The following is a 58,125-nucleotide window of genomic DNA, read 5'->3' as shown; positions in this document are numbered from 1 at the left end:
AATTGTTCAGAATGTCACGGATAACTCCAGTTTTAGTGTCAAACTCGATGGTAATAATTATCAGTTATGGCAAAGACTCATGAAGATCCATATTCAGGGGATTGGGAAGTGGAGTTATGTTACCGGTAGTATAGCAAGACCTGCTGCCGGTCCAAAAGTTGATGAATGGGATACGGCAAATAATAATGTGATGGGAATTCTTCTCAAAGCTATGACTCCGGAGGTAATGAGACTTTTTGCTCACTATGATTCTCCCAAAGCAATTTGGGATTCTGTTGCTGCTGCATATTATGATGGGAGTGATTTTGCTCGTGTTCATGAATTGAATGTCAAAGCTTTCAAAATAACTCATAATGGACAGCCTGTTGCAACCTTTTATGCGAATTTGAAGACAATTTGGCAAGAGCTTGACCAAAGAAACCCTAATCCTATGACTTGTGAAGCTGATATTAATTCCCATCGGAGTGAGCAGGACAAGATGCGTGTTCATATTTTTCTTGCTGGCCTGGACTCTCACTTTGAAGGGGCAAAGAATGAGTTATTGCGTCTTGCCACTCCACCTACGTTGGAGCAAGCTTTTGCGTATATCCGAAGAGATGAGGGTAACAAGGCTGCTGCTCAGAATCTTCATACTGAAATTTCTGGTTTAGCAATCCATGCTACATCTCTATCTCAGAACCAGTATCAACCACGGACTCAGGGATCTCAGCAGAATCAGAATTATAACCAATTAACTTGCAACTATTGCAAGGAAGTTGGCCATTTCAAGAATCAATGCCCTAAGCTGCGAAGGTTTACCTACAACAACAACTCTAGTTGGAGAGGAGGCAACAATAATAATACTGGAGGTCGTGGAGGACGTGGTGGTGGTCAAAGAGGCAAAGCTGCAATCCAATTAGTGCCAGAACCCGACTTCTACAGCATTGAGGGACAAGATCCTTCAAAGGGTAATGTTTCCTTGACTAAGGAAACTCGAGGTAAGATTGGTGTTGCTTTACATGTTTCTGACTTTACTGGTAGTGATACATGGATAATTGATTCTGGTGCGTCTGACCATATGACCTATGATAAGTCATTCTTTCTGTCTATGTCATCCCCTTCTATATCCCATGTTTCTAATGTGAATGGTGCGTCTTTTCCCGTCTTAGGTGTTGGGTCTGTTCAGGTTACACCATCCATTGTATTGCATAATGTGCTTTATGTACCTTCGTTATCTCATCATCTTTTATCTGTATCCCAATTGGGATCACACAATAAGTGCTCTGTAACCTTTTACCCAATGTATGTTATTTTTCAAAATTTATGCACCAAGGTGATTATGGGCAAGGGAGACCTGAGGGAACGACTGTTTCACTTGGATTGCATGTACGCAGAGCCAAAACAAGCATCGGAACCACCTTTGGCCCTGACATTGAATTCTGATCGATTAAATGAGCTATGGTTGTGGCACCGGCGGTTGGGTCATCCATCTTTTGGAGTTATGAAAAAGTCCATGCCTTCATTGTTTCTAGGATTTAGTGAGTCTCGCCTGCATTGTGAAACTTGTGCTTTGGCTAAGAGTCATAGGACTAGTTATCCTTCCAGTTTTCATTCTAGTACTATGCCTTTTGAGTTAATTCATTCAGATGTGTGGGGTCCTTCTAAACATTCCACCCTTTCTGGAATGCGATATTTTGTGTTATTCATTGATGACTTTACTCGATTGTCTTGGGTGGTTTTACTTAAGTCTAAAGATTCTGTTTTCTCTGCTTTTACAGCATTCCATAATCTTGTTTGTACTCAATATGATGCGCATGTTAAGATTTTTCGTTCCGATAATGGGGGAGAGTTTGTTAATCATTCTTTCCATGACTATTTCCAACACCATGGCATCATACATCAGACCTCATGTCCACAAACTCCTGAGCAAAATGGGGTGTCTGAACGGAAAAATCGTCACCTTTTGGACATGGCTCGGTCTCTTCTACTTAGTGCTAACATGCCTAAGTATCTTTGGGGAGAGACCGTTTTATGTGCTTCTCATCTTATCAATCGTCTTCCGTCTGCCCATCTTCAAGGTCGTGTCCCACTTGAGGTTTTGTCTCACTATGTTTCTATTCCATCGTCTAACACCCTCCCTGCTCGTGTCTTTGGTTGTGTCGCTTATGTTCATCTGTATAAGAATCAGAGGTCAAAGTTGGATGCTAGAGCCCTTAAATGTGTGTTTGTGGGGTATGGGTCTCATCAGAAAGGCTACAAATGTTATCATCCCCAATCCCAAAAATTTTATGTCACCATGGACGTTACGTTCAATGAAGATGCGTGTTATTTTTTACCTCCTGTAACTCATCGTCAGGGGGAGAAGTCTTGTTATTATGAGGATTTGTTCAATGGGACAGATGAGAGACTCGAGTTTTCTAGTCTAGAGGATTTGGGAACTGAACGTGACAAAGAAGATAGTCGAGAGGAATTGAGCTCTACACGTGACAAAGAGATTAGTTGCCCACTGGTTGGTCCCACCTTCACCAAACGCATACCCCAGCTTGATCGGACACCCAACCATCACGGAACCCAGCTTGATCCGGAGCTCCATTCACCGACCCATATCGGGTCCGATTTGGACCTTGCAACGTGGGACAGCAACGATGGGTCGCCGAATGGTGGGAATTGGGACCTGGGTAGTGCGCTCAGGAGAAGGGGAACTGGACCTGGTATTGGGTCGCCCGGGTTTGGGCTTCGAGAACCGCGACTAGATCCGGAAACTGGCCAATTGGCCGGCGAAGAAGAGGCACCAGATTCTGCAGTTGTGCCTTTGGGCAGTCCAGTCCCAGATTCCGTCCAGTCGGCCGGAGATGCAGTGATTCCAGATTCAAGCTCTCTTGATTCAGTTGCAGATTTCGGTCATGGTGGGTTTAATTCAGTTGCAGATTTCAGTTCCCCTTCTTCTTCAAAAGTGAACAGTCCCTCTTCTTCTTCACAGGTCTCCTCTGCCCCAACGTCACCTAAGGTACATTCTCCTCCTTTGTCTATTCCATCTTCTGTGTCAGAGTATGTTCCCACCAATCATATGCCTAGTCGGTCTAACCGGGGTCAGCCTCCCAAACGCTATGAACCCACACTCAATACAAAAACTAAATACCCTGTTACTAATTATTTGTCGACCCATAGGCTGTCTAAACCTTATGTTGCCTTTGTGAATCAATTATCCTCTGTGTCTCTTCCTAGTAAAGTGCAGGATGCAATGAGGGATGAGAAGTGGATGCAAGCAATGGCAGTCGAAATGGATGCTCTTGAGAAGAATTGTACGTGGGAGTTAGTATCCTTACCACCCGGGAAGAAGACAGTTGGTTGTCGGTGGGTGTATACTGTGAAACACAATTCGAATGGATCGGTGGACCGGTACAAAGCTAGATTAGTCGCTAAAGGCTATACTCAGAAGTATGGGGTGGACTACGATGAGACGTTTGCACCAGTGGCCAAAATTAACACAATTCGGGTACTGCTTTCGTTAGCTGCTAATCTTGATTGGCCTTTGCAACAATTTGATGTTAAAAATGCATTCTTGCATGGTGATCTGCATGAAGAGGTTTATATGGATTTGCCTCCTGGATATGGTACTTCTTCTAAAGAGCAGGTGGTGTGTAAATTGCAGAAGTCTCTTTATGGTCTGAAACAGTCCCCCAGAGCTTGGTTTGGTTGGTTTACCAAGTTCATGAAGAAAATTGGGTATCGACAGAGCAATTCCGATCACACCTTGTTCCTTAAACATCAAGGTGGTAAAGTGACTGCCTTGATTATTTATGTTGATGACATGGTTGTGACATGTGATGACTTGGAGGAGATTCAAAGGTTACAAGGTCAGTTATCTTCTGAATTTGAGATGAAAGATTTGGGTAGTTTGAAATATTTCTTGGGAATTGAAGTTGCTCGTGGGAAGGATTGTATTGTGTTGAGTCAAAGGAAGTATGTTCTAGACTTGCTGGCAGAAACAGGTATGCTTGACTGTCAACCTGTCGATACTCCTATCGAACAGAACCATCGATTAGCGGAGTATTTGGATCAAGTGCCTACAAGTAAAGCCAGATACCAAAGGCTAGTTGGACGGTTGATTTATTTGTCTCACACTAGACCGGATTTAGCTTATGCAGTTAGTGTGGTGAGTCAATTTATGCATAATCCTAGTGAGGCTCATATGGGTGCTGTATTTTGTATTTTGGGGTATTTAAAGTCTGCTCCAGGGAAGGGATTAATTTTTTCAAAATACAGTCATCTAGATGTTTCCGGATACACAGATGCCGACTGGGCAGGTAATATTACAGATCGCAGGTCCACTTCAGGCTACTTCACATTTGTGGGTGGTAACTTGGTTACGTGGAAGAGCAAGAAACAAAAGGTGGTGGCTCGTTCTAGTGCAGAAGCAGAGTGTAGAGGAATGGCCCGAGGACTTTGTGAGATGTTGTGGTTGAGAAATTTGTTGAGAGATTTAGGGTTCAAGCAGAAAAAGGCTATGCCGCTTTATTGTGATAATAAGGCTGCGATTGAAATTGCTCACAATCCTGTTCAGCATGATCGTACGAAACATATGGAGGTAGATCGGCATTTCATTAAAGAAAATCTTGATAGGAAGGTCATTTTGTTTCCCTTCGTTCCTACTGAAGAATAGTTGGCAGACATTCTCACAAAGGCTCTTTCGAGTAAAGCCTTTTATGACTCACTTGACAAGTTGGGCATCCGTGATCTGTATGCACCAACTTGAGGGGGAGTGTCATTCCGTGTACTATTAGGAATATGATTGTGTATCTTGTATATTATTAGGAATATTCTTTTCTGTTTTGTTTCCTAATAGGACATGTTGTATCTTGTATATATTCTCCATTCTTGGAGAAGATAATATACACATATTAGAAAACCCTAAAATCCCTTTGTTTCTTGGTTCCTTCTGACTTCTCTCTCTCTCTCTCTCTCTCTCTCTCTCTCTCTCTCTTTCTAGTATGCTTCTATCACACCCGATCTCTCTCTCTCTGGATCGTTCTTCCCTATCTCTCTGGATTTGTTCTCTATCTGCAGATCTAGGGTATTGGGGGACAGAAGCGTGGAAAAAGATCGGGCTAGGGGAATGGCCGATTGTAATTAAAAGGAAAAGGAGGACCATATCGTCTTTTCATCATCGGCTCGGCTGGAGCCGGTACTGTTACTAAGCCGATGATGAACAGTAAATCCCGCACCCTCCTTTAATATATAGTATAATAAGGTTTAATTAAACTAAGGTCTAATTAAGGTGCTGCATGTTAGCTTGGAGGTCAACGTGCTTGATTAATTAATCAAGACTAATGATTAATTAATTCAACCTTTTCTTTCTTTTCTGCAATTTTCTTCTTCGATCTCTTCTATTTTTCTTTCTTCTCCACATCCACAATCTCGAATATTTCCATATATATTGTCAAGTGACTAGTCGGGTTTTGCTCTCAAACTTGCATTGACCATGGTTAATCGTATCAACAGCTTTGTCTTTTCGTCGGTAATTCCAATTAGCTCCATTTTCACACGATTTCACCCGAAATCCACAACTCTGCTTATTTACTGCAAAATAAATAAAAATGGATTAATTACATTATAATTAACTTAAGGATTAACTTATTTCTAGTGTTTTAGATACAATTACATGCATAGAAATGCGTGTAATCACCTAAGGTAGCGGCGTGGCTATTTGTAGTAATACTGAAGGTGTTCAGTATTCCGAGGGTGGGTCATTGTGATGCCATCCTTATCCATTAAGTAGAAGGTGCCGGGGCTAACGACTTCCACAATTTTGTATGGACCTTCCCAAGTTGGGCGGAGTGTCATTGGTGGCGGAATAACCTCCTTCATTACCCAGTCCCCCAGCTGGAGGTTCCGGGCTTTGACTCTGGTGTTATAAAAATATGAAACCCGTTGCTTGTTTTGCAAGTTGTGCATATGGGCTTTGTGGATTTTTCCTCGAGGAGGTCTTTGTTGAGGTTGACGCCTTCGCCGTTGGTCTCGGAGTGGTAGCCTTCAATTTTGGCGGTAGGTTGTGTGACCTCAATGGGTAGGACGGCCTCAGTACCGAACATTATACAGAATGGCGTTTCACAGGTGGCGGAAGTTGGAGTAGTTCGGATGGCCCACAGAACTTCCAGGAGTTTTTCAACCCATAAACCCTTGGCGTCGTCGAGATTCTTTTTTAGCAGCTTCTTGATTATCTTGTTCGCTGCTTCGACTTGGCCGTTGGTTTGGGGGTGAGCGACGGATGCAAAGCTCATCTTGGTGCCCAAGTTAGCGGTGAAAGAGATGAGTTCCTTATTGTTGAAATGTGTGCAGTTGTCTGTGATGATTGTGTGGGGAACGCCTTAGGGGCAGTAGATGTTCTTCCAGAGTAAGTGAGTTACCTTGGCGGTAGTTATTCTCGTCAGTGGTTCTGCTTCGATCCACTTGCTGTTGTAGTCGATGGCGACAATGATGTATTTGAACTGACCTTTAGCGGTTGGAAATTTTCCCAGTAAGTCTAGGCCCCACATGGAATGGATCCATGAGCCGATAATGATTGACAGGGGTTCTGCCGGGGCATGGGGGAGGTCAGCGTACTGTTGACATTTGTGGCAGGACCTGGACACTCTTCGGCGTCGTCGCCGAGCGTGGGCCAAAAGTATCCCTGTCGTATTATGTGATTGGCCAAAGACCTGGCGCCCGAGTGGTTTCCACACTCTTCGGCGTGTATCATTGTAAGTATGTCTTTTCCCTCTTCTGGGGTCAGACATCGCAGGTTGGGATGAGTAAACTTCTGGCGGTAAAGTTTGTTATTCTGTATGTTGTAGCGGGTTGCTCTCCACTTGAGCTGTTGTGCTTCGACCTTATCAGCTGGTAATGTCTCATTGCGCTTGTATTCGATGATGTCATCCATCCAACTGGGCCTAGCCTCAACGTTGAAAATCTCCGCCAGGGTTTTTGTGATGCTTAGCTTGTCAAGGCGTTCCACCCTTGTGTCCGCTGGACATTGGTGTGGTTGAGTGGTTGCTATCCACACTAGTGAATCAGCCTTGGTGTTCTTTTCCCTGGGGATCTGTGTGATGGTGTGAAATTTGAATTTTTTGAGGAGTGTCTTGACGTACCCCAAGTATGCCGCCAACTGCTGGTCCTTGGCCTGGAAACTGTCATTGACCTGGTTAACGACTAATTGGGAATCGCTGAATATGTTGACACTATCAACGCTCGAGACGATGGCGAGTAGTAAGCCGGCAATGAGTGCTTCATATTCCGCCATGTTGTTTGAGGCTTTGAATTGAACTTCAACGCGTATTCTACGTTTAGTCCCCCGGTCCTTTGAGGATGACTCAAGAGCCGCAGGCCTTGGAGCAAGCGGAGCAGTCAACGTGGAGGTTCCAGTCTGACTATTGCTGGGGGGCTGGTTCCTCAATAGTTATTATTTCCGTGTTGGCCTCTTGTGTGCCCTGGCTGGGTTCATCTTGACGCTCGGTGAGTTCAGCGATGAAGTCTGCCAACGCCTGGCCTTTCATGGCAGTTCTTAGTTTGTAGTCGATGTCGAACTCGCTGAGCTCGATGGCCCATTTGCTGAGGCACCCAGAGTGCTCGGTTGGTTTGTTAAGACATGAATGGTGTGGGCTTCAAAATATTGGTGGAGGCGTCTACGAAAACAATAAGTGCAAGAGCGAGCCATTCCAGGGGGGATATCTTGTTTCCGCCCAATTCATGCCTATACCGGCGTAAAATACTGGGAGCTCCTCCTGGCCCTCTAGCCGGACAATGGCGCAACTTACCGCTGATTGTGATACCGCTAGGTTTATATAAGTGCCTTCCCTTGCATAAGAATGGAAAGAAGTGGGACTGCTACCAAGTATTCTTTCAACTCTGGAATGCTACCTCACAGTCTAGGTTCCAATCGATTACCTGCTTGTGGGTCGTCTTTAGGACCTTGAAAAATGGGAGGCATCTGTCAGTGAGTCTAGAAATGAACCGAGAGAGGGAAGTTAGCTTGCCCTGGAGGCTCTGAACGTGCTTTTTCCATTCTGGAGCCTTCATGTTGAGGATGGCCTGTACCTTGTCAGGATTGGCCTCTATGCCCTGTTCGCTGACTATGTACCTTAGGAATTTGCTAGCGGTGACGCTAAAGAAGTATTTTTCTGGGTTGAGGCGCATATCATACGTTAAAAGAATGGTGAATATAATTCTGAGGTTTGCCATGTGTCCACTGGCTTTGATGCTTTTTACCAACATGTCGTCCACGTATACCTCTATGATTTTGCCCAGATGCTCAGCGAACATGGCATTCATCAACCGCTGATAAGTTGCATCAGCGTTCTTCAAACCGAAGGGCATGACGTTGTAGCAGTATAAGCCCTTATCGGTGGTGAAGGTAGTGCACTCCTGGTCACTAGGGTGCATCTTGATCTGATTGTAGCAGGAGAAGGCATCCATCATGCTCAGTAGCTCGTGTCCAGCGGTAGCATCGACCAGTTGGTCTATGTAGGGTAACAGGAAACTGTCCTTGGGGCATGCCTTGTTGAGGCTCTTGAAGTCGACACACATCCGCCACTTTCTGCTAGGTTTCTTGACCATGACCAGGTTGGAAATCCACTGAGGGTAATTGACTTGGCGGATGAACCCGATGTTCTGTAGTTTGGCGACTTCCTCTCCAATTGCACCATACCTTTCCTCATCGAAGGCCCTCCGCCGCTGCTTGATAGGGTAGGAGGATGGTTTGATGCTCAGCTTGTGTGTGATGATCTCAGGGGAGATGCCAAGCATGTCAGTGTAGGACCATGCAAAGATGGCAGATTGGTCACGTAGAAGTTGGGTGAACTTTACCGCTACCTCTGTGTCTAGCTGAGCACCGATGCGGACTGTCTGTTCAGGATGTTCGTCGGAGATGCTGATAACCCTCAAAGATGCATCTTGGTTGACGGGCTCCTTTTTGACATATTTCTTCTCGTCATCTCTGGGGTCCTCAAAGATGTCTGGTGGTGGCACATGGTTTCCTACTGTTAGTATCTCATGGCGGTGCGTCGACCGTGCTACGGTTATGGAGTAGCATTCTCGTGCCAATTGTTGACTTCCTTTGACACATCCTGTCCCGTTGGGCGTACGGAACTTTATGAGAAGCATTATCCGACTATGATGCAATTGAGCTTGTTGAGTGCTGGTCGGCCGATGATGGCATTGTATGAACATAAGCAGTCGACAATGATGAACTCCGTATGGATTTTCGCCGTACATGGACTGGTGCCGATAACTAGTCGCATGTAGTCAGAACCCAATGGTTGCTTGATGTCTCCGGAGAAGCTAAGCAATGGCTCATGATCCTGGAGTAATTTTCTTTTCCGTTGGAATTTTCCATAACAACCATTGAAGATGACATTAACAGCGGATCTACTGTCCACAAGGACCCTTCCTACCGACCATTTATCGAGTATGGCGTTGATTAAGAATGGGTCGTCGTGGGGTAGATGCACTCTGCGCTTCTCCTCCTCTAAGAAGGTAATGGGTTCCCAACCAGACCTTAGGAGTTTAGCGGACCACGTAGCGGATATTGCAAACTTCGTTGGGGTGGTTAGTGCGCGCATAACTCTTTTTTGCCCTGTGGGACATGTTGATAATTGGAGCACTGTCGTCGATGGTATTGATGCGGCCCATTTGTTCGATGTTGGTGACCACGGGTGGCGGTTGGCGGATCTTGAATTTCTCTATCTTACCATCGCGGTACAAAGTCTCAATAGCTGTCTTAAGAGCATTGCAATTGTTGGTGTTGTGGCCGCTATCCTCATGGTATTTTCACCATTTACCGGTGTTCCTAAGCTTTCCTGCCCTTGGGTATTTCTTGGGGGTGGTGGCGAAATCTAGTCCTTGATTGGTTGTATATTTCTTCATACGAGGCTATGAGGACCGTGAACACTACATACCATTGGGAGGACTCTGTCTGTTTATTACGGTTATCCTCATGGGATAAGCGGTTGCCCTTGTTGTAATGCTGGTCCTTCTGCCGCTTGTTCTGGTAGGTGCCTTGTTGTCACTCTCTCTTCTTATCTATTGGCGGCATAGCAAAGGTTTTGCTAGCGGTCTCTTGATAGCTGGCAGAAGGTTGAATGGACTTTGTAGGCGTTGGCGGCGATGAGGGATTTCTCCATATGTGATGAATTCTGCCTGTGCATGGATCACAACCTCGCTCATGACATGGTCATATGCGGCATTTGGATGATTGTAATTGAGATGATAGAGAAATGGTCCCTTGAGAAGTACTTGCTTGAAGGCTGCCAGCGTCATTGTCTTGTCGAGATCGCGGTACTGGGATGCCGCAGCCCGCCACCTGGTGACGAACGCCTTCAATGTTTCTGCTGCCCCCTGCTTGAGGTTGAATAGCTGAGTTGTGTTGTGATGTCTGGCAGCCAATAGGATGAACTGAGAGATGAAAGTGTTTGATAGTGCATGGAATGAGTGGATGGATCCTAGCGGGCATTCGAAGAACTAGCTCATTGCCTCACTGTCGAATGTTTCGCTGAATAAGTGGTAGAGGGTGGCGTCATCAAATCCCTTATTGTTAGTGACCTTTTTGAAGTTTGAAGGTATCCATGTGGACAAAGGGGTCGGACATGCCACTGTAGTGTGACATCTTTGGTTTCTTTGCATGTGCTGGTCTAACGGCCTGCAGGATCCTAGCAGTGAATGGTCCTGGTCTGGATGTAAAGAGCGGATTTGGAGTTGGTGCTGGGGCGCCTGCCTCCGCCCGGATTAGCCTTTGCTCTAATTGTTGTATCCTTTCCAGGATTAGGGCGGTTGAGTCACTAGCAGGCCTCGCCTGGAGGTTCTGTTGAACCAGCTCCCGCCTGGGGGTAGGTAGATTACCTTCAGTTTTGGCCCTGGCTGCCGGGCTGTTGGTGTTTGGCTGTGATTCCGCCTCCTGCTCCATCATTAGGCGAGGCAGACGTGGTGGGCCCATCACTTCTGGTGGGTTCAGCGGTACCTGCATCTGTATGACTGGTACAGGTACCATTCCGCTTGTATTGGGTCGACTGCGCCTGGTGCTCCGCGATTCCTAGCTCTGTGCCATGCTAGCGTTTTCTTCCAGCGCCTTTTTTAATTCGTCGAACCTTGACATCAACGTAGCCACCTGCTTTTGGGCCTCGGCCTTCTTTATACCCTCATGTTCGCGCTCCCTGTTTGCCTTGTGGAGGTCCGCCAATGCCAGCTCATACATAGCAACGAGGTCCTTGACCAGTGGGCGATTGCTGCCCGGCTGGGTCTCCGCCGCAAGGTTTGATAGGGTGTTGAATAGTGCATGATTAATGTTTACCACTGGGTCAGCATTAGCTGCTAGGTTTGTGGGGTGGGGGTCGGCGGACTAGTCCGCTTGCTGCTGAGCGTTTACACCACTACCATTAGTCATGGCAGTTGTGGCGGATCACCTTTTGTTCAAGGATTCCCACAGACGGCGCCAATGTTAATGTCTAAAAGTTCAGCAATAGATGAACCTCGATTAACGCTGATCCGATGGGCGGATCGCTACTTGTGATATTCGGAGCTTCCGTTTACCTGTCAAATAAAATACAGAGGGCGTCAGAGGGAGACCGCGTTAGGCGGTCTTCTCTTCTCCGATGCCTAAGTTAGTCAATGTATTTGTGTTGACAAGGTAACAATAGGTAAGTAGTAAATGCGTAATTAATGAGGAGAGAGGAGAGAACCTTTTATAGGTGATGAGGGGATTGATCTTCTCTATGTTTTCGATGTGGGACTGATGTGCTTCAGTCCCCAGCTTCTGGAGCTTCTTATGCTAACTTGGCGCAGTGCGTCAGCGGTGATCTAGGAGTGAGCCGGGGCTCAGGCGGTAGTCTGTTTGGCTGTGTTTCCGTAGGTCACACAGTTGGCTATAGTTGGTACCGCTGGCGGTATCATGAGTGTGGCTCATTATAGCTAATTGGGAAAATTTCGCAAACAGTACACCAAGTAAAGGCCACTAATAATTCTTATACACAAAGTTTCAAACCAAACATTTCGATACACGAAATCTGAAACTCGACTCACTATCAGTGCACGACGTCAATTTTTGACACTAAAATGTCCATTATGCCCTCAATTCTCTTTTTTTTCATAATTTTTTTTCTGTTATTTTTTTTTTCCTTCTTTTTCATCTCTTTCTTCTTCCTTCTTCCGGCCTCACTCCCTCGCTTCCAACGCCGCCTTCCTCACCTCCACACTCACTTCCTCGCTTCTAACGCCGCCCTTGCGAGGTGGGCTTCTCCCGCCGCTGCCGCTCCGCCTCCACGTGGTTGAGCGGGTGTCTCAGCCCAGCCAGGGTTTCCGGCCCCGTTTCTTCGGCGCTATTTTCATCTGGCTATCGGAATCTACGAAGTCTAGGTTTGGTTCGGAGCTTCGTTCTTCTTCTTGCTACAACCAAAAACATGTTTCTTGTCGTCATTGTACGAGCTGTGATCCTTTTCCGGCACGCTGGCAATGATGCCAATGTCAAAAATGGAGAAGTTCCGGTTGATGAACTCGAGCGATCTTGTTTTCGGGTGGGCTGATCCGACCCGAACAACGACTTGGCTTGCTGGATCAACCCCCAGTTCTCTATGATCAAACCGGAGGAACCCATTTCAAGAACACCGTCGGAAGTTGGGATGCAGATCAAGGTCTCGATCCCATGGATTTGGGCCTCTTTGTCTCTCTCGCTGTTGTTGAACTGAAGCTCGTGGGCCCCGCTCAGCCAGATTGAGGTCCGGAGCTGAAGGCCTTGCCGAGAACAGAGTCGTCCCCGGCGGCGAAAGATCGAGTGAGGGAGTGAGCCTGGAAGAAGGAAGAAGAAAGAGATAAAAACGAAGGAAAAAAAAACTAACAGAAAAAAAATTATAAAAAAAAAACTGAGGGCATAATGGACATTTTGGTGTCAAAAATTGACGTCGTGTACTGATAGTGGGTCGAGTTTCAGAGTTCGTGTACCGAAATGTTTGGTTTGAAACTTTGTGTATAAGAATTATTAGTGGCTTTTACTTGGCGTACTGTTTGCGAAATTTTCCCTAGCTAATTATGCTTGCAAATGCTCATGTAAGTACACAATCACACCTCAACAAGGGTATTTCAATCAGTCTTGCAACATATATAAAGACCTCAACAAGGCTATTCCAATCAATCCAGCAACATATATAAAGACCTCAACAAGGCTATTTCACATCAAAACTGCAACATATATAAAGGCCCCAACAACACATCAATCAAGCATCAACAAAGCTACTGATATTATGAATAAGAAAAAGCATTTATACCTTTCTTCTTAAGACAATCACATTATTCACTACCTGGAACCAACTTGGGTTTTTGACACTGTGGTGTGAACTGCAGTAATGCATACAAGTGGATTGTCAATATAATCTTCGAACCTCACTGGAAAAAAAAATTGCAAATGTGGAACTTCTTTTTCTGAAAGTGATTGTGTATGGACAAGAATCAAGTATGTTATTCATTAGTTAGAAATTGAAACAAGCCAAAGAAACACCAAGTGATAGAAATCAGAAAGGTTCCTCTACATTGAAATGGAGACAGAGAAGGAAGAGATTTGGGGGTTTCCCGATTGCAGTAGCTTGAGTCTTACCTGGAAATTCAAGAGAAGATTCAAACATTGGGTAAAATGGACTAGGAGCTGTGATTTCACCAAGAAAAGTAATGGATGAAACAGAAAAATGATCAAAAATACCGGTACCGGACGGCTTTGGGATGAACTCCAGGTTTGCTCTCACCTTGGGTTGTGGCGGTGGAAAAGAAAGTATACCCTAAAAAAATCAATATTGAGTGCTAAGAGCGGCCGTGTGTTATTCAACCTTTTCTTTTCCTTCTTAACGGTACCCACAGTAATCCGTGTGAGTTTCTCAATATTGAGCAGGAATAAATTGTTGGCCCGCCCTTTTTTTTTTGTTTCAAAATATTTCGGTGATTGTCAAATTCTTTTAGTAATTAGCTATTATTTTTGTTGATAATAATTTACTTTCAAGCTATTTCACCACCAACCAAAATTAAATATTTTCTTTCTTTACTTTATGAAATATCATCGGCTTGTAATTAACACATCAAAAATAAAATTGTCCTTTAACAACGACATAAATTATATTAATTAAAAATACTTGCAAAATGCACAATATATCTTATAAAGTAATTAGAAGCAAAAAATGAATATTGTGCACAAGGATGATGATCTGCTAGTCCAAATTAACTCCTGAGATGTCTGTGCGTGCTATCGTCTCTTCCTCGTCATTCAGTCCATGGACAACCTGTTGAGGTGCATATGGTTCTGGATCAAGGTCCACACCCATATCTAAAAAGTCTCTTGGTTTGGTTTTCACAACAACCTCCCAATCAGATTCAATAGGATGTGTTATATAAAAGACTTGTTGTGCTTGACTAGCAAATATAAAAGTATCCGATGGTGGAAGCAAATGATTAAAGTTTACTAATATGAACCCAAAATCATCCTTTTTCAATCCTCGATTATGAGTCCGACTATCAATCCAATCCCCCTCAAATAGCACACTACTACAAAAAGTTAATCACACAACACTAATCACACAACGGAAAAGAAATCATCGGTTGTGTGTTTAAGTAAGCTTTATTGCACAACGGTGCTTGTTATATTCTGTTGTGTGAATGCCAACAAAGTGAAAACTTTTTTATCAGAACTACATTGCACAACGGAAATGAAGTAATGTCTGTCGTCTGAGTCTTAAAAAATTTAGCGGCACATTCCCTTCACTTTGGAGTCTTGGTTGGCTCTTGAAACACTGAAATTTGGGCTACTAGGACAACGGGTTTTACTATTTTCGTTGTGTGATTGAAAAACTAAGCATCAAAATTTGAGGAAGCTTGCTTGAATGTCTCCCGGTGGGTAAAGCTAGTGCAAGCTATAGCAATTGGACAACAGAAGTTATACTTTTCTGTTGTGTGAAGTAGGAAAACAGGCGGCAACATCTTGAGCCAAAATGCTGTAGGCGGCATGTTTCCCTCCATGTTTTCACATTTTGATTTTATGTAGTGCACTTAGACCACAGTTGGTGAGGTTTATGTTGTGTGAGTAACTTTTGAGAATTTTTTTGCTAAGTTTAATTGCCGCATTGTGTCCAAAAGGGTAAACAAAAAGAGAGAACAAATTAAACCTAGCTAGCCTTCGACCCTCTCTCGACACTATCAGATTAAACCTAGCCTCTCGACACTCTCTCTCTCGATTGAATCATGGGAGACCTGATTGAAGATCTCCAGCCACCGCAAGCTCCTCTCCCAATTCCTCAACCGCCCTTCTTCCTCCTCCTTTCTCCCTTTCTCGGTCGGCTTCTCACTCCAAGCCGCTATTCCCGCTACCCCGCAGAAGATCTGTAAATCGATTCGCAGCCCCGGCGCCGCTTCCAAGGCCAGGATATACTCCGATGTCAAGATCATCCGCCCCAAGCAGCACTGGGATTATGAGGCCCTCACCGTCCAATGGGGGCCAGTCAATTATTTTCTCCTCTCTTGTTTGTTTGGATTGTGTAAAAGTTGTTGAATTTGGAGAAAATTGGATGCAAGTGTTTTTATTTTTCAGCTGCAATGGAACTCATATCGATGCTTTGAATTGTGATTGTTGCAGGGAGCAGGACGAACAATGAAGCAAAAATCTGTGAAGGGTCAATGGGTCGAGCCCGGCTTCCACCTCCTCAACCCCTACACTGGTCAATTGGTCGCTGGAATCCTCTCCACGACTTCACTAGAATCCAATCCCTCGACGTCAAAATAGAGACCAAAACCAAGGTCTTCTTCTTCTTCTTCATTACCAAGTTTTGTATTTTTTTTCTTCTTCATGTTTGGTTTGTAGCTAACATATGTAGTAAAATTTTCTAATTGTATTCCAAAACATTAAGTGAAGGGGAGGCAAGAAAGCTTTTTCAGCAATTGATAGATGCAGTGGACTACTGTCACAATAAAGGTGCATATCACAGAGAACTAAAGGTCAGTAATCAAATTATCTAGAGCACGATGACATGAATCTTTCATGAGTTCATTCTCTTATTGAAAAGATATTGAATCTTTTGCAGCCAGAAAACTTGCTTTTGACCAGTAATGGAGATCTCAAAATATCTGATTTTGGACTTAGTGCATTGAGTAAGGTAGGAGTACTTTCCATAAAAATTTTATGTTCTTTAGCCATTATTATATATTACGACTGGTTCAAAAAAAAACTGACAATTTAAGTGGCTGCTTGGTTGAAATTTTGATATCAACAGCCTGGTGACTTGTTGTCAACTAAATGTGGTTCTCCAAGCTATGTAGCTCTTGAAGTATGTTGCTGCTCAATTATATTTTGTTGAGTTAAATTGTGTACAGAGAAAGAAAAATTGTCAGCTTAAAATGATTGAGCATATATTTTTGTACAAACATCATACCTAAATTTCTTTCGATCACACTATTGATGCTTTCATGTATTCATCAACAACTATTGTAAATAAGGGCTATGATGGAGGAGCTGCAGATGTTTCATCTTGTGGAGTGATTCTTTTCGAATTACTTGCTGGTCATCTGCCATTTGATGACTCTAGCCCGATGAATTTGTACAAAAAGGTATAATTAAAAGCATTGATCTTCCTTTCAAAAAAAAAAAAAGCATTGATCTTATTAGCAGTTCAATCATTTCATTGTTGAAATCAGGAAAAGATGTAGTTGTTTTGTTCATAACCATATATCAAGGTATCTTGATTTGGGTCATATAGATTGTGCAATTCAGTTATGTGTTTTGACTTTCTAATGCTTCATGTAATATGCAGATTTGAGTGCAAGCTATTGGGGGGCTTCATAGATTTACAAAATAGCTTTGGAATTTTGATTGGTTACATATATTATCTAATTCGTAGTTGAGTACCTAATTCATATGAAAACTATAATGCTGGGTAGGCTTCAAAATCAGATTTATAGCCTCTCTTTTGATTTCCAGGAAACGACTATTTCTGCACATATTGTTTGTTGCATTGGAAAATGAAAGAATTAGTTCCTTCCTTTTTGACTTTGCTGGAAATGGGTAAGGCTGTGGACCTTGGTAAGTCTCTCATCTCCATCTCTACTCTCTTTCTCTACACACACTAATATTGTTTTTGCTAAAGGAAAATATTTGGAAAGACTTGGGACTACTTTCTGATTGAAAGTTCGTGAAGAAATTGATTATAAACAAAGATCGAGTACTATCTTGATGAGTTATTTAAAGTGTGCCAACTATTTATGTTAAAATTTTGAGAACAACGAGTATATTGCATGATCCATCAATGCTTCCTTATTTGTTTCCATATATGCACAAACATGTATACACAGTAGTAGTTCTTTTTAGTTATTTATTTATTTATTTTCACTGAAGGCACTTCTCGTGTTAACCGTATTCTGATGAATGATCACTTTATTTAGGTGGACCATTTTGACGTTTTTGATGCGTACTTTGGGGAAGGGGTGAATCAGGAGGCATGAGCTTCAATTCGTTAACTCAGGAAATGAGGGCCTTGACATTCGGTAATTGTCTAGGTGTGATGTTACTATTAATTAATGGTTCTGTACCTGTCAATACATGTCGTTTTTTGCCTTAACAAAGTAGAATTCGATATTAGTTTTCATGTTTACAAAAGTATGCTATTACTATAACCTTCAAATGATGTCATCATTCTTTTATGTTTCAGGTATGAACTGCAACTGAGCTTTAAAGAATCCATATTCGGAGGACAAAAACTTAGAGAACACCATTTGGCATGATATCCATGGTAAACAGACCTTTTTTGAATATTAAAATCATGGTTAACTGTACTACATCCAATTTTTATTTTCTTTGCCTCATCATGCATATAGTATTGCAAGGATTAAGGAAATTTTGATAGTGTAATCTGTATTTGTGTGTTTATAAATTGTTAGAAGCTCAATGTAATATGTTCAGATATGTTATACGTACTTTGACAGAGTATCTAATAGTTATCTTAACACCTTTTGTGGCTTTCTTTCTTACTTTTTTTTTATTTTTTTTTTATTTCTATTGGATCCAACTATTACCTTGTTACTGTAGTTTTCTTTACCTTTTTCTATCATTCAAATGGTTCATTGTGTAAATGGCTTTGATTGCAGCTTGACTTAGAAGCAAGTGAAATATGTTCAAGAACACATTCCAATCTAGGTTTCTCTCCAATCCTTGCAGCCTTGTGTATGCCTCGTCGTCTTTTGCTCTTGTGTTTTTATTTTTCGTTTATCATACTTGTTGTAATTTTGATGCTTAAGTTGTGCATTTTTCTGGATAATTAGGGGCAAACCTTTGCAGATATGGGATAAAGAAAGTGAGTCTGGACAACCTAGTAATAAACTTCTGACATGCTTTTTAAATTTCAAGTACTTTTATTTGTTCTTGTCTCTCGAATATGGTCTGGACTGAAGAAGCAACTCCTTAGTTTCTTTTTTTGCTCGGTCTGAGTTTCTTTGAATCTGAAATAAGTCTCAAGGCCTTGTGCTGCAATTTAAAACTTATATAGACTTCTATAGGCTTATTTGGATCTTAAATAAGTTTGAACCGGTAGCTCAAGGATTAAAGTGGTAGGCTTTTTCTTAAAGTTAATATCAGGGGGTGCATAATCACATGTCAGTCTTGTTTTAATCCCTTATCTGCTAAGTTAGACACTAGGATTGCGACTCTTCTTGATATGTTATTACTTAGACTAATGTACGTGCCTCATCTACTTCATCCATGTTGATTAACCATGGCTATTTGTTAATATTGGTGACTGATATTTTAATCTGTTGATAGGTAGCATTGCAGTAATGAGATGCACAATTTGGAAGTGGTAATAGCTTAGGCTGATAGCAATCTGTCCATTAGGAAAAGAATATCTAAATCATGACTTCTCTACATAAAACTGTCGAACCTGAAAATTTTGATTGTGCTTGTCAAGTTCATTGAGTATGAAGTACATTACCTTTTTTACAGAGAAAATAATTACCCACACCCCATCTACATCTATCCAAAACTTTATATTATGGGGGTACAGTTACTGCTGGCAATGCTTTTATCATAAGATTATCTATATATGCATGTGTCTGTGTTTAGGTACTTCTCATAAATCATAATGGTTTCTCATTTTTAACAGTGCATAATAGGTTGTGCTTTTCTCTTGAGCAGTGATGGTGCAGCTTCATTGGTGCTAGTGAGTGGGGAAAAGGCACTTGAACTTGGGTTACATGCTCTTGTTCTTCATTCCTCTGGAAAACCAACCCCTTTGGTACTGTATCATGCTCTTCTGCTGCAATATGTGCTAACTCGTGAAGCTTCACAATAAGCTTAGAGGTGATGCAAATGAGACTATATATAGTGCATAGGATGCTTGATAAAATGGCACAAGAAGGTTTTGTTGAAGCGAAAAGATATTATATCAACTTTTGATTCATGTGTAGCTAGCTAGGAATGCTTTCTTGTTTGGTACATTACCTAGTCACTTGAATGTATGGATGTTTGAAAAATGGTAATGGAATGATATGGATTTGAGTACTTTTTATGTGGTAATTACTGTCCAATATTTAGTCTTACAACACAATGCAAATCAATGTGTTGTCTGACTGTAAAAGAGTTCAAAATTGAGGCTTTTCCTACAACAGTCATTGGTTTGTTACCCAATTTGATTACAATATTCACACCACAGCTAACCAAATCGAGTAGTTATGTGAACTAACGACCAACAACAAAAGAAAACAAAGTTCTGTTGTGTGAGATTCATAACACACAATAGAAATGAAATCATCTCCGTTGTCTGAGTAATCAACAGACAAGAGATATAATTTCACTTCAGTTGTGTGTTATCAATCTCAGACAACAAAGAATGGGTAATATCTGTTGTGTGTTATGAATCTCAGACAACAAAGAATGAGTTATATCTGTTGTGTGTTATGAATCTCACACAACAGTGAATTCTTTCTTCTGTTGTCTGAATGTACCGACACATCTGCCCGCATGCCATGACAGGCAGATGCTTGAGCAAAATTCACACAACGGAAACAGATATTCTGTTGAGCAAAGTATTGTCACACAACGGTGAAATCACCGTTGTCTGATTTTTCAATCACACAACACTCGTTTAGACCACAGTTAGTTTGGTCATCACACAACAAAAATCACCGTCGTCTGATGACCTTTCTGTAGTAGTGGCAGTACTTTCCTACCATCGTAATACTCTAATTCTATGATATCTATCAATACTCCGTAATAGTCAAGCATGTCATCTCTTGGTTGGCGATCATTGGTAGTAGCATAGCAATTATTGCCAGCGTAATTTGATCAATCTGCTAATTATAAGCAGAATTGCCACGGAAATCCGTGTGAAATACTCACACATTTGCAACTGATTTCCACGTGTATTTACCTTAGTAACCACTAATTGTCATGTCAATTGTTAGTCGATTATTTACACGGAATTCTGTATGTACTCACCTTTTTCACACCGAATTCTGTAGCCAATTGTTCTTTTCACACGGATATCTGTGTCAACATTTTCACACTATCTTTTGTGTATTACTCATTTCACATAGAAATCTGTATCAAATACTTATTGTAACTGAAATCTGTCCCTCAGTAATTCACATAACAAAAAAAAAATTAATGATTTCGAAATAAAATAATTTGTAATACGTACAGAAATCAGTGTGAATTGATTTTCACACAGATATCCGTGTAAAAATATTTTAGCGTTTACACAGACATCTGTTACTACTGTTTATTCACACGAATTTCCGTCGATATTGTTATTGTATATATTACTATCGGCCCAATTATGCTCTTTTCACACGGATATCTGTGTCAACATTTCACACAGATATTTGAGTGTTACTCATTTCACACAGAAATCTGTATCAAATACTTATTATATATAACGGAAATCCGTCCCTCCATAATTCACATAACATAAAAATTAATGATTTCGAAATGAACTAATTTATAATACATATAGAAATTAGTGTGAATTGATTTTCACACAGATATCCGTGTGAAAATGTTTTAGTTTTTACACAGATATATGTTACTGTTGCTTATGCACACGGATTTCTTTTGATATTGTTATTGTATAAATTATTGTGGGCCCAATTATGCTCATTTCACACGGATTTCTGTTAGTATTTATATTTTACATGGATATCTGTGGCTTTTAACTACAGTAAATATGTGTGTGTTGTTATTTTGCTAGTAGCGACCACTCCCATCTTCATTCCCGACAAGCAGGGTTATGAATGATGACTCGAGGCCATGTAAATGTTAATAAGATCAAGGAACTTTATGTCCTTACGCAAGTATTGAGCTTAAAAAGGTATTCTTTACACTGTTTAGAAGCACACTGGCAATGTGAGTATACATTACCAAGACATATAAAACGAATTACTGTGTGTCGTGCTTTGTGGATAACAAGGTCAGTCTGATACTTATCACCAAATTGTGGTATATGCATGGTTTACTCAACCATAATAAATAGACGAAGATCGATTAGAGCACACGTACATCATTAATAATTAACTAGAAAAGATGCCCACGCTTTGCTGCGGGTTTATTTTCTTCCTAAATTCTATGCGTGGTAAAGTAGCAAAGATAATTTACGAAATTAGATTATTTTCATGCTGGAAATAAGTTTATTTTCATGCTGGATATGTAATGTAACTGAAGTTGTTATTATTTTACAGATTGCAAAAACTGGTGTTCTAACCAGACTTGTGTATTTACAAATTTCAAAATAGTCAAAAATTACAAATTTGGTACTAAATTTGGCTAACCAATATGAGTCCAACTGGAGCACAATAATTTAGATCAACACATAGATTGAATAGGTAGCTCAGTTTTCATAGTTCTTCTCGAAGTACACCAACAACATCCAAGCCATAAACTTTCCTGCAAATGCAAATCATGATCATTGCATGGGTGTGATATTGAAGGTAAATATGGTTCTTCTGAGTGGAATTGAAGAAAAAACATTGATAGTAAGAGAGTAAATGACACAACAGTCTTATTTGATAAAGAGGTTGTAAACGCCATTATCGAATGCAGTGGAGTCACTGGCAGCTCCATTACATGGGTCTCCAGTTATATTCCATTGCTTCATATTGGCCTCAATACTCAATACCCCACTGCCTGAAGATTAAATTCAAAGCTTTCACTACACCATCAATTGTAAGAAATTAATACGTCACTAAAATAAATAAATGGGTTTCTTTTTCCGGAATTTGGGAAACATATATGTGATTATATGTGGCTTAATGATTCAGTAACTGAATAGCTTGAATACCTTAAATTAACTTTCTTTGTACTACATGTATCAAAATTCCTTGCAAATGAGCCATTTGCAAGTGCTGCAGAACCAATGGAACTCCAAAATCTCTGTGACAATCAAATTTGATGTTCTCATAGAGGTTCGATTCAAAAAGGCTGAAAACAGCAAACAAAATTAGAAATTGACACCTGCATCTAATTATCAAAATGCCCGCCTAAACTTTAGAGGATTATTAAATAGCTACCTTCTTGAATTTTGACTACTTGCATTATAATATACTCTCATTGCCGCCCTTACACTTTTCATTAAGCTAATATGAGCCTAAAGATATATTAAAAGCCTTCTTGCATTTTAAGATATATTCATGTAATGACTCTAGTACATTAAAACAAAAAACACACTTCACTTTATAATGCCATATTTCTATATTCTATAAGCATAGATCATCATCCAATTGACTTAATGTAATAAATCAACATTTATCTGCTAAAGAGTTTCTGAATACAAAATGTCCAAAGTTCCTAAGAATACAAACCCAATAGTGGTATGAAGCTGGTTGTGAAGGAGCCATCAGAGAATCGTAAAAGCAGGCAACTCTTTCCAACACCTGAATTTAGGTAATTGTCATTCAGAAACCAAAAGCTTCATAGATGAGAATAAGCGTAAAAAAAACATTGGAAATACTTAATTCATGATACTTCACAATCACACCAAAACCAAACTTCATATCATTCTCATCCATTTCAGATAATTTTCATAATGAAGCCTCTCATTGCATTAAACCTCCTTTGATGCCAAAACCATGACCTCTGACACTTATACTTGATTTACCTAAATATATGCCTTTTCCTGAAACACAAATACTAAATGCTCATAGTATAGAATACCCTGGCCAACTCTCTTGTTTGTTTCAATAGGCATATCTAAGGATACAGGGTGAGTCAAGCATCACTCATTGTGAGCTTCATAATGGGGCAAAACCCAGATCAAAAAGTCTATGCACAATTGTATTTAAGCTACAGTTTGGACTCATATACTTAACAACCATACCCAAACTCTTCAGAAATTCATATCAGAAATAGGAAATAGTTAATCTTAATATTATTTCTTTGCTCCATTTTTTTTGCAATTTTACTTCCTAGGTGTTCTTTTTTTTTTTTTTCCTCCACCAAAATAGATAGATATGTTGAGTGCTACATATATATATACCAATCTTCTTATCACATGGAGCTAGTTACTACATATGAGCATTGAGGAAAGTCACTGCTCATGAGTGATGCAATTTGAATATTGATTATGAATGTGTGCAAATTTATATAACAGATCAATGAGGAGCCTGACAAAAGTTTGTACCTGGCTGAAGCAGCTAACAACTTTGATTTGATAGATTCGGGATACTGAGCATCTCTGATCGGCTTAGTCTCTGAGGTCCATTATGTGTTGGCCGGCCAAAGAGAACTCTGCATTGACCAAAGAAATTGAAAGACATAGAAAGACAACCGGAAAAAGATGTGTAGACAATAAGGAAAATGGAATAACTAAGTTTAGATCATGATTCATTTATATATGGGACTATGGGAGTACATTTTCCGGACTTACGATTTCAGTGCAAACTGTATTCTAAGTGAATCAATACAATGCAGTGGCTGGGAGTATTAATTTCCCTTCATGAGCTTCATGGAATATTTCCTCCAGTTCTAGAGTGCATGCCAAAAAAATTAATTAATAATTTCATGCCTGTCCACATTAGGAAAATGCTTCTGGTCCTATTTATGGAGGTGAATTTCTTATTGACGGCAAATGTCTGAAAACTTCCCACCATTTACCATCTAAGGTACAACTTGAGGGAATTATTAGTGTCAACTACATTTTCACCTAATATCATTGAGGGAATTATAAGTTACTACACCTCTAGATTGTCTAATTGCTATTTTTTTTTCGTGAACTGTGTTGATCAGGTTCTTGTCTCAGTCAAAATAATTTCAACTTTGATGTTCAAAATTCAAATATATCACTTATTGCTTTCATATCTGCATAAGTTAAATTCAGTATTACTTCTATTTTATATGTGCATTTTGAATGGCATAATCTGCATAACACTGTCGTTTAGGTTTACATTGCTGCACTTTCAGGCAAGATTATCTTTACTCATTTCTCCTACAGGCAAGATTATCTCAAATGTATTGAATAGAACATGTACTTTACACCTAACTATCACATGAACACATATATAATCACTATGCAAAACTGAGTAAATCAAAGCTATAAAATTTAGACATCACATCACAACTTAGAACCTTATTTGCTTGCAGAATTGAAATGTAATGCATATGTAAATAGACCTAATCAATTTAGCAATGTGTGTGTCTTAGTCTGCAAGATAAGACTTCTAGAGTTTCAATTGCAACATTTTCTACCCTTAGCCCTTTCTTGGTGTTGATGACAGTTATAATCCGGAAAGGAGTGCCTAGTCAATAACAGTATATTACTAAAATGAATAGTGACATTCAACTATCATGCAGGTTTAGCAATTTCTCTAGACAGTTGATAGAGAAGGATAAGATTTGTGTAGATGAGTTTTACCTGTGGTATTGGCTTGCATGGAGTGGAAAGCTTCCAGTCATGTGCCTCTTCAAGTAAAATTTTTATTCATGTCTCTGCAAAAGGTTGATACTATGTTTAAATAAAAAGATTTATGAAAAGGAACATAAAAGCCGTGTTCTTTCTGCTAGAGATTATTAGAGATAGAAGGCATGAGAAGGGCATCAGCAAAATTACAAATGCACTTGAAAAAGCATGGGCATCAGTAAATTTGTTTGCTATTGTTTGTTTTAGCAAATAATGTGATTAACTATGTGAGGGTACCGAATAACAAATTGACTTGATTGAAGAAATCTAAAGCTGAAATTGAAATGTCAACCACACTTTAGATTTACTCAAGAAATAGGTTAAAGAAGTAATTGAACTTTTTGTCTTGGTTTGCTTTATTGTTTATGAGAACCTTCTATAGTTTTCCTACTCACCTCTGACCTCTTCCACTACTTATTGACCACTAAACGTTTCTAAGACTCTTTGAAATATATCTAGCTATTAAAAATGCACGATGAAGGCAACACTTCTGCAACTATCTAAGAGAAACATCAAACGCTATAATCCCTAATCTTTAGTGCCACCTTATTTGGTATAAGACATAAAAACATCAGTTTCAACTTCTCAATGCTTCTCCCCCAATTTGAGTATAATTTCTATAAAAAAGCAATAGTTATTTATTCGTTTATTATATAATGTAACATTACTGTAGATAACTGATGATTAAAACTACAGTAGTGTAGTAGTGTAAAAGGCTGTAACAATATTCAAACTGTTGTAAATAATTATGGCTAATATCATGTAAATAGATGGAGAGTCATATATGCCTTTCACTATAGATTAGTAATTGATAGGATTGTGAATAGGAGTAATTGACGTTGCTATTAAACGTTGCCTATTTGTATACATCATGTACTCCTATATAAACTCCCTCATGGTGAGATGAATGGAGACAATCTGATTCTCTGTGTCCAAACTCTCTATCTCTCTCTCTCAAAAATTTTTCTGTTTTACAACACGTAATCAGCACGAAGCTCTAACCCAAGCCCTAGCCAGAGAAAAAAAAATCCCCCCTGCTGCAGCCTGTTTGCGCGCCCCGAAACTTCTTGATTAGGACCTCAGATCAAAATCTTTCCTTCACCAAAGCTGTTCGTCTCTGCCTCTTCTATCTAACCTCCAAATTTCAGCCATATTGGGTCGTTTTGAGACCTGTACATCATTCGAAGTGGGAGCTGTTCAGAAGAGAATCTGCTCCGTGTTCACAACTAGCTCTAAGATTTGGATCGAATAGCTTTGAGATTCGGGATTTCCTACCAAAAGATGCAAATAGCTCTTGGATTGGATGAGAAGACAACCTTCTCAGTTCTGCACATATAAACTGAAGATTCATCCGCTCTTCATCAAGTAATGTTTTCCAAAATCTAATTTTATATTCATGTTTATTGAGCCTATTGATTGAACATGAAAAATCCTCCATGATGCATGAACCCTAAATTCTGATTGTTTTATTTTGAATATATATACATGTTCATGTTTTGGATTGTTTGATTGGAAAAGAAAAAAATTAGGATACTTTGGTTGTAGCTATTTCTAGCACTTGGTCTAGTAGCACCAATTCACAACTAGAGAGCATCAATCAATCATGCAAAAATAAAGTCTGCTATTTCTGAGATTTGAACCCAACCACAGTGTGTACCAGCCCAACTTGTTGTCCACTGTGCCATTATGGCCAATTGGTAATTATCACCACCATTTAATATTAATACTGCTGGAAGCAGATTCAACTCCATTTAATTGGTGATTGATCAATTGATTAAATTCATGTTTTGATTTTGATTGATCTTTATCCAAAGCAATTACCATAGTAATTTATGCTCATTACCACAATCATTTAATAATTTATTCTTTATTATTTCATTTTAATAACGTATTTTGCGTTTATTACTATAATGATTTTGTGGTGTTACTTGCTTATCTATTTGCTCATATTAATTATATGAATATTTTAGTGGCTTAAAAAAATTCCTTGCACTACAATATATATATATATATATATATGAACCAGAAGTTCACACATAAATATTGAACCAGAAGTTCACACGTATCGAACCCATAGTTTCGATAACATTGAAAGGTTATGAATCTTTCCAAGTAGGCGTACCCAATTCGATGCGATGTCTAGGCAAGATTCAATGAGGCTGTGTACTTAAGTGAGCCTCGCTCCACCCAAACCTCATACTCTTACCTGGTTGTATTTAATTGGAATTACCAAAAGGTTGAGTAATAACTTTTTCCTTGGCAGACCAGTTTGAACCCAGCAGGCCCACTCTCCCTACACAGGACCTAGCAGCCCAGCAGACCTCACATATTCTTTGACTAGTGCATGAAAGCCTAGGTCACGAGCTTGCAGACTAAGCCCAGTAGACCAAGCCCACTCCTTTGGTCCAGCAGAATCAAATAAAAGGATAAATGATTTGATATTGTAAATAGATTCACCATATTTAATATGTGTAATTAATTGCCATAAGCATTTATTCACATAATTGTGTGATAATTAATTTGTTATATTACTAGCATGCAATTAATATCTCAATTGATTTATGATTTCCATTTATCCAATTTGTGAGATATTATTACAATTTACTTTATTCAATATTATTGTGTTACTTGTCTAAATTTTCGCACTAGAATATACGTGTAGAAAATGCAGGTACCTAATGAACTAGAAGTTCTAAATGAACCCGTAGTTCATATATAAATCGAACTTGGAGTTTCGATAATGTCGTTTAAGAAACTTGAAGTTTCCTTTCATAAATTCACCACACGTGATAAAACTAGTAGATTTTACATGTCTAATCCGATTTTTCATACCATGTTATAGAACCTGAAGTCATTACTTGCTTATGGATGATATTACCCAAAGCACTAATATTATTTGTTCCTTTCCTGTAAGAAATGTCAAATCTCAACATGTTTGACTTTGTTGCTTTGGAGGTCTCTAGAAGAAACTATCTAAAGTGGACTCAAGATGTGAAAATTCATCTGACTACAAAGAAGATGAGATTAACAATCGATACTCATGACAATGTCGTCACTGAGGCTTTTAAGGCGAGTGTCATAATGTTTATAAAGAAACATATGGAGAAAGCACTCCAAGTTTAGTATCCGATGAAGAGGATCCACAGACTCTTTGGGTCGCTCTGGAAGAGTACTTTAACCATCAAATGATCATTTTCTTGCCTGAAGCAAGACATGATTAGCAAGATATTGAACAAGCCCATCTGCCCAAAACAATACAAGGAGAGGCACTTTACTAATTCTCAGAATTGATCACTATCTTTTTGCTCACTGAAATGAACAACAACCTCCTGTTGATGAATGATCAAGCTAAGCCCATCGGTACCTAAGCAACAGTTTTTCTTGAAGCAAATGATGTTACTCATCGAAAACCTAATTGCGAAAGGAGAAATTGTGAAAAAAAAAAGTTCAATCTTTCGAGACAAGGAAAGAGAGGAGGGCCCATAAATGGTCAATATAACTGGCCCAAAACATGGCCCAATGTTATAGTGCCACTGCCCAACAAGCCAAAGTTGAAAGGAACACTGGTTTGGCCCACCGCCACCAAAATCAGCATGATCTTTGTTATCATTGTGGAGCAATTGACTGTTGGTCCCGCACTAGCTGTGCGATAGCCTAAGCAGTAGATGAGTATTACGCCAGTCGCGGAACTCAAAATACCAACTTTATTGAATGGTCATTTTCTATTGATTCCACATTAGAGATCATGAATTTTCAGGCAGTTACTGAACATACTGAGGATTAGAACTAGAAGACATGGGTATAATTGGTCTCTTGTGTCATATCTATTTCATCTTAATGAATGAAACATCTTCGGATTATTTTTAGTGATTTATGTTTTCAATCATTTTGGATTATGAAAATGTGGTTATGTTCGAAGGTATTTAATTCAATAAACTTATTTATACATGTGACCCATTGAATTAAATAAATGAATAGACATATTCTGTGGGGAAGTTTGTTGTCTGGTTAAAAGAGCTATTACACACACCATACTCCCGGATCGGAGATGTTTTTCAAACTTATTGTCTATTCATACCTCTGTGACAACCGTATCAGGGTAATCCAACCTGATACAGGGCTATGGCAAAGCCTACTTTATGTTGTCCAATGGTACTGAACTTACCATTAATGAGGCCTTATATTCTCCACGTTCCAGAAGAACGTTATTGAGTATTAAGGATATTCGAACCAACAGTTACCACGTTGAAACCACTGAGAAAAATGCGTGGAATATCTTTGCATAACCTCCGAGTGTGTGGCCAGAAGCGTACATTGGAGAAATTGAAATCTGTTAGCTAGAAGCTAACTAATTCAAGCAACTACTTGCTATGGCATGACCTTTTGGGACACCCAGGTCAAAGTATGATGCACTGTATCCTCAACTCATCGCAGGTGCATCCCCTTCTGAATAAGGGTCCTGTATATAATGACACACTATGCCATACTTGTTGAGAATATTTAATACTAGACCATCATATGCAAAGACTAGTACATACACCACCATTTTTCTGCACAGAATGCAAGGGAAATTTGTGGACATATCCAACCACCATGTGGACCAGTTAAATATTAATAGTTTTGGTTGATGTATCGACAAAGTGATCACATGTTACACTACTGTCCATAAGAAAATACTGCTTTTGCTAAACTCTCGCCCGGATCATGAAATTGAGGGCTCACCACTCGGATTATCCCATAAAGTCCATAAGACTTGATAATACCGGAAAGTTTACATCGAAGTCTTTCGATGATTATTACATATCCTTTAGGATTGATGCTAAACATTTAGTTCCCTATGTTCACACCCAAGATGGTCTCGCAGATAGAATCTTGGTAATGCACACCAAGCTTCTAATTTCCGCATGGAGCTATGCAATCTTGCATGCAGCTATGTTGGTCCCGTTGAGGCGCCACTGCTACCAACCTTACTCAGAAAAAGTCCACATCTGGTTTTGCGTTTATGCTTGCAGGTGGCGCAATTTCTTCGAAATCTGTAAAATAGACTTGTGTGACTACATCTACAATGCATGCTGAGTTCATTGCATTATATGAAGCCACTATACATGTTGTGTGGCTTAGAAACTTTATCAAAGCCATTAGAGAAGTGGATTCCATTCACAGACCCTTGCAGATTTACTATGATAATAGCGCAGCTGTATTCTTTTCAAAGAACAATAAGAGATCCTCAAAAACTAAGTTTGTAGATCCTAAGCATCTTCTGGTTTGAGAGAAAGTGAAGCATGATGAAATTGTAGTTGATCATATTAGTGGAGATAACATGTTAGCAGACCCTTTTACAAAACCATTAGCAATTGGGGTTTTTAAGGAACATGTTATGAATATGGGATTGATTCAGTCATTTGATATGGTTTGAATCAGTGGGAGCTTGAGATAAGCTCAGTTTTGTAATTTTTTCTTTTGGTTTCTGTTTTTACGTAACCTCTTGAATGTCATAATAGACAATATTTCCAGATTAATTAAAGTCAATATACATGAATTAATGTCTTAGAAGTCAATTTAGACAAGATAGAGAGAATGAATTTTTCTGATATATTATTACACCCATTATGTGGTGTATATAAACAGATTACAATCGTACTACAACCGTACTACACAACATATACAAGGTAAGTAATTACAACAATATATTCCCTTGTAGTCTATTCCTAATAGGGAACGATGACTCACACTAACACTCCCCCTCAAGTTGGCGCATATACATCAACCATGCCCAACTTGCTAAGTGAGTTATAAAACGCCTTCCTGGAAACTCCTTTGGTAAGTACATCTGCAAGTTGCTCTTCAGTTGGAACAAAAGGAAAGCTAATAATTTTGGCATCTAGCTTCTCCTTTATAAAGTGACGATCAACCTCCACATGTTTAGTACGATCATGCTGTACTGGATTCTGTGATATGTCAATAGCTGCCTTGTTATCACAATACAACTGCATGGAATTTTTGAGTTTGAAACCCAGATCACGTAACAGATTTCTCAGCCACAACAATTCACACACTCCGTGAGCCATACCTCTATACTCGGCCTCAGCACTAGAACGTGCCACAACTTTCTGTTTCTTACTCTTCCATGTAACCAGATTGCCTCCCACAAAGGTAAAGTAACCTGATGTCGACCTCCTATCTGTGATATTTCCAGCCCAATCTGCATCTGTGAAGCCACAAACCTCAAGAATGTTGTTATGTTTAGAAAAAAGTACTCCCCTTCCTGGAGCTGACTTCAAGTACTTCAGAATCCGCATAACCGCATCCATGTGACTCTCACTCGGATTATGCATGAACTGACTCACCACACTCACTGCATATGCAACGTCTGGTCTAGTATGAGCCAAATAAATCAAGGGCCCAACTAACCTCTGATAGCGAGCTTTGATCAGTAGGTACCTGATCTGGATACTCAGCTAAACAATGGTTCTGCTCAATAGGAATGTCAATAGGTCTGCAATCCAACAAACCTCTCTCTGTCAGCAAATCAAGAACATACTTCCTCTGGTACAGATAGATTCCTTCTCTCCCCCTGGCTACCTCGATTCCTAAGAAGTACTTAAGCTCACCCAAGTCCTTCATCTCAAACTCAGAGGCTAGCTGTCTCTGCAGTCTATCCATCTCAACAGTATCATTACCAGTGATTACCATATCATCCACATAAATAATTAGAGCTGTTACCGTCCCTTGTTGATGCTTGAGAAACAAGGTATGGTCTGAGTTGCTCTGCCTGTAACCAACCTTCCGCATAAACTGTGAAAATCTTCCAAACCAAGCACGTGGTGACTGTTTGAGACCATACAGAGATTTTCTCAATCTACAGACAAAATCACCACGAGAAGCAACTACATACCCAGGTGGAAGGCTCATGTACACTTCCTCGGCTAACTCTCCATGAAGAAATGCATTCTTGACATAAACTATCGGAGTGGCCAGTTTAAACTAGCAGCAAATGAGAGCAGAACCCGAATAGTGTTCATCTTGGCAACAGGGGCAAATGTTTCATCATAGTTTATACCATATGTCTGAGTAAACCCCTTTGCTACAAGGCTTGCTTTGTACCGATTCACTGATCCATCTGCATTATGTTTCACAGTAAACACCCAACGACAACCTACAGCCTTCTTGCCTTGTGGTGGAGGCACAAGTTGCCAAGTATTGTTCTTCTGCAACGCCTCCATCTCTTCCTCCATTGCCTTCCTCCACTTTGGATCCCCCAACGCATCCTGCACTTTGTTAGGTACTGATACAGCAGATATTTGATTCACAAATGATTCATATGACTTAGACAATCTCCTAGTGGACATATAATTAGCTACTGGGTATTTTGATTTGGCAGTAAGAGTAGGTTCATATCTTTTGACTGATTGACCCCGAGTGGTCCTATTTGGTAACACATATTGCTCAACACTAGACTCACTACTACTAGTACTAGTGGGTGGACATACCTCAAATGAGTGATCTTCCGTACCAGGAAGCTGTGGGTCAGGGGTAGAAGCAATGGCAGGAGGGGCAGTCGTGTCTTCAACTTCATTTTCAGCCATAGAAACTGGTGCCTGGATGCTTAGAGCTACTGCTTCAAGAGGTGGCGGGCTGATGGTCTCAACTGGATCCGTCAAAATACCTCCTGCCTGTGTGACTTCTTTCTCTCCTCCTTCTGTTTCCTCCCCCTCTCCATGATACAGCTTTTCAAAATATGAATTCTCCCCCTGAAGAGCTGTATCTGAAGTGGAAAAATAACTCATGTCTTCAAAGAAGGTAATGTCCATAGTGACAAAGTACTTCCTGGTAGGTGGATGATAGCACTTGTATCCCTTCTGATTCCCTCCATAGCCAACAAAGACACACTTAAGCGCCCGGGCATCCAACTTAGACCTCTGATTTTTAGGAACATGGACAAAGGCAACATAACCAAAGACACGAGCTGGAAGATTATGAAAGGAAGGTAAGGAGACATGAGATGCAAGAACCTCAAATGGAATTTTTCCCTGAAGGACGCTAGATGGAAGACGATTAATAAGATGGGAGGAAGCCTGTACAGCATCACCCCAAAGATACTTAGGCATATGAGCACTAAAGAGAATGGCACGAGCCATATCAAGTAAATGACGGTTTTTCCTTTCAGACACTCCATTTTGTTCTGGTGTTTGTGGACATGTAGTTTGGTGAACAATCCCATTGGTTGTAAAAAACTCTTGGAAAACATGATTAACATATTCCCCCCATTGTCAGAACGAAGGACTTTAATGGTGCTATGGTATTGTGTTTGAACAAGAGTACGAAAAGTTTGAAAAGCTGGAAAGACTTCATCTTTGGTTTTTAGCAGAGCAACCCACGACAATCTTGTACAATCATCAATAAACAACACAAAGTATCTCATACCCGACACAGTGGGTTCTCTAGATGGCCCCCAAACATTAGAATGAATCAACTCAAAAGGAGCAACACTTTTATTAGAAATACTAGGAAAATAAGTAGCACGATGACTCTTGGCCAAAACACATGTTTCACAATGTAAACTAGACTCATCCACACCAATAAACAGAGTAGGCATGGTTTTTCTCATAAGACTAAAAGAGGGATGCCCTAAACGGCGATGCCACAACCAAATTTCACTTAGCTTATCAGAACTCGAAGTCAAAGCGGCGCGTGACTGTGCTCCTGGTTTCTCTCCTGCGTATGTCTGATCCAGATGGAACAAGCTGCCCCTCAGATACCCCCGACCAATTATCTCCCTGGTGAGAAGATATTGAAAAATCACATACATAGGAAAAAAGGTTACGGAGCATTTAGACTCAGTATTCAACTGGGGAACAGATATCAAATGGTGGGACAAGTCAGGCACATATAACACATTATGAAGTTCTAAGGTAGGAGTAATACAAATTGACCCTGACCCTAACACAGGAAATGCCTCACCATTGGCATTGGTTACATAGGACACTGGTGGAGAAGACAATTCAGTAATATATGATTTGTCATAAGTCATATGATCGGAGGCACCAGAATCAATAATCCATGTATCAGAACCAACAAAAGTAGAAACCTTTAAAGCCATACCAATTTTACCTCGACCAGCTATAGAGGCTGTAGGAGTAACTCCACCTGCTGTATGATGATCTTGGCCAACTACTCCATAGAAATCCGGTTCTTGGACCAATTGAACAGCAGCTGCTTTCGCCTTAGGACGATAACCTTGCTTTTTAGGTTTAAGGTGTGGGTTCAACTTCCAACAAGTCTCCCGAACATGCCCAAGGTCATTGCAATAAGAACATTGAGGACAAGGGCGGTTGGTGAAGCCTTGTGGGAAACCTTGCTAATGAAGTGGGGCTGAACTCTGTTGCTGGAGGAAAGGTGCCGGTGACTTGGCCTGAATGGCTAGGCTAGATACTTCAACCTGTGCATGTTTGACATTGTCCTGTTGAGACTCATCCTTGCGGATGTATGTAAAGGTTGTGGTCAAACTAGGAGGGTCTGTCATTCTGAGCAATTCTCCCTTGGCACTGCTATGCTTCTCATCAAGCCCTCTCAGGAATACATGAACCCTTTCTAGCTCCTTCTCCTTCTGGTACCACACCAGATCTTCCTGATTCTTGATCTTGCAAGGACGCTTCTGATCAATTTCAGCCCATACATTCTTCAGCTTGGTGAAATACACAGCTATTGGTTGCCCATTCTGTTGCATACTAGCAGCTTTACACATCAATTCATGAACCTGTATAAAATCAGACTCATTGGTATACAAATCCCCCAATGTCTTCCATATCGCCTCAGCAGTTTCACATTCCTCCACCATCTGTAGCACATCATCAGTCATGGCTCGAAATAGAATTGACATTACAAGCCCATCATCATCTGCCCACTTAGCATAGGCATCCACATCATCTTCACTGGGAGCCTTGATTGTTCCAGTCACATACCCCATTTTGTGTATTCCATGGAGATAAACTGACATAATCTTCTTCCATGTTCGGAAATTGGTACCAGTGAGTTTGGTACCTCCGAAAGAACCACCTTCTGAGCTCTTGACAAAGACCTCAACCTTCTGTACCTCATTGGCCTTAGAACCCTGACTTTCATTGTCATCATCACCCATTGCAATAATACAATAGAAAATATACGAATCCCAAAGTACGCAGCGGAAATAAACAAATAGTAACATTTTTTTTTTTTGGGAACCTGACTGAGTTTGACCGAGTGAGTGTTGGCTGAGTTTGATCGAGTGAGTTGGCTGAGGTTGACCGAGTGAGCGAGTTGACTGAGTTTGAGCGGGTTGGAAAGGACGTCGACTGAAGCAGGTGATTGGCGACGCCGATCTGAACAGAGGGCGCCGGCTAGTCCTGGACGAACGTTGGCTGGACCACAACTGGACTGGGCTGCGACGATTTGGACTGATAAGCCAATCGAAGGTGAGTGCCGGCGAAGACGAAGCTGATCTGGACTGACTGAAGATGAGACGAAGAAGCAACCGGATTTGACCCGGCTCGATGGACTCACGGACTGGTGCTGGTGTGGAAATCTGGAACAGAGGACGAGTCCGATCTTGGGACAAATGAAGGACGACGTCGTTTGGAGTGAAACAGACAGACAAGAAACCGATCTGGAAGGATGAAGGCTGCCGTCAGTTGGAGACAAAACCCTAACAAACGGGGTTCTAAAAAAGGATTTTCCTCTAAATAAGAGAAAAAATAAAGAAAAACAAAGAGACAAAGTCCTTTTTCCGGATCTTTGCTCTGATACCAAGTCAAATTAGACAAGATAGAGAGAATGAATTTTTCTGATATATTATTACACCCATTCTGTGGTGTATATAAATAGATTACAATCGTACTACAACCGTACTACACAACATATACAAGGTAAGTAATTACAACAATATATTCCCTTGTAGTCTATTCCTAATAGGGAACGATGACTCACACTAACATTAGATTCTTATGTTTTATGATTGCTGCAGCATATGATTGTTTGATAAGTATGTACATGTACTAGTTTTTTGGATGTTTGATTAATGCATCCATGATATTTGATCTATTTGGCTGTTTGATATGTTTTGACTGTTGCAGAAGATCTTGGTTCTCTCTATGAGAAATAGCAGACTTCTCACGAAGTATAAAGAAAGATTCTGCAAGTGTAGAATAAAGGAGGACCTTATGTGGAAATTCAGGTACTTTCATTCACAATGCAGTATTCCACATGATTGTATTATGTTGTTGGTGGTTTATCTGATTACAACTCTGTTTCTAGTGATTATAGAAATCTGGCATTGCTGATTTAGATGCAAGTTTTTCTTTAGTTCTGCTACAGTGGTTGTGATCATATTAACCTTGAAATTAGATTGTAGAAATGTACAATATCAGTGATCACAAAAGAGGTTCTTGTCATTGCAGTTGCTAGATGAACCAATATGAAAGTCCAAGTGGGAGAATGTAAGCTTTTATTTGGACTTGCATATAACACAGAATTCATCAAGCACATGCATTTAAAGTTTACTTAAGAACAAGAATTAAAGTTTGTACATTGACTATTATCCGGATCATATTACAATTAGGAAAGTGAATAAATATTGTAATATGTGGAAATCTAATTAAGATGTGAAGTAATATTCACATGAGCATAATATCCGGTAATGTTTGCAGATTAGAGACTAACCATATGCAATTAGGATTCCTCAATGGGTAAGGATCCTAAAGCACTATCTCCTATAAATAACATGGTCCCTGCCTTCACAATACACACAAGCATTATACTATCCCCATTATAGAGAGTATTGGAGAAAGGCAGAAGATCAAGTTATCGACTTCGACACAATGACATCTTCTTCATCAAGTAGTATTCTAGAATCATTGGCCTCTATTTGATATATCTGTGGTTTGTGTTCTTATGGTGATATGCTATTTCTAAGGATTATTTTTACACAAAAGTGAACAATCAAAAACAAACACACTACAAAAACGTTACTTTTCCTTGTTTGAAACACACTACAATCAAACCTAGAAACAACTTCAATCAGAAAATTTAAGATTACAAAAAAAATACTTTCCACTTGTTTCCTCTCAAGCATGCAAAAGTTTCTGCTCTCTCTCTCCTGCTTCTTTTCCTTCTTCCCCTGTCGTCTTCTCCCTCTCTTTTTCTGTGTGCTCGATGAACAACAAAATCCCAAAAGAAAAAAAAAATTTCATCAAGTCTAATATGAAATAGAAACCCAAACTCTATCAAGCTTTGACCGATAACCAAACCTGAAAATCTGGAAGTCTCAACGTTATCAAGAAGAACCCAAACTCTATCCAGCTTTGATCGATTAGTAAACCCAATAATCTGGCTCAGCAAATATTACTATAGATAGACGCTTCTCTGTGTGTCGATAGAGACTTCCAGATATACACAGGGAAGAATCCGAATTGTAGATGCCAACAAACAGTACCACCTTCTGCGCTATCTCTCTCTCTCCACCTCTCTGTGGAGCGAAGTAGCGAAGACACGATGAGACTGAGCAGCAGACAGGTATCGAGACACGGGAGTTTTGAGACGGTAAACATGTCCTCGCAAAAAAGTCCTCATTTCCGACGAAAATTTCCAACAGCACAGAATTGTCCTCGCAAAAAAACTCCTTTTTCGACCACAAAAAATGGTCGTCGGAAATGTTCTATCAAAATATATTTTATTTCCAAGGGACAATATGTTGTAGGAAAAGAGTTCCAATTTCGTCGGAAAAACAAAAAATTTGGCGGGACATTTTGGCGCCAGTATTATTTTCGACAACATTTTGTGTCGTCGGTAATGGTAGACCTATTTCCGAGAGGCAGTTGACTTTGTCGGAAATGATTTCTTAATTTCAAGGGCAACAAAGTACCCTCGGTAATGAACAAAGTAATTCCGATGGTTAATGACCCTTGAAAATATTTCTCTAAATTGTATTATTTTTATAAAAATATTATGTCAAAGAGGAGAATTGAGCATAGGATCTCTAACTTTTCAAAATTAATTTTACCATTGTTCCACAGATCACTTGATGACATATTATTAGTTTATTAGAATTGATGCATTATATGTTAAAAACAAAACAATTTTATTATATATTGGTTATAAGGTAAGATCGGATAAATCTCGTAATAGACACACACACACACACACATATACATATACATATACATATACATATACATATACATATTATATATATATATATATATTTATTTATATATAATTATATATAATTATATGTTGATGCCTAAAAGTCCAGCGGTAGCTGGACCCTAGCTAACGTTGATCCGATGGGCGGATCGATACTTGTGCTGTTCTCGAAGCTACCGTCACCTATCAAATGAAATACAATGGGCGTCAGAGGGAGACCGCGCCGGGCGGTCTTCTGCTCTCCGATGCCTAAGTTAGTCAATGTATTTGTGTTGACAAAGTAACAGTAGGTAAGTATTGAATGCGTAATTAATGAGGAGAGAGGAGAGAACCTTTTATAGGTGAGGAAGAGGTTGATCTTCTCTTTGTTTTCGATGTGGGACTGACATGCTTCAGTTCCCAGTTTCAGAAGCTTCTGATGCCATCTTGGCGTGGCGCGTGGCGGCGCGTCGGCGGCGATCTGGAGGTGGTCCGACGCCGAGGCCGTAGCCTGTCTGGCAGTGTGTCTGCATGTCATTCCTTTAGTTGGAATTAGTACCTTTGGCGGTACAATGAGCGTGGCCCATTATAGCTAATTATGCTTGCAAATGTACATGCATGTACATTATATATATATATATATATTATAAGTCTCATAGTTATATATACATAATACATATGTGTTTTGGATTTATATAAGACTTGATCAATCGATCATGCTAATAGAGAGGTTCTGCCCTAACCCAATATATTATTAGCTTGCAGAAGTAGATAAGAGATCAACTATGGTAAATCACGATTATGCTAATTGGGAGATTCCACGCTAACTGGGATGCTAACTAGGAGATTCCGCTCTAGACAATTTAAATAGACAACTTTATAATTAATATAGAACTAGAATCACTCAAAAATAATATTTCTACATTTAGTTATGAATTTCTGAACTTAAGTGTTAGTAAATTTTCTTATTTTTAACCTAGGTAAACGTTTACTTAAAACTGTACCAATCCATTAAGAAACTTGAATAGTTCCTTCTATAAAATTTAAATAGACAACTTGATGATTAATACAGAACTGAAATCACTCAAAAATAATATTTCTACATTTAGTTATGAATTTCTGAACTTAAGTGTTAGTAAATTTTCTTATTTTTAACCTAGGTATACGTTTACTAAAAACTGTACCAATCCATTAAGAAACTTGAAATAGTTCCTTCTAAACAATTTAAATAGACAACTTGATGATTAATTCAGAACTGAAATCACTCAAAAATAATATTTCTACATTTAGTTATGAATTTCTGAACTTAAGTGTTGATGAAAATGCTTGTTTTATCATTACCATAGATTTATAAATTGAGAGGAGATGCCGATTGATAAATCTTGGATGCAATTAAGTAGATCAGACCCAAAGTATGATCAAGGAGTTACAAAGTTTCTTGATTATGCATATAGCCATGATAAGTGGGTAGAGGATGACATGATAATATGTCCATGCAAAGTATGTGGTTTAAATAGAGACAGACTTGTGCGGTCTGAAGTGCACTGGCATCTCCTTAGATATGGAATTAAACCACACTATAGTTTCTGGAATTTGCATGGGGAGGCTGATGACAATAATAGCGATGAAAGTGAGGATGATAGTAATTGTGAGACTGATATAGGTGCTGATAATGGAGCAACCCCTATGGAGCTATGTGATGATATGCAAGATTTGATAGAAGAAAGAGCTGACGGAGCCATTTAGGATCATAACCCCTCAAGCAACACGTGCAATATTCCCACTCTTCAAGCAAGAGCTGACGGAGCCATTTACAACATGGCCTCAATACAAAAAGCAAGGAAAGAACTTGAAAAGGGTGCATGAACGTTGGCAAGAATGTAACTTCAAATTCACATGCTCTGAAGAAGATGTAAAGAATGCATTTGAAAAGCATATTGAAAATCGATATCCTGACTGGATGAGCGCAATAAGGAATAGCATTTTCAAAAAGCATAAAACCGCTGCAACTCGTTATGCTAATTGCCCAAAAGGAATAAAGCGAAATGTGTGGGCCCAATTGGTTGAAGAATGGTTGAAACCTGAATGGCAGGTAACTAAATATACTAGTTTTCTTCTGTTTAAAATTCATTGAGGCTTTTCTCATTCGTTGATGTTTTTCATAAGAGATGAGTAAAAGAAACAGAACTAATCGGGATAAATCAACCATTGTTCACACAACGGGCTCAGTTCCAATGGCAAAATGGGGCAAAGAGGAGGTACGAAATAGAAACATTGGAGTTTGTTATTCTATGTTATTGATTCAATATATATCTTGGTTATTAATTTGAATAATCTATTACTTTTATATAAATTGGAAGTGAATGCTATATATGACTCTCTAATTATTTAATCTAATAGCTTGATCAAAATGGAGTCGAACCTAGCCCAATAGAGTGTTGGAGGAAGTTCCATGTAAGTAAAGCAAAGGACAGACAAGAAGAACATTGGAAAAGTGACAAGGCTAAGGAAATTTATGTAAGTTTCTATACTGGATTCGTAAGTCAAATTTTTTTCTATTCATATATTATTGTGATGGTTTACATATGATTAAATTTATATAATTTTATTTGAAGGATGATCTTACTGAAAAAAAGAATAGAGTGGAAGAGGTGTTTGGTGAAGCTGATGATTGGGAAATATATCAGAAAGTGATTGGTGGGCCTAGTCACGGTCGTGTACTTGGTTTAGGTGCTGGGGTGAAACTAAAAGATTACACTTCACCTAACCAAACTTGTAATAAGCCTACATATTTGGAACAAAAAGAAGATTATGAAAGAGTGAAAGGCCAAGTTGAATTTCTGACAGATAAATTGGACAAGTTGACTCAAATTGTTCAAAGTTTGCTGCCTAATACCTCAGACAATTCTAAAGCAAGAAACTCACATTCTATGGTACTATTTCTATCTTTCAAATATTTGTGTATGTTGCTATTGTTCATGTTATTTACTGCATGTTTTAGCTCTTACTTAGTTTGCATTCTAACTTCTTTGTTTTTCTTTTACAATAGGACAATATTGCAACAGATTCAAGTGCACACCATGATGAAGTTGGTGATGAAGATGTTGCTGGTGAATATGATGCAAACTCTAATGAGGACTTTTATTACATATATTGTTAGCTTCCTTGCTTAAGAAATGATTATATTATATATAAAGACCAAATTTTGAATATTTATCTTTGTTTCTTCTAATGCAATTTTTTTTATGAAGATTTAATTGTCTCCTTGTTTGTTTAATAAAAAAATTATCTTGATTCATCTACCTCTTCCAATCAGGTTAATTGACAATTAGATTGAGTGGGAGGAAAAAAAAATTGCTAACAAATTTCAATGAATAAATCTCGTGGAAAACCATTTCCGACCACAATATCATTCTCGGAAATATTAGATTATATTTTTCCGACAGAAAATATCAATTTCCGAGGAAAATATGACCCTCGAAACTTATTCGTTTTCGATGCCAAATAGTAGTCGGAATTAAATATTCTTATCGGAAATAGTTTTTTCCGACCACTCCTATTCGTCAGAAATAAGTCCTTGGAAAAAAATGGATTGGCTAGCAACCAATTTTTTCCTACAAGCTACGAATTATTTCCAACAAACATCTTTTGTCGGAAATACTATTTGTCGTCGTTAAGGAGTAACAATTTCCGACCACCGAAAAATTATTTACGACCACATCTGACTGTCGGAAATATATCTTTTTCCGAGGGGTGGTCGGAATAAGACTATTTCTGATGGTATTTTTTCCGAGGACCACCGAGGGCACCTAGCTGTCGGAAATAGCCTTTTCCAACGGGGAAAGTGCCTTTTTCAACCAAACGCCACCCTTGGAAATGACTATCATTGTTGTAGTTTATGGTTTAGGGTTTAGATCTCGTGGAAAACCATTTCCGACCACAATATCATTCTCGGAAATATTAGATTATATTTTTCCGACAGAAAATATCAATTTCCGAGGAAAATATGACCCTCGAAACTTATTCATTTTCGATGCCAAATAGTAGTCGGAATTAAATATTCTTATCGGAAATAGTTTTTTCCGACCACTCCTATTCGTCGGAAATAAGTCCTTGGAAAAAAATGGATTGGCTAGCAACCAATTTTTTCCTACAAGCTACGAATTATTTCCAACAAACATCTTTTGTCGGAAATAATATTTGTCGTCGTTAAGGAGTAACAATTTCCGACCACCGAAAAATTATTTACGACCACATCTGGCTGTCGGAAATATATCTTTTTCCGAGGGGTGGTCAGAATAAGACTATTTCCGATGGTATTTTTTCCGAGGACCACCGAGGGCACCTAGCTGTCGGAAATAGCCTTTTCTGACGGGGAAAGTGCCTTTTTCGACCAAACGCCACCCTTGGAAATGACTATCATTGTTGTAGTGACAGGTGTCGGGCAACAGAGATGAAGCAGGGACAAAATCGTCTTTTCAGCTAAGACCGGCTCGGCTCGCGCTGGCACTGTTCATAAGCCGATGAACAGTGCGTTGAGAATTAGTATATAGTAAATATCGGTCAGTTTTCGTCCTTAAATCATGAGTACGTAGTCCTGACCTCTCGGAAGCTCATCAGTGATTACACATGTGAAATAAGTAATTAGTGTGCGATTGTGCGAAAGTGGAAACCTGCCCATGCTTTGAAGTTTGAACATACAAATCTGAGAGTCTCGACTTGATTAGTTGAATTTGAATCATGTTAACAAACTCAGACGTCCTTGGATGACCTTCATTTCTTAATGCGCCACTAATTATAGCCACCGCAGGAAATTATAGTTCAAGTGGATAATGACCAATTTACGATGACTAACGCACTAGGACATCTCATCGTCGAAAAAAACAAACAAACACAACAGTACAACACAACACTGCGACATCTCCCTTGTCAACTACTCGTTTTACTCTTCTACCCCTCCCATTTTTAATTTGGTCATGTGGTCATACTGACAGAGTCCTTGTGCTCTCAGGCGAGCTATATTTATTTACTTTTGTTTTTTTAAAAGGCATTTAATTAGTTACATAGAAAGAGTTTTGGCAATTCAGTAATTACCAAATGAGAAATAGGGATTGGATTTTCTCCTTCTGGAATCTGCTCGGACATTGTTGAATTAGTTGACAATAAAGCCTCACGTTTTCAATTTTCACCAACCAAAAGTAATAGGCTATTCTATAATCATTTTATTTTTCCTATATAAACCACATAAGCCCTCAAGCTCTCACCACCAATTCTAAAGGCAATTCAGTAGTTTCCTAAGTGATTATCAATATTTTTGAAGGAGTAGAAAAATTTGAGTTTAAGACACAGTATGGGTTTGATGAATTACAGTCGTGCACAATTAGGGTTCATTCTCCTTGTAGCTGCTACTTCTCTGTTAGCAGTGAGTGAGGCCAAAACTATTGTCGTCGGAGGTTCTGAAGGCTGGCGTTTTGGTTTCAACTACACTGACTGGGCTCTCCAAAACAGTCCCTTTTACATCAACGATGAATTGGGTGAGTATCATTTTGCAAATGATTTAACTCCCTTCAGTTTAGCTTATGCCAAGTAAGAAAATTGATCTTTCTGAGTTGCTAGGAAGAGTTTCGACTTTGGTCTATGTAGTCTGTCTATTTTCTAGTCCATATGTGCCGCACTTGTTAAGATCACAGCTTTTATGGAAGAAAGACGAAACCCTAAAACTTTCCTGGACTTGCACCATCAAGATACTTTAAGAGTTCCGTTGCCACAAATGAAACTACATGCATAAACAAAAGTTGAAACTCTAGTGAACGACAGGAGACGGAATTTATCATTTGAACTTTTCAATTATGTGAATGTCAATTGTTTTTGTGTACTACTACTTATGTGCTTAATTTGTCTATTTTTGCAGTGTTCAAGTATGGTCCGCCAAGCAAGACCAACTCTGGTTACAGCGTTTACTTGCTCCCAAACCTGTGGAGCTACATTACCTGTGATTTCAGCAAAGCCAAGATATTGGCGAGTGAGACTCAAGGAGGTGGTAAGGGCTTTAAGGTTGTGCTGAATCAATGGAGGCCTTACTACTTTGCTAGTGGTAACAAGGATGGCTACAATTGCAAGGATGGACTCATGAAGCTCTTTGCTGTGCCACTTCCACATTGGAATTAAGTATTGATTTTTGTAATCCTACACATGCACACACAAACACAACAGATTGATTACTGGATATGAGTGAAAATAATGGAGATGGGTGTTCTTCTTCTTTCTTATGATACGATTGTACCCTTGGTATTAGGGATAGAAGTGTCTTAATAGTTGTGCTTTGTTTTTCGATTTACACAATAAATAAAATTTTGCTTGACATGCGAATCTTAAATAGTTGAGTGATTAAACAAATTCATGAACTCTGTAGAAGAACATAGCTAGAGCATATCATGTGCAAAATTTCATCGACTGCCTTTTACTTTAACTCGAGGTAAGATTTAATGATTTGATTTCACACTGCACACACTCATTTTCTCATTCTCAAAGAAACTCCTCAACTCCCCTAAGACGAAATTTTACAGTTTGAATAATTTTGACCAAGAACTCAACGTCCAACCCTAACTAGCTAGCTGCAAGAATCTAATCCAACTTCATCTGAGGATCCTCATCCATTTTCTTTATCAAATATAATATTTTCATTTGAATACATAAAATTACAGGGTCAGAACAATATTATAGCGCCAAGCAGGCTCTTGATCATGCATTAGAAAACCATCCAAAATCACTTACTACAGACCCGAGATAACCTTGATGGTTTAAGTTTAATAGATGGAGAAAATTAGAAACAAAGGAACACCATAAGAGCAAGTTCACCCGTTGGATCACCTGGCACTACTAGAAATCTCCACATTTCACACTGATATGAATTAGTCCCTTTTGTCCCAATACACACTGATAAGAGTGGCTCATCTCATTAGCCACCATGCAGCCACTAATGAGGAATCAATCCCCTCTATTGCAGGTGCTATTGGGGCATTACACACCAATAATTTAACAGTGTCATACCTTTAACCAAAGCAAAATTGCATTTCAATCAGTGCCAAAGCAACTGATCCAAATATCAGTGGCTTCGGAATTCCACTGATATCAGTGGCAAAATCATTAAACTGGATTAAAAAAAATAGGTGCCAAACACCGTATACTATATTCAAAAATGCATCATACAACAAATTCACCAACTAAAAATTTCCAATACATCCAGAAATAGAAAAATTTCTTCTCCACAACTGCAACCCTTCTTTGATATGGACAAACTCTTTCAAAGCAAATGGTAACGTGCTCACAGTACCTGAAGTTCAAGAAAAGAAGAATTAAATTTTGCACTGTGAAGTATTATCTAGCAACCTATGCATTCAATTCTATAAGAAATCCAAACATGACATTTACAAAATAATGTATAGAAAAACATGACATATATTCTCTATAAACATTCCAATACTGCACACGATGCTTATTCAAACATATGCCAAACACAAAATAAAATACAAACAAGAATGGCTTCCAGTTCTCACCACAATGATTTGCTAGAGTGGCCAAAGATATTTACTGCTCGAAGGCCATTCTCCAGTACCACCATCTCAGGGTTGTCTATTGTGGACCATACATACCTTCCAACACAATCAAAAACCCAAATTTCAAAAAACACCCAAATAATTCCATCACACATAAACATTCAAAATCTGCAGCATGCAAGCTATAAAGCTATAAAGATGAGAGAAGAGAAACAAGATGGATACCGCAAGCGTATTCTGAAAACCGTGGGAGCGCGATTGAGAGAGATAGTAATCGATCCCTACTCTAGGCCCAGGCCCACTCCCCCTAACCAAGCTTCTGTTTCAATCACCGAACGCATTCGATGGCTCCAACACCCATAACAACTTCACCGCCCTCCAGCCAACAAGGGACCGAGCAGATCCAGACCTACAAAAAACCGAGAAGATCCAAACCACTATCGTCGTCGGAGAATGACACAACAGATCCAGATCCACCACTCCACCGCTAACAGACCACCGAAGCCTCGTCGATTTAAACAAACCACCCGTCTGATCTGATGTCGAAGCTTTTCTCTCTGTTGCACGTGCGAAGCGAACAAGAAAAGTATCTTCAAATTGGTAAGATCAAACTGAACAAGAATAGGGAAGTCGAAGGTGAAGAGCATGAAGAGAGAGGGCTTGGTCAGTGATTGATCCAGAACAACAAATGATTTTGGGAGGAAGAGGAGTTTAAATGATTAAATCTATTGGTGGATGTTTCTGGTGGCTTTCTCCGGGTACCTCACATAGAATGCTATACCGTCTGGGGTACCGATCCAACTCCTAAATCCTGTATCGAGAACACAACGTTAGAGGGGTAAACCGTACCGGACGGTTTACACCTCTCCGATGCCTGAGTGAGAAACTAATAGATGTGTATCAAGTAAATAGTGGACAAAGGAGTTATTACCTGTAAAAGGTGGTTGTGCTAATGTCTTTATACTCGAGCATGGGAAAGGAGTCTCCCCTATCTTCGATGTGGGACACAGGTTGTTCTTCTGATGCCATATCAGCCCTCTTGTTGTGTAAATAGATGGGCTGTGCTGGCCTTGCCCCGGGCCCTGGGTGCCCGGGGTGGCATCCCATATGAGCCCCGCCATGGTGGGTCGTGAACCCGGCCCATGGCATAGTACCTGGGAGTACCGATGGGGCCCAGCCGATAGTGCCAAACTTAGTTGAGACTTCCCTAGTATGTACAAGTCCCCCAAGTTCCTGTTCAAGATGTTTCTTGGGTGGGGAATTATTATTATTTTGTCTCAAGGTTTGGCACTAGTATGCCTATAGGGAGTCCCCCAAGTTCCCGTATAAGAGAAATCTTGAGCGGGTTACGCTGTAGGTAGGTAATCTACGCGCTGGGATAGGATGAGGGTTGAGTCTCTGGTACCAGATGGGGTGGAGAGAGGACTTGGCTCTGACACCCGATGGGATAGAGAATTTGAGCCTCCGGTACCCAATGGGGTAGAGAGAGAACTTGGCTCTGATACCCGATGGGGTAGAGAATTTGAGCCTCCGGTACCCAATGGGGTAGAGAGAGGACTTGGCTCTGATACCCGATGGGGTAGAGAATTTTGAGCCTCCGGTACCCAATGGGGTAGAGAGAGGACTTGGCTCTGATATCCGATGGGGTAGAGAATTTTGAGCCTCCAGTACCCAATGGGGTAGAGAGAGGACTTGGCTCTGATACCCGATGGGGTAGAGAGTTTTGAGCCTCCGGTACCCAATGAGGTAAAGAGAGGACTTGCCTCTGATACCCGATGGGGTAGAGAGTTTTGAGCCTTCGGTACCCAATGGGGTAAAGAGAGGACTTGGCTCTGATACCCGATGGGGTAGAGAGGTAAAGAGAGGACTTGGCTCTGATACCCGATGGGGTAGAGAATTTTGAGCCTCCGGTACCCAATGGGGTAAAGAGAGGACTTGGCTCTGATACCCGATCGGGTAGAGAATTTTGAGCCTCCGGTACCCAATGGGGTAAAGAGAGGACTTGGCTCTGATACCCGATGGGGTAGAGAGTTTTGAGCCTCCGGTACCCAATGGGGTAAAGAGAGGACTTGGCTCTGATACCCGATGGGGTAGAGAGTTTTGAGCCTCCGGTACCCAATGGGGTAAAGAGAGGACTTGCCTCTGATACCCGATGGGGTAGAGAATTTTAAGCCTCCGGTACCCAATGGGGTAAAGAGAGGACTTGCCTCTGATACCCGATGGGGTAGAGAATTTTGAGTCTCCGGTACCCAATGGGGTAAAGAGAGGACTTGGTTCTGATACCCGATGGGGTAGAGAGTTTTGAGCCTCCGGTACCCAATGGGGTAAAGAGAGGACTTGGCTCCGATACCCGATGGGGTAGAGAGTTTTGAGCCTCCGGTACCCAATGGGGTGAAGAGAGGACTTGGCTCTGATACCCGATGGGGTAAGCGGTGCATGTCAGCCACGTGGGGCAGACTGGGTTGTGCAATAAATGCCCGTCCTCTCATCTGCCAATCTAAAGAAATGGGGAGAGGCGTGGGACACGTGTAGCGAGATCCTGTGGTTGAGGGCTTTTCTGTTTCAACGGCCCAGATGCTTTGGAGATTGAATTTAAGAGGGAAACTGATTGTTTCCCTTCACTTTTGCGAAAAAGCTCAGAAAACCTTGAAGATTTGCAGTGGGGAAAAGGGAGAGCCAAGGGAGAAGTGTGCATGCTTGCGGAGTGATCGATCGATCGCCTGTTGAAGAAGAGGTTAGATCTCTCGCCTTGTTTGTATGATTTTGTCTGGTCTCTCGTTTCTGCTTCTGCCATGGATGTTTTCTGTTGTGGGTTTGCCCTTCTGTGTTGTTTGCGTAAAGAAAGAACACGAACAATACTAGTGTGGGTTTTGCTTCTTATTTTAGATTTTTGGGTTTGTTCCATTCTCTGGGTTTTGTTTTGAATTTCTGGGTTTTGTTTTGAATTTCTGGGAATTTCTGGGTTTTGCTTGAAGTGGGGAGTAATCCGCGCTTCAAAATGGTCTTAGATCTGGTTAGGCTAACCCTTGTGCTTCCGATTCCAGATATAGCGAGTTTTGAGGTCCCCGGTATCGTAGTTAGGATGGAATCAGAAACCAGGGGTGGGGATACGGGATTGTCGTACCAGTCCTCAGCCAAGCAAGCTGAAGCGGATATCGATCGGTACTTAGCCCAAGTAGATCAATTAGCAGAGAATACCGGATCATCGACTGGGATGTTCTCGGAGAGCAGTGAGGAGTCCGACGAGGGTGAGAGCGAGGGTGGATCTGCGGAGGCCCCGGTAGTCACGATGGCAATTGCTGAGGGCATACCGAAGCCTAGGTATACACTTGCGGACGGGACCGTATGCGACGAACCCGGGAGAAGTATGACGATGAAGGAGATCATCGCCATGCAACTGAAGTGGGGAATACCGGACGCGGTGGAGCTTAGGCCTCTCAAGGATGGAGAGATGGCCGCGAATCCTGCCCCGGGGTGGGTGGCGCTGCACGAGAACCAGTTCCACCAAGGGTTATCGCTACCGCTGCCCCGGTGCCTACAGTATCTGTTGTGGATGCTGAACCTGTCACCGGGGCAGTTGACCCCGAATGCCATTCGACAAATATACAGTATGATGACCGTGTGGGACTTGTGCCAACAAGGGTGGCCTTCCGTAAATGAATTCCGCGCGGTACACAGGGTCCTGTACTCAAAGAAGCTATCCTGTGCAGGTACGGTGACATTTGCCACTAGGGATTACGAACCACTAGTTACCGACATGCCTTCCTCGATGAGCAAAAGGTGGAGGAATAAAGTATTTCTAGCTGGGGGGCGGTGGCAAATTAAAAATAAGAAGTGGCAGCTGACCAATACCTTCCAAGCTATCGGGGACCAGGCCTATACTTTATCTGAGATAGAAAGGAAGAGGATAGCCCGGGTATATGCTGTTTGGACAGAGAAAGAGAGGAGCTCTTATAGATTCATCCGGCATTCTATACTTTATAGGCTAGGGCTAGGATGGCTCCCCGGTAAGGCCTAATTTTTTTTTATTTTTGCACGTCACTCGTCCTTTTTACCTTTGACTAACCTTGGAACTGATTGCAGTGAAAGCGCTGAAGAGGAAACCCCGGAAAGGCAAAGAGGAGGACAGAATGGATGATGATCAGTTGATGGATATGCTGATGGGCCAGGGAGAAGACGCCCTCCACATTGATGTCGACCTAGGGTTGAAGGGTATGGGTCGGTCCATTGAAGAGACCCTATTGGAGATCACTGATGCGGGATATGGGGAACCTGATCCTGACGCTCCCGTGACCCAAGTCGTGCAGCCTTCTGCTGCTGACGTCATCACGATAGCTGATACCAGGATGGGAAAGGTACCGGTCCCCGTGTCTATTTCTTCTCGCTCCACTGGGAGCGATGAGGCATTGCTTCCAGGTGAGAAGAAAAGATCACATAGGCACCGGCACCGAAGTGATAAGGATGAGGTGACGTATACTGGCCGGGATGTTAAGGGATCCGGTGCGAAGAGGCAGAAGAAAGATCACCCGGGACCAAATTTGTCACCTTCGCTTGGCTTGTTATCTCCTGCCATTCCGGTAATCCCTAAGAAGCCTATCAAGCAGCTGTTGAGTGAGTATGGGGTTGCTGATGAAAAGTTCGTGCGGTCCATGCCTAGTGACCTGAAGGACATTGACCTCGATCGGGTGCTGGCCAAGGACAATACACCCAAAGAGAATCGCCGTCTCACCCGGGAATCCATGATGCAGGTATGGTTTTGCTTTACCCTTGCAACCGATTATTATTGTATATATATTTTAATCGGTGTGTTTGCAGGCACTCTTCAATGTGTACGCGATTGATGCCAGCGAGGAAGATACTCATCTGAAGGAGGAGGTTAGCAATCTCTCCAGGCAGGTGAAGTATCTGCATGGCGAGAAGGCCAAGCTGGAGAAGGAGCGGGACTCAATGATTGCCGAGATGGATGCGGCTAAGCAGCGCATCGTGGAGCTTGAGGGTGAAATCTCTGAGGCGCGGGAAGAGGTGAAAAGTGCTCGGGACTCTGAAAAAAAAGCTGCAGAGTCTGCCATGTCATGGAAGGAGAAGGCAGACTACCTGGAGGATCGCCTTCCCGTGGAGAAGCACGAGGCTGTTGAGGAGTACAAGTTCTCCCAAGAGCTCATTGCTATGCTAACTGCTGCTCAAGATAAGGCTGTCATCATGAAGTTCAAGGAGTGGGTGGCGGCCGGGTACTTGGATGAAGCCAAATTCAGGCGGGGTCTTCTTGAGAAAAAGAAGAAAGATTTGGAGGCGACGGTCAAGTCTGGTGCCGGCAGATCCCAGAGTACCGGTGGCGAGCAGTAGTAAATTTTTTTTTTTTTTTTTGTGTAGAAATTATCCGTTTTGAACAATTGTCTAATTCATGTGCCTGGTAGTCCAGGCTTTTTGTGAATGGAAATTTTTTGAATTTGAATGGGAATTGGAAAGGAATTAAAATTTCTAGGATTTCGTACCTTAAGCATTTGCTTGCATCACTTATTACCGGAATAGAGTAACTGACAATAGCTATGTCCGGGAATGTCCGGTGTAGGTAAAAAAAATGCTAGAAACGGTCTGAATAATTCATTTTTCCATTCAAATACCACATGGTGGTTAAATACAGAATGAGTACCCGATGGGTAGCTTGCCATAGCTATATGGTCAAAAGCAAAAGCTAGGACAAGATGCTCCCGGAGCTACTTGTAATAGTACCGCAGGCGCTGGGTATTCCATGGATGCCTGGAAACGACCCCGTTCATGTCCTGGATGAAAAAGGTTGCGGGGCCTACCTCTTCAATGATCTCGTAAGGGCCTGTCCAGGATGGATCCAGTCCCCGGGGCTCTGGGTAGACTTGCTTCATGACCCATTCCCCCAACTTCAGTGTCCGGGATTGTACCTTGGCATCGTAATAACGAGCTATCCTCCGCTTGTTTGCCAAGTTATGCATGTGTGCCACATCCCTTCGTTCCTCGAGTAAATCAGCATCGAGGTGTAGGCCTTCTGAGTTGGTACCCGCATCAAAGTATTCGATCCGGGGACTCTGGATTTGTGTTTCAATAGGGAGTACCGCTTCTGATCTGAAAGCCATGAAGAAAGGGGTCTCTCCGGTGGCCTCCGTTGCCGTGGTCCTGATAGCCCACAACACCTCCGGGAGTTTAGCAGCCCAAAGACCCTTGGCTTCGTCAAGATTCTTTTTCAGTATTTTCTTGATTATCTTGTTGACAGCCTCGACCTGACCGTTGGTCTGAGGGTGAGCCGGGGAAGCATAGAGGATCTTGGTGCCCAGGTTCTCTGTGTAAGCCCTCAACTCATCATTGTCAAACTGGGTACCATTATCCGTGACTATGGTGTCCGGGACTCCAAACCTGCAGTAGATGTTCTTCCATAGGAAGTTTTTAACCTTTTCCGTGGTGATGGCGACGAGAGGTTCTGCTTCTACCCACTTTGTTTGGTAGTCCACAGCGACAATGGCGTATTTGAACTGTCCCACCGCTGTGGGAAGTTTACCAATTAAGTCCAAACCCCACTGACAGAACGGCCATGGTGCAAGGAGGATGGAGAGGGCAATGGGTGGTGCCCTTGGGATATTTGCATACATTTGGCACTTGTAGCAAGAACTGGATATTGTTTGGGCTAGGGCCGACATGGTTGGCTAGAAATATCCTGCCCTTAGGGTCTTATGTGCAAGAGATCGGGCTCCGGCATGGTTACCGCATACACCAGCGTGTATGTCCTTCATTATTTTGTGACCTTCCTCCGGTGTTACACACTTCAGATTGGGAAAGCAGTGGCCTCTTCTGTACAATTTGCCATTCATGATCGTGTATCGAGCTGACCTTAACTGTAGTCTTCTGGCCTCGGCCTTATCGTCAGGTGCTAGGCCGTCGACCATGTATTTCAAAATTGGGTCCATCCATGAAGCTGTGTGATCCACCGTAAATATTTCTGATACCGTTTTAGAAGTGCTAGGTCTTTCGAGTATTTCAACCTTAGTGGCCCCATAGGTAGGACTTGGAGAAGTTGATGCAAGCTTAGCAAGGGCGTCTGCCTTGTCGTTTTCTGCCCTCGGTATTTGGGTAAAAATGTAGGAGGTAAATCTCTGAACTAATGCTCGGGCTAAGGCCTGGTAAGAGGACATGTGGGGCTCCTTTGCCTCGAAGTTACCGCTGACCTGGTTTACGACTAACTGAGAATCACTGAAGATACTAAGGTGCTGCACCCTTAGTTCCCGGGCGATCTGCAGACCTGCTATGAGTGCCTCGTACTCTGCGGCATTGTTGGATGCCTTGAAGGCAAATTTGAGGGCGTACTCGTAGACTTGATCGTCCGGGCTAATTAGCAGGATACCAGCTCCACTGGTTTTCTTGTTGGACGCGCCATCAACGTATAATCGCCAAGTTCTTGGCGGAGGTGGATCTGGGGCTAGTGGTTCAGGTGATTCCAGGGGTGGGCTATGGGAGGGAATTGACTAGGAAATAAAATCTGCCACTGCCTAGCCCTTAATAGCTGTCCGGGGTTGGTACTTGATATCGAACTCCCCCAGCTCGATGGCCCATTTAATTAACTTGCCCGATGTCTCTGGTTTCTGCAAAACCTGCCTCAATGGGTGATTAATGAAAACGGTGATTGAGTGTGCTTGGAAGTAATGTCTAAGCTTTCGGGCTGATACCAGCAGGGCCAGTGCCATTTCTTCAATGTCCGGGTACCTGGATTCTGCACCAGTGTAACCTTTTCCAGCATAGTACACTGGGTACTCGTAATCGGAGTCTTTCCGAATCAGAACTGAGCTCACAGCTGTTGAAGATGCCGCCAGATATATGTAGAGCATTTCTCCTGGAACAGGTTTGTAGAGTAGGGGTACCTCTGACAAGTATGCCTTCAAGCCAAGAAAAGCAGCCTCGTGCTCAACTGTCCAGGCTATTACCTCGACGTGTTGGGTTTTTAGCAATTTGAAGAAAGGAGTACACTTGTTCGTCAGCCTGGAGATGAATCTTGACAGGGCGGCCACCTTGCCTGTAAGAGATTGGACCTCGTTCCAGTAGGTTGGGGATACCATGTCTAATATAGCCTGCACCTTCTCCGGATTGGCCTCAATTCCCCTATGGCTAATGATGTACCCGAGAAACTTTCCTACCTCGACCCCGAAGATGCACTTCTATGGGTTAAGCCGCATACCATTGCGCAATATGATGTTGAAGACGATTGATAAGTTGGTTACGTGATCCTCCGGAGTTAAACTTTTTACCAGCATATCGTCCACGTATACCTCCATGATAGTACCGATAACTTCCTCAAACATGGAGTTGACAAGTCGCTGATAAGTGGCACCTGCATTCTTTAACCCAAAAGGCATGACCTGGTAGCAATAGAGACCTTTGTCTGTGGTAAAGGCAGTGTGCTCCTCGTCTACCGGGTTCATTCGAATTTGGTTGTACCCACTGAACGCATCCATGAAACTGAGTAACTGGTACCCAGCAGTGGAGTCCATTAATTGGTCAATTCGCGGGAGCGGGAAGCTATCCTTAGGGCACGCTCGGTTGAGGTTTGTGTAGTCCACACACATGCGCCATGATCCCGGAGATTTCTTTGGTACCATGACCACGTTGGCTAACCATCGGGGGTATGTTACTTCCCTTACAAAGTTGATGGCCATCAACTTCTTTACTTCCACCTGGATAGCCCGGTACTTATAGTGTGTGAAGGCCCTTCATTTTTGTCTTACCGGTGTCGAGTAAGGAACAATACTAAGATTGTGCGTGGCTATCTCCGTTGGTATACCGGCCATGTCCTCATATGACCAGGCGAATGCAGATATGTTAGAGCGGAGAAACGAGATCAACCCTTCCCTGACAACCGGAGACAACCTAGTACCAATCTTAACAGACCTGTCCGGGAACTGCTCTGATAGCACCACCTCTTCAATGTCTTCTACGGCACCGGGCCGTTCTTCGTCGGAATCGGTATCATCTTTGGGATCCTCGTACCTGTCCGTCAGGGGGTTAGTAGCTACGTGCAACATCTCAGACTTTCCCCTACCGCGAGATACAGTCAAAGAATAACACTTCCTCGCAGCGGCCTGATCACCCCGGATCGTAGCAGTGCCGACCGGGGTTGGCACTTTCATCATCAGCATGTGTCCTGCAATGAAGGTTTTTAGACGCCAGAGTGCCGGTCGACCCAAGATAGCATTATAGGATGAGACGCAGTCCACTATGATGAACTCTGTTTTGATGGTTGAACAGTTCGGACTTTTGCCTACCGTGATCGATAGGTAATCTGATCCGAGTGGTTGGACGATATCTCCTGAAAAACTAATGAGGGGCTCATTATCTTGTGACAGCTTGGCTCTTCCTCTGTTCAAAGCTTTGTATGCATTGCGAAATAATATGCTAACTGAGGCCCCGGTGTCCACGAGCACCCTGGACATTATATAATGGTCCATTTGGAGCGTGATTAGGAAGGGATCATCATGGGGCATCTGCAGATCGGCTTCCTCCTCCTGTAGGAATGTCACCGATGTCCATCCAGTGCCACCGCCTTGTTGCGGGGCCCTGTGGAAGTTGAAAACTTCCGGACGGCCGAAACTAGAATTTCGTTTCTTCCTCTGGGGAGGCAACTCTTTCGGGCCCCCACCGTGGATCGTGAAGATCTGGCCGTACACGTCTACAGCTCCTATCTCCTTAGCAGGTAGGTATCGTTGAAGCTTGCCCCTCTAGATGAGGGACTCGATTGTATTTTTTAAAGCAACGCAGAGATTGGTATTGTGTCCGACATCCTCATGATAAGTGCAGAATTTTTCGGTATTCTGCTGGGTAAGTTTACTCTTCGGGAACTTCCTTGGGGGTGGTCCCGGTATCTCATCCTTGTTTTTGTTCCAAATAGTCTCGTATGAAGCGTTGAGGATTGTGAACACCTCATACCGAGGTGGTGGTGGTGTCCGCGGGGCCTGCTGTACCCTCGGCTCCCGGTGAGGGTGAGTGGTCCCGTAACTGTTAGACCTGGACGAGGACTCTTTGCTTCTTTTGTTCGAGGTATGGGGTGACCTGTCATGACTATGGACCCACTCCCTCTTTCGTGGCTCATCCCTGACCGTCGAGGTCGGTGTGGAAAATCTTAGCTCTGGTCTGGGGGTGTCCCCGTACGTTTCGAATTCAGTCTGGGCGTGTCTGATGGCAGTGGCCATCAGCTCGTCGTAGTTAGCTGGAGGATTATGGTTGATCCCGTAGAGAAATTCTCCGCGTCTTAAGCCCCTCCTGAAAGCCAGCTCAGCCAGTTCCTTATTAAGGTCCCGGCATTTAGCGGTAGCCGCCTGCCATCGATTTACAAAAGACTTCAAAGTTTCATCTTCTCCCTGCTGGACCTTTAACAGGCCCTTTGGTGTGTGTATCCCATCAGTGCGTAAGATGAATCGAGCTACAAACTTGTCAGCTAACTCCTTAAAATTCCCTACATAACCGACCGGCAGTTCGTAGAACCAACTCAAAGCCTCCCCTGACAAGGTCTCCTGGAACATATTACAACACACTTTATCCGTATATCCCTTGGCGCTTGTTTGCGATCGGAAAGCCTGTAGATGCTGGTAGGGGTCTCCAACTCCCGTATAGTCAATCTTCAGTGGTTTCGATGTATTCGCTCGAATGGCTCCTCTAACCTGTTGGGTGAAAGGGCCCGGGCGGTCCTCGTAAGTGGTCATAGCTCTCCAGGTGTCTCTATTTTCTGTGGCCTGTACCCTTGCCTGCAGGGCATGCAAAGAGTTGCTCATTTGTATAAGTAATGCCGTGTTTGCATCTGTTACTGGTGGGATATTGTGAACTGGCTGTGGTAACGGCGGTGGTGGCAGATGCCTCAAGTTTTCCGGGAATAAGTCTACTGGTATCTGGATTATCCGTTGACTGCCCTCCGTAGAAGGTGCTGGGGCGGTGCTGGGGTCTCCTGTTATCGGGGCAGCGTTCACGCCTGTTGCTAGCTGGGATGCTCTAGCCAGGGCCTGGGTGAGTGCCTCGTTGTGCTGGTGCCTCCTGTCCAGTGCTCGGGCCAGCGCTGTGTTTTCATCTTCCAAATCCTGCATTCTCTGTTGCTCAAGGCGGTTTGTTTCCCTATCGGTACTCTGTTGCTCCCGATTGATCCTGGATTGTTCCCTGAAGGCTGCGATCTCGGCTCGCATAGACTCCAACTCCGATACCGGAGTCACTTGATCTGGGACTATCGGGTCCAAGGATCCGAGACCATGTATTTCTCCTTGAACACTTGGCGCTTCTGCTAACGAAGTTCCCGGAGAGAATATCAGTGCCCGGACGACACTTCTACCCTCTCCTGCCACTTCTGGCTCATTCATGATTCGCCCCTATCTGGCGCGCCAATGTTTCTGGTGGCTTTCTCCGGGTACCTCACACAAAATGCTATACCTTCTGGGGTACCGATCCAACTCCTAAATCCTGTATCGAGAACACACGGTTTACACCTCTCCGATGCCTGAGTGAGAAACTAATAGATGTGTATCAAGTAAATAGTGGACAAAGGACTTATTACCCGTAAAAGGTGGTTGTGCTAATGTCTTTATACTCGAGCATGGGAAAGGAGTCTCCCCTATCTTCGATGTGGACACAGGTTGTTCTTCTGATGCCATATCAGCCCTCTTGTTGTGTAAATAGGTGGGCTGTGCTGGCCTTGCCCCGGGCCCTGGGTGCCCGGGGTGGCATCCCATATGAGCCCCGCCATGGTGGGTCGTGAACCCGGCCCATGGCATAGCACCTGGGACTATCGATGGGGCCCAGCCGATAGTGCCAAACTTAGTTGACACTTCCCTAGTATGTACAGTGGAAAAGGAGGAAAAGAAGAGAGTCGGAGATTAGGTTTGAATCTTCCTTGATACTCTTGGTTTAAAAGGAAAAAAAAAAGATTGGTGAGAAATTTGAATTTCAAAGTGGAGAAGAGAGAAATCGATGAGAGAAAATCATCTGAAAATGTGATGGTGGTGGTCTCGATGATGAGAGGAAAAAGAAGGAATGAATCGTGTGGCTCCTGTCGTCCAAGAGAGAGATAAAAGAAAGAGGATAAGGAACTTGCTGCCAGCTTGCATCATTATCATATATATATTTTTATTTTCATTCTCTTTTTCATTACTATTTTTTTTATTTATCTTTATACCCCACCCACTTCTCGTCTAGTTGTCATTGCTGGTTTGGCACCAGTACAGTCTCTATTGGCCCAACCCTCAATTAACCCTGGGCACTGATCATAAGTGTGAAGAAACAAATTCACACTGATCTTTTGATTAGTTGCTCCCAAAATCACAAAACAAAATTATTCAATTTCTGTTGATACCGTTAACAGTGTCATTGAGATTAAACAAGTAATATGTTCTATATATTGTTCATAATACACATTGATATCAATGAAAGGGAAAAAAAACACACCAATTTTTCATATAAGTGTGAAACTATTCACCATTGGCACTGATAGATGTCTGGTGGCCATTGAAGAGGTGCTA

The 58,125-nt window shown here is 41.4% G+C and overlaps 2 protein-coding genes and 3 long non-coding RNA genes across 6 annotated transcripts; 2 read left to right on the top strand and 3 right to left on the bottom strand.

Annotated features, from left to right (window-relative positions):
* The first annotated feature begins 16,456 nt into the window (after nucleotides 1-16,456).
* LOC112181935 lies at nucleotides 16,457-17,131 on the top strand. Its single transcript, XR_005806931.1, has 3 exons — nucleotides 16,457-16,578; nucleotides 16,782-16,843; nucleotides 16,949-17,131. It is a non-coding gene; the product is annotated as an uncharacterized LOC112181935 (long non-coding RNA).
* Nucleotides 17,132-22,330: 5,199 nt separating this feature from the next.
* Nucleotides 22,331-25,099, bottom strand: LOC112182467. Its single transcript, XR_002929459.2, has 4 exons — nucleotides 24,861-25,099; nucleotides 23,631-23,737; nucleotides 22,813-22,884; nucleotides 22,331-22,384 (listed from the first exon to the last, which is right to left on the bottom strand). It is a non-coding gene; the product is annotated as an uncharacterized LOC112182467 (long non-coding RNA).
* An 18,212-nt stretch (nucleotides 25,100-43,311) lies between these two features.
* Nucleotides 43,312-44,436, top strand: LOC112180204. Its single transcript, XM_024318726.2, has 2 exons — nucleotides 43,312-43,594; nucleotides 43,972-44,436. The coding sequence occupies exons 1-2, from the start codon at nucleotides 43,411-43,413 to the stop codon at nucleotides 44,226-44,228; spliced, it is 441 nt and encodes a 146-aa protein (XP_024174494.1). The 5' UTR covers nucleotides 43,312-43,410; the 3' UTR covers nucleotides 44,229-44,436.
* An 848-nt stretch (nucleotides 44,437-45,284) lies between these two features.
* Nucleotides 45,285-46,086, bottom strand: LOC112181407. Of its 2 annotated transcripts, XR_005804364.1 has the most exons (3): nucleotides 45,842-46,086; nucleotides 45,617-45,712; nucleotides 45,285-45,393 (listed from the first exon to the last, which is right to left on the bottom strand). It is a non-coding gene; the product is annotated as an uncharacterized LOC112181407 (long non-coding RNA). The 2 variants fall into 2 exon arrangements; XR_002928847.2 differs by having other exon boundaries at nucleotides 45,617-46,086.
* Nucleotides 46,087-51,330: 5,244 nt separating this feature from the next.
* Nucleotides 51,331-52,281, bottom strand: LOC121049245 (protein NYNRIN-like). Its single transcript, XM_040505923.1, has 2 exons — nucleotides 51,873-52,281; nucleotides 51,331-51,812 (listed from the first exon to the last, which is right to left on the bottom strand). The coding sequence occupies exons 1-2, from the start codon at nucleotides 52,279-52,281 to the stop codon at nucleotides 51,331-51,333; spliced, it is 891 nt and encodes a 296-aa protein (XP_040361857.1).
* Between the last annotated feature and the right edge of the window lie 5,844 nt (nucleotides 52,282-58,125).

Source organism: Rosa chinensis, chromosome 1 (assembly GCF_002994745.2).
Source record: "Rosa chinensis cultivar Old Blush chromosome 1, RchiOBHm-V2, whole genome shotgun sequence".
Classification (NCBI taxonomy): domain Eukaryota; kingdom Viridiplantae; phylum Streptophyta; class Magnoliopsida; order Rosales; family Rosaceae; genus Rosa; species Rosa chinensis.
Note: the sequence above shows the minus strand (reverse complement) of the source record. Positions and strands in the feature narration are given on the sequence as shown.

What these genes read in the sequence shown, in the direction of transcription:
- LOC121049245 (XM_040505923.1), bottom strand. Translation starts at nt 52,281, where the DNA reads ATGTCGGCCCTAGCCCAAACAATATCCAGTTCTTGCTACAAGTGCCAA. An exon ending in GGCTCACCCTCAGACCAACG is followed by an intron (nt 51,813 to 51,872) that starts GTCAGGTCGAGG and finishes ATCTTGACGAAG; the next exon opens with CCAAGGGTCTTTGGGCTGCT.
- LOC112180204 (XM_024318726.2), top strand. Translation starts at nt 43,411, where the DNA reads ATGGGTTTGATGAATTACAGTCGTGCACAATTAGGGTTCATTCTCCTT. An exon ending in TTACATCAACGATGAATTGG is followed by an intron (nt 43,595 to 43,971) that starts GTGAGTATCATT and finishes CTATTTTTGCAG; the next exon opens with TGTTCAAGTATGGTCCGCCA.